Source organism: Arachis hypogaea, chromosome 13 (genome assembly GCF_003086295.3).
Source record: "Arachis hypogaea cultivar Tifrunner chromosome 13, arahy.Tifrunner.gnm2.J5K5, whole genome shotgun sequence".
Lineage (NCBI taxonomy): Eukaryota > Viridiplantae > Streptophyta > Magnoliopsida > Fabales > Fabaceae > Arachis > Arachis hypogaea.
Genome location: NC_092048.1, coordinates 37,413,168 through 37,485,256, shown reverse-complemented (window position 1 = coordinate 37,485,256; position 72,089 = coordinate 37,413,168). Strand labels below are relative to the sequence as shown.

At 33.3% G+C, this 72,089-nt stretch overlaps 2 protein-coding genes, 1 long non-coding RNA gene and 1 pseudogene across 7 annotated transcripts; 2 read left to right on the top strand and 2 right to left on the bottom strand.

Annotated features, from left to right (window-relative positions):
* Window positions 1–3,652: 3,652 nt before the first annotated feature.
* On the top strand, window positions 3,653–5,149 carry LOC112733597 (katanin p80 WD40 repeat-containing subunit B1 homolog KTN80.1-like; annotated as a pseudogene).
* Window positions 5,150–14,236: 9,087 nt separating this feature from the next.
* LOC112735883 (uncharacterized) lies at window positions 14,237–17,583 on the bottom strand. The gene is made up of 3 exons (XR_003168599.3): window positions 15,192–17,583; window positions 14,984–15,091; window positions 14,237–14,881 (listed from the first exon to the last, which is right to left on the bottom strand). It is a non-coding gene; the product is annotated as an uncharacterized lncRNA (long non-coding RNA).
* Window positions 17,584–47,329: 29,746 nt separating this feature from the next.
* On the top strand, window positions 47,330–49,692 carry LOC112738116 (ras-related protein Rab5). 5 transcript variants are annotated; one of them, XM_072211789.1, is made up of 8 exons: window positions 47,330–47,499; window positions 47,767–47,818; window positions 48,179–48,256; window positions 48,346–48,513; window positions 48,877–48,925; window positions 49,006–49,079; window positions 49,182–49,275; window positions 49,363–49,692. In XM_072211789.1, the coding sequence occupies exons 1-8, from the start codon at window positions 47,492–47,494 to the stop codon at window positions 49,461–49,463; spliced, it is 624 nt and encodes a 207-aa protein (XP_072067890.1). In that variant the 5' UTR covers window positions 47,330–47,491; the 3' UTR covers window positions 49,464–49,692. The 5 variants fall into 5 exon arrangements, with proteins under 5 accessions (XP_072067890.1, XP_072067891.1, XP_025644195.1 ...); XM_072211790.1 differs by having other exon boundaries at window positions 47,391–47,499; window positions 47,767–47,814; XM_025788410.2 differs by lacking the exon at window positions 47,330–47,499 and having other exon boundaries at window positions 47,530–47,814.
* Window positions 49,693–51,664: 1,972 nt separating this feature from the next.
* On the bottom strand, window positions 51,665–55,457 carry LOC112738115 (uncharacterized). Its single transcript, XM_025788409.3, has 6 exons — window positions 55,213–55,457; window positions 54,928–55,060; window positions 54,629–54,732; window positions 53,894–54,038; window positions 53,644–53,784; window positions 51,665–53,515 (listed from the first exon to the last, which is right to left on the bottom strand). Exons 1-6 carry the CDS (start codon window positions 55,251–55,253, stop codon window positions 51,977–51,979), a joined length of 2,103 nt encoding a protein of 700 aa, XP_025644194.1. The 5' UTR covers window positions 55,254–55,457; the 3' UTR covers window positions 51,665–51,976.
* Between the last annotated feature and the right edge of the window lie 16,632 nt (window positions 55,458–72,089).

The window sequence follows — 72,089 nt, the reverse complement described above, 5'->3', positions numbered from 1 at the left end:
AAAATAGGAGCCTGTGACTCGACACCGTATCGCTGATTTCTTTGAAAACCGGAAATAAATACTTTATCTTAAGAAAATACAAGTAGGCATAGATTAATATACAATACTCCTTACATAATATCTCATAATATAATATACATATAAAACATACAACTCCTATCCCTCTTACAAACTTGTAATAACAAAGGCGAGGGAAGAAAATAATCTAATTAATACAACAACATATAAACCAAATGCAGTATAACTCTTCTTAATGCTTTTTCATCCGGTTCCTGAAAAGGTAAAGCTGTAGGGGGGTGAGAACCTAACCACACGGTCTCACCACAGAGTTTCAAAGTTGTCATAAGAAGATATTTAATAAGAAAACTATTTTTAAGCTCAGTGATTATCATTGCCTTATGAATCTTTTAAAACCAATAAGAAATCGTTCAAAAATTTTATAAAGAAACAATATTTAATCTTTCAGAAGTCCGAAACCTTTCATTTCTTATAAGAAAATCTCAATCAGAAACCAACCACGCAATCAAACAACACAGTTATTAACTCAGCACCAAAGTTCATTCTCAAATGTAGCACGCCAGGACAAACACAGGCAAGACAGACAAAGAAAGCACAAGTAGGTAGCAGTTACAGCAAATAGTTCAAGTAGCAGTTAAGAACAGTTTAGCAATTAGGCAAACCAAAACAAGTTCAAACCCAAGCAAAGCATACAAATGCATATGATGCATGCCTGTCCTATGGCTGATGAGGCTCATCTGTCGGTTATCTAGCCAACCCGACAAGTCTGAATTGTCCTTAGACTGTCCCCCGACGTGCATCCCCAAGAGTCTATGCATAGCTTTTTCTCAAATAATGAATATTGCTCAATGGGGGTAACATTCCCGGGAATTTATATAGTGCCCGGTCACACTTACGTCGTAGGGTCAACAGAGTATCGAGTTTTCAACCTGGTACACGTGGTGGCAAGCCACGGCACTTAATCCAGGGAACCTCGTATCTCAGATATTTCAAATTCATAAGCCATATAAATAATTCATTCATCATTCATCAATATCTAAGCCATTCTCAATATCATCATCATTCGTCAATCCATATCCCATTTCCAAATTCATTCAAAAATCATATTTCAAATCAATCCTCATCATCCTTCTTTCCGTTAATCAACAATCTCAATCCAAAATATAATTCTTTCTTTTCTAAATAAATCAATCTTAAACAAATAACGTTTAAGAACTAAATCTTTTTAAACAATTACTTCAAACAAAACTTCCAATTTTATAAAATTTCGGCAGCATTTCCTCTAAAACTCGGATTCTGCCACCCTTTCTGGGTCCCAACAAAACCATTTCTCAAACTCCTTTCAACTCAATTTCAAAATCAGAACAATTTCAATATCTCAAACCATTTTCAAGTTAAATTCATTTTTCTACAAATCAAACTCATTCCCAACATTATAACCCTTTCCAGATTCCAATTCATTTCCAACAAAGTCAACTAACATTTTCTCAAACACTTTCTAACATTTTCAAACCCAAGTCATTCACAAATCTCAAATCGTTTTCCGAAGTCAAACTAATTCTAACATCAAATCATTTTCCCAATTCTCAAATTATACTTGATAAACATTCGAATCAGATTTTCAAATTAATCTTTCATTCACTATCTCAATATCAACTCAATATTCAGAACTAGCCATAGACTAGTAAGCAATCACATTCATTCAAGGCAGTTCAGTTCAACTTATAAGACTCCATAATCACCAAAAATATTTACTTGCCTAAATATCAATTTATAAAAACTCTTAAGAATAAAAATGAGTTTTAATAAAAACGCCCCTACCTCGCGAAACCACTAACCAAACGCATCGGAGAATTCCTTTTTTCTCATTCCGAAATCGAACGGCATGGACTCCGACTATTTTCCCGCAGCCGTATAGCCCAAAAGGCACCATTCAAAACAAAACTCGACCCTGAGACATTAAAGTCGCGTAAAACTCAGAAACATATAATTGAATATTAACGCGAGGGTTTCGAGACAGAAACACTTACTGTACTAAGAGAATGAAACAACGGCAGTGGCATTAGCTACACTGAAAACTCTCCGCAACAACACCATCAAACACGGCTCTATAGTTACAATGGTTCAACCCTGAAACGTGAATACCCAAAACCCTCAACAAGTATATAACAACAATAACAATAAGGATTTTAGTTAGGAATTCACTACAGTTATGGAAAAACAGAACGATGGAGCGGCAACTGCATCAGTACTGGTGCAACTAGAAGCAGAAGCAGAACAGAAGACAACGGTGATCCAGGACAGGGACAAATTGCATTAGAACTAGAATAGCAACTCCGGTGTCCTTCTCCAGCATCAAGGATGACAGCTTGGCTTACCATCATCCACAGCAACGAGCTAGGATCCAGATTGACGACGGCGACGGCAGCACTAAACAAGAACATACACTATTTATCCAGAATAAAGATATAGAGAAATAAAATCGGGAAGCAGAGTATGAGCAAGAGTGTTACAGTTTCAAGAATGGAATTGGGAAGGCAGGGGAAGCTGCTGTCGGGCAATATCAGTGGCGCTTCCCTTCAAGCCCGATTGTAATTGAACTGTGACAGTGAGCTCCCTTCGACGACAGCGCTGATGGCGGTGCGCGGTGTTGGCGGGGACGACTCCAACGCGGTGACGAAGACAGAGCTTCTTCTCAGTCAGCGGCTTGCAGCTCAGTTTCCTCCCAACATCGTTCTTCCTCTCCTCTTCGTGGTTAGATCGGCGTCGAAGGTGGTGAGGGAAGCTTCGGCGGCAGTGCAACCAGGGACGAACGCGCGCCTTCGGCGGCGATGATGGTTGCGATCCACACGGCGAGATGGCGCGGCGAAAACCAGAACCAATGCGCGACGATGGCTTCTCTTCTCCTGCATCGCGAGCTCTATCTCTCCCCTTGTCAGCGACGGCGATGCATGAACAGCGGCCATGGCGCGGCGACTGGACGACGGCGGGGACAAGGCCCACCAGCGCCGGTGTGTCTTCTCCCTTCTCTCCCTCTTGGTTATCACTCTCCTCCATTCCCTGATCAGTTTTTCACCCCCTTCTTTCTTCCCTTTCTTTTCTGTTGTTTTTTTTCCTTAAGGCTGAAGCATAAGGGGTGAGGGGGGTGGCGGTGCTAAATTAGGGTTAGACATAGAATAGGTTGTTTTAGCTAATTTTAATAAAATTAGGGATATAGAGTATTAATTAAAAACCTAATTTTAATTTATTAAAATTACTTTGAAAATGTTATTTGATTATTAATTTATAATTGACTTTTAATCGAATATTTTAATTTAAAATTAAAGACAATATAATTAATTTTCTTTGTTTATAAAATTAAAATATTAAATTTTAGAATCTCTATTATTTAACCAAATTGTATAAAATTCTTATTCTTTTGCTACTATTAAACTGTATAATTTAAATATAGAAAATTATTCAATAATTAAGTAAAATTTCTAATTTAATTGTCAAAACTTGATTTAATTACTTTTAATAAAATAATTTCTAAAAATAAAGTCTTTAATGAATAAATAAATTAAAATTAACTCATAATAATATTTTTCAAAAATTATGGGTCTTACATTAGTGTTCCTTGTTTTATTTTTCATTGATGTTTACATGTCAAAAGATAAGGCCAGGCAACATCACTGATGAACCATATGTCAAGAAAGCATGTGAAAGTTCAAACTTAGTCATGAAGTCCTTACTCTTACAAAATTTTGGTTTGGTGTAGTTCCACCAAATCATGTTTATCCTCATATATGATATTTATTAAAAAGTTGAACCACCTATATGTAGTTAAACTGAATATGTGAAACATGTTTACTCTTGTATATTTGTCAGAAGGTTGAGTCTCAGTTGTGTAAAAGGGATTCAAAATATACAAATGAAGAAGAAATCATTGAAGGTCTGATGAAAAATCTTGATGTAACTTTGAGTAATCTTCGTTCACACTTGACAAAGTTACAGGTAACTTTAACTAGTTGCTTTTACTTTTATTTGTTTGCTTACTTGGTCTCTACTAGTTACTGTATCATTCGTTGATTATGTATTATTCATTTCCATGGAACTTATACATTTGGTTTTTCTGATATGCTTCACAACATCAAAGAAAGAAACATGAGAAAAACTGGAAACTTTGTAATAAATGTTACTGACGAATTAGTGGTCATAATGTGTATTTGCTAGTGGTGCGGCATTTTTGGGAGCGCAACAATGTTGAAGGGGCCATTAATGCTTTGAGAAAGTTGCCAAATCAATCTGTGAGTACTTTTTGAAGTGCCTCTTGTAGTTATGTTGACTTGCTGCTTTTTTTGTGTCTAATTCTTCTAACCAGAGATTCATGTTTTTTTATTGAATATATAGTTTTGAAATAACTTCAATCTGATGCAGGTTCAATCAGATGTTATCAGTGTCCTTGCAGAGAAGATGAATGTCCTCACCATAGATTTATTTGCTTGCTTGCTTCCTGTGCTCTCAGGATTGCTGGATGGTAAAACAGAAAGGTAAATTTACATTATATTTGCCTGCGCTTTAACATGCCGACCATGATCTGAATAATCAAGACTGGAGATTGAAATCTTATCTATAGACTGATGGATGCTTTTGAAAATTCATATATTATTTTTTTGGTGTTAAAGTACAGGCATGTAAAGTTGTCGCTGGATATGCTATTGAAGCTTGTAGCGGTTTTTGGTCCAACAATTCGTGCAACTGTTTCAGCAGTTGATTTACATTGAGAGCAAAGGTACTATCAATTTTCACTTGATATTTCTTTAATTATCTGTGTAGTTTGTGTGGCAAGTAACTGAGTATTACTCTTAAAATGTTGAGAACAGACTAGAATGTTGCAACCAGTGCTTTAAGGAACTGCAGAAGATACAAATGATTATTCCAATATTGATACGGTAATAAAGTCTTTATGTCACATACATATATGTACTTTGTATAGAAATAAGTGCCTTGGTAGAGTTTGTTAGAATTTTGACGATTTCCTTTTACTGCAAGATAGTGAAAACCATAAAGAAGTTCCTTTGGCCTTGTATTTTGCTGCAGGAAGGGTGGTGCATTGGCGAAGTCTGCCTTAAAACTGAACCTAGTTCTTTAACAATCCCGACTAAAGATGTTGAAAGAGGTTCAACCAATTGAAGAAGGAGTAACTTTGGCTCAATAAAACTCTTAGCATTGAGATATTGAGATGGTATCCTATAATTTTGTGTCGGTGACTCACCCATTCGCTGTCATTGCCGACTTTTTGTTAATTTCGAGCTTCAGTTTAAAGAATTAAGGGTATTGAGTAAGAAGGCACTTGTGGATATTGGTCTGCAACAGTTTAATCCACTGATATTGGCTATTGCTTGTATGTACATTTTGTTTTCTCAATTTGTTCATTTGTGGTAGTGATGCTACTAACCCTTCTATATAGTATCAACAAACTTATAGTAATGTGCATATTCCTATGTCTATATGTATCTCATATTTAGACGAATATAATTCTAAATTTAGTTATTTATCTTGAATCTATAAATTAGAGGATTATTTATTATTATTTTGGTAAGTTTATAAACTCATTATCTAATATTTAGTATAAATTTTATTTTTTTATTTAAAAATTTATTTACCTCGTTATCTAATATTTAGTATATTTTATTTCTACATTTAAAATTTTATTTGTATTAATTATCTATTATTTTTCAAATGAAAAAATAATAAAAAATATGGCTATTAAAATTAACAGCATTGTCACTTTTTAAATTTAAAATAGACAAAAAAGTAAAAATAGACGGAGAATTTTTTGATATTTTAATAATTAAATTGAAGACTGCCCCGTCAATTTTAATAAATCAAATATTGACAGAAGGTGTGTCAATATTATATAATATTATCGACGACAAGTTTGTCGCTTTTACTAAATAGGTAAAAATCTTAAACTTATTTTATCGATGAAAAGGTCGATTTTATTTAAAATTTATCCATCGAAGGTTTGACAAGCCATTGAATTTATTAGATTTTTGAAAAATCGACACATTTAAAAGCGACATGTCACGCTGTCTATTTTACTGTCGATTTTTAATATTTTTGCCGTCGATTCTAACAGTGTTTCTATATAAATATATGACCTCAAAATAATACATTATCCAATTAATGATACAATAATTTAAGAGTTAATAGTCAAATTTGTCCCTGAAAGATATCTCGATCTCCATTTTTGTCCCCGAAAGATAAAATTAATCAAATTCGTCTCCCAAAAATACCATACTTGGTCACGTTCGTCCTTCCGTCATCTCCGTCGCTGAGTTGGCAAACGTCCGCTGACGTGTGCCGTTAACTGACAATGTGGCAGACAATCAAAACGATGCCATTTTGGTAGAAGGATCTCCTAGCCTTGAAACGTCGCCGTTTAGTCTTCAGAAGAGAGATTCAAATGTTACAAAGCCTTAGCCCCGTCACATATCAACCATCTCTCTCTGTTTTGCTCCAAAACGTATCGTCTCCCACAAGGTATACCCTAAGCCTTTGACCCAAGTTCTGAACCACCCCATTAACAATCGTTAGTGCTGGTTGACAATTACAATAGAGAAGTTGTCGCTATTGAATGCAGAGTTGATCTTATACTAGAGCAGCATTGATAGTGAAAGAATGCACTGAGATAGTGAGAGGTAAGGATGTAACTTTTTTCATGATTTTTGAGTTATTCTGTGGTGTGATGTATTGTTACTGTCATGGTGTTAGTGTTCGTCTGAATTAAGGTAGGTTTTGGGGTGACCAAGGGTTTGTATAAATGTTCTTTTATCATTTTAGTGTATGAGATTGCGTTGCTTTATCTGACTCTGTGATGGTTTTTAGTAAGGGATTTTTTAATTTAGTTATGGTTCTGTTGCATGTTTATTTTGGGTTAATGGTTGTTTGGTACAAACTGGGTCTAGTAGCTGGTGACACATAGAAAGTAGTTGTTGCTGGTCTATTTTTTAATGGTATTTTCGTGTTTGTTATTGTAGATGGAGGGTCCTCCCATGACGTTTGTTTTTCTCCATGGCGGGTTGTTTAAAACGTGTGAGGATGGAAAGATGGTATATGAACCTGATAATACAAAGGTATTGATGGGTGTTGAGGGAGACATACTTAATGTGTTTTTTGTAAGGGGTTACTATAAGGAGTTGGAATACATTGAAGCTGGAAACTATTAGTGGAAAATTCCTGGAGTTCCCATTGCATCTGGATTGAAGAAGTTAGTGACATATGCCGACTTGCTTGCAATGTGCAAGGATTGTAGGAGGAACCAATATTTGATCAACATATACTTTGAGAATTGCATCTCATAGCCATGTGTAGTGGACAACATAGGGGAAGATGTAGTTCTTCTGGAAGCAGGAAGTAGCAAGAAGAAGAAGTCCAGTTCCCAGGCCAAGAAGCACCATTCCTAACCTGTTAACAGTCCCACTACAATGCACCCTCAGCCCAAAAAATCAACCTCTCAGCCCACTAAGGCAGCCTCACAGCCTAGTAAGCCCAATTCTCAGCCTACTAAGGCAGCCTCACAACCTAATAAGCCTAATTCTCAGCCCACCAAACCAGCATATAAGCCTGCGAAAACCAACCTTCAGGGGAAGATAGTCTCACCTCATTCCAAAACATCATCTCAACCAGCCAAGAACTCAGAAAGTAATAAGAACAAAGGAAAAACCAGTGCATGCATAGTCACAAGATCTGGAAGATGTGTAAAAGAAGGTCCCATCCAGAAAGAAGATTCTGACTCTCATGACTCATATGAGAGTGCCGAAGATGAGTTGTACAAGCCTCCCAAAGTTCTAGGAGACAATTTGTATAGCAGTGACAGTGATAGTGACAGCGAAAAAGGTACACCAAGAAAGCAAAAGAAAGTTGAAGCCAGGGAGAAGCATAGGCCTCCTAAGTCCAGATTAGGAGATAAAGAAATAGATGTTGATGACTCAAGCTATGAGGGTTTTGAAGATGAAGATAGCTCTGAATCTGGTATGTTTAGGGGTTTCTTTAGTGGTATTGATTTACTAATTGATTTGGCCAAGGTTTAATGTCATTCATGTTTTGATTTGGTAGATGTAGAAGGAGATGATGATGATCTTGATGGTGCCTCAGATGCTGACTCATGGCACTCAGAGGATTCTGGCAAAGAGTTAGACTCTGATAAGGAGTCACCAACTGTTTATCCTCAATTTAATGAAAAGACCAAGTTTGGTAACCTGAAATTTGAGGTTAGTATGATATTCAAGTCAAAAGCTCAATTTATGCAAGTTACTAGGGATTACACTATCCAGTGGGGTAGAAATATTTTATTTACAAAGAATGATAGAGTTAGGGTTAGAGCTGTTTGTAAGTCAGAGGATTGTCCATGGGTGGTATATTGTGCATGTAACAAACAAGACTTGTCATGGCAAATTAAAACTCTAGTAGATAATCACAGCTACCCTAGAAGGAAGAAAAATAGAGCTGCCACCCAAACCTGGACACTTAGTAAACTAGTACCTAAGCTTAGAAAGCACCTGACTATGAAGCATCGAGAGGTGTATGATTGGTTTGTAAGAAAATGTAATGTGTACCTCAATAGCACATGCATCACTAGGGCTCTAAAAGTAGCTAGAAAAGTTGTGGAGGGCGATGAGATATCACAGTATGGGTTGGTGTGGGATTATGCAAATGAATTACTTACTAGCAATCCAGGATCCAGAGTACAAGTTGGTGTCATCCCCATGTATGAGAGTCCTCCTCTGTTTGATCGGTTCCATGTCTGTCTTGATGCTTGCAAGAGGGGGTTTAAGGCGGGTTGTAGACCTTTAATTGGACTAGATGGAGCGTTTCTTAAGACATTACATGGAGGACAAATACTTACTGCTTGCGGACAAGAAGCTAACAATCACGTCTTCGTGATTGCTTATGCGATTGTCAGTGTGGAAAACAAGGATAATTGGCAATGGTTTCTAGAGCTCCTTCACAATAATCTTGGAGACTACAGAGAGAACAAATGGTGCTTCATTTCAGACATGCAGAAGGTAAGAATGTAATTGATTCACGATAACATGTTTCAAGGACTAATTTGATTTAATGAATATTATATAAGGACTAATTTGATTTAATGAATATTTTGTTGGGGACTTAAATGATTTAATATCTTTTCGGGTTTGGCTCTTGGTGTAGGGTTTAATCCCTGCCGTGCAGAAAGTGTTTCCAAGAGTTCACCATTGCTTCTGCGTGTGGCATTTGTGGCGCAATTTTTCAAAGCAGTGGGGTAGCTGCGAGTTAAAAGACCTTGTGTGGGAATGTACTCAGTCAAGGACAACAACTGAATTTGATAGAAACATGAAGAGAGTTAAGTTGATCAACGAGAAAGTTTGGGAGTATCTTGACAAATGGCCGAAAGAGGCATGGACAAAGGCACATTTCAGTGAGGTTCCGAAAGTGGATAATATATGCAACAACGCATGTGAGTCATTCAATGCAAATATCAAGCACGAAAGAAGTAAGCCCATCCTGACCCTAGCTGAAGAAGTTAAAAGAATCATCATGAAGAGTATGGTTGATAACAGGAAGAAGTTGCAGAACTATCAAGGAATTCTCCCTCCTGTTCAGCAAAGTAGGTTGGAAGCAATGACAACATTTCGCCATTGGGCTCTTCAGTGGTCTAGTGATGAAAAAGAAGAATTGTACGAAGAGCATGGCTGGCCAACCAATATGGTGGTTGACTTGGGCAAGCACACATGCACTTGCAGGTTTTGGCAACTCACAGGTAACAATTTTTATTTGTTCTCTCAATTAGTTAACAATGTCCGCATTCATGATAATAATTTTAATGGATATTTTTATTTGGTTTGAAAAGAATGCTGTGTATGCATGCAATATCAGCCATACAAGACAAGAATGATAAGAGAGCTGAAGAATATTGTCATGACTGGTTGAAGATGGAAGCGTATAGGTGAACTTACTGTTTCAACGTCAATCCGGTTAAGGGGCATGATCTATGAGAAAAAACTCCACATCCAGCACCAGTCCCACCCCACCCCCAATCAAGCCTAAACCTGGAAGATTGACAAAGAAAAGGAGAAGGGACAAAGAAGAACAATCAACTGGGTCAAAGACAAAGATGAAAAGAAAATAAAACCCAATCCGGTGTATGTACTGTGGTGAGGTTGGACACAATAAAAGAGGTTGTGCAAAGAAAAAATCTCCGGATGCTGAGGAACATGCCAAGCAGATGCAGCTGCAACTGGCAGTTGTTGCCCCTGCTGCAGAAGGTGCTGAACCTGAACTAAATGCTGCCCCCTACTGATGCTGATATTGCTACAGAAGCAAAAGCACCTTTGCCTTCACTTCCATCACCCATCTAGCCTCCATCAGAGATTGACATCAGCCAATCTGAAAGCATTCCACCAACCCAAGATACACAACAGGTAGTATCATCACTCCTCATTCCTAAAAAATTTCAACTTCATTTAATCATCTAACAAATTCATTTGGTACTGGATTATACAGGATCAATTAGTAGCTAGGCCACCTAAGTTATAAGTGATTAAAAGAAAAGCAAGGTTAAGGTCCTCCCCTAACCCTACTGCAACTGGATCTGTGGCTGTTTCTGCTGAGACCATTAAAGGGACAAGTTCTGGAACTGCTAAGAGGCTGACCAACTTCATGACTTTTGTGCCTAGTTCAGGCTTTAAGGCTCCAAGGAAGAATGATGAAAAAGCTTGATTTGTTAGGAATGTGTTTTGGTTGACTCTTTTTTTGTATGGGACAACATTCTATTTTTTTTTTGTATGGTATTTAAGTCTAAAGACAATGTGTTATGGTGACATGAGAACCTTATAACTTTGTTGTGGTATTTCTCTGTTAAGACAATGTGACAATTAGTCTTCAATGACAAGTTATTACTAAGATTACTTACTTTGTTGCTTATTTTGTTTATGGCTTAACATAATTATATGAACAACGACAGAGAATTGTTTGCCAAATTTGATAAATTTATAACAATTGACAGAGAATTGTTTCCAACTTCAAATAATTACTCCCATTCAAGCCATGCAATTGAATACACCATTACATGTTCACAGAGCATAACTGAGTTTATTTAGAAGTACATAACAAACAACAGAGTATCACAACTACTCCAAACATCAAAATCATTAGCAATTACAAAGTTCTAACTTCAGCTTCCAAGCTGCTCAATTTCCATGCCACCTTCACCATGCATTCATCATAGTCACTGTTAACCTCCATATCAGTTCCTGCATCTTTCTTTGTACCACATACATCCACTGCTTGATAGTCATCATCATTAATCCACTTAAAATAATTGTAGTGACTGCCCTTCTGTAATTTCAGAAAGGAGTAAACAAAAAAATCAAAGAACACCCAACAACATAGAACAAGATGAAAAACATTTAACTTCTTTCAACATCACTCACCCGGTACCTTGGACATGCATGGAACAATCTATTCGGATTCTCTACTGTCTCAGATTTTTTAATCACAGTTTTCAACCCATAGAAACCTGATCCGTCATGAGTATTCAACCTCCTCCTTCGCATCGAAGCACTAGAACCATGACTGTCGTGCGATGGATGCGACAAACCACCACCACAAACCCCATTTTCTATCTCCATACAGGCAGCAAACCAAGGATTACAGCTCTTATTGAGGTCTATCGCCACCAAAATCGTTCACGGCGTTGTATTTATCGTTGAATTTGGGATTAGGGTTTATCCACTCAAAGACTAATTTGACTTCTAAAACAAGACTTGTCAGCAACAGCATGGTACAGCTTGGCATTGCCACGTTGGCAGTTAACGGCACACGTCAGCGGACGTTTGCCAACTCAGCGATGGAGATGACAGAAGGACGAACGTGACCAAGTAGGGTATCTTTGAGGGATGAATTTGATTAATTTTATCTTTCGGGGACGAAAATGGAAATCGAGATATCTTTTAGGGACGATTTTGACTATTAACTCAATAATTTAATTATTTTAACTATAATATTATTTTTTAATAATATAATCATATATTTTCTTTCATTAATTGATTTAAAATATTAATATACGCATCATAACTTTAATCATATATAACTTAACGCTCGTACACTAAATTCATATAATATATATTATTTAAAACATTCTTTCACTCTCAAAATTTGAATAGAAAATTATATTTAAGAAATTATAATTACAATTATTAGGGTTCAATTGATTAGATTTCAATTATATTTAGTATCCCACAGGCCACAGGTAAATACGAATTGATTAGGTTCCAAATATTATACTTTAAAAATTTTAAATGTTTAATTATTATGTATTAATGGTTTAAAAGTATCGTACAAATTGTGAAAATATAAAAATATTTAATTAATTCTTTTTGCATCCATTCGTAACAATAATAAACCTACTAATTAGTTTAATTGACATTAATTAAAATATTATTTATCTCAAAATTATATATTAACTATGCATTTAGTTACACTGATAGAATAGTTAAATTTTTTTATAAATAACCAAAACTTTAGTTTATGTCTCCAATATTGATTATTGTATATTTATAGCTAGGCTGTATTTCTATTTTTTTATCAAATAAAATTTAAATATTATTTATATTAAAATTTTTATCCAATTACAACAAAAAAAATATGAAAAAACACAATTAACAACAAAAAAAATATTAATTAATTATACAGTACTTGAACACCTCAATTTATAAAAGATTCCTCTATATATAGTATTAAACTTATAATTCTCAAAGACCCTCTCATAATTCTAAATTAAAACTTTTATACCTTACTTATTCTTAATTCTTGAATAATATTTTTTATTAAAATAAATTGATACCAATAATTTTAATTCAAATGTAAATCTTTTTTTTTTCTTAGAGTATATTTATGCATGGTTGGTTTGAAGTCAATATCGTTTTGACCTTCGCCAATGTTAATAATAATATAAACTCTTTTTTCAGATATCATTTTTTCAAATAGGAATACATTTGGACTTTTAATTGTGCATTATATACGAAAATTCTTGTAAAATAATATCAAAATTTAAAAAATACCAAATTAGTTTTAAAATGATATACAATTTATATTACATCTTCATCAAGTAGAACCATTTTAATTAAAGATCTTTGTGTATATATTTCAAATTGTTTGACAGTTCAAATCAAAGTATCCTAATTTTAAATTTTCAAACTTTATCCTCAGATGTTGCTATGAGATTCTTAATAAGATCATACTTATAAAAAAATAAAATAAAATAAAAAAACAAAATAATATAAATAAAAAAATTAAAAAAAATTATATTTAACAATATATTAAACTCAAAATTAAAACATAACTTAATAGTCATGACAATTGTTAAAAAAAATATAAGTCTCAAATATAAAAATTTACAATCACGTACATTAAGGGAGCGAGCATATATATAATGTAGGATTGATCTATTTTAAATTAGGTATAGAAAAATTTAATTAATGCTAAATTAATTTGATTATTTATTTTTAGAATAAATTACTTTAATTATGCGTGATTAATTTGTAAAATTAAAAATCTACGGTAAATTTTTTTAATTAATAATTTTTTTATTTATGTATACATGTATATTAACCTGTTCTCAGGATATATTTATTTTATTTAAATAATTTTAAATTTTTTTATTTATGTATACATATATATTAATTTTTTATTATGATTATTTCTTATATATATATGATTGTTTTTGAACTTACAATCATTTAATAATTTTTTTTATTCTTTATTATTGATATGACATCATTATACATATAATTTTTATAAATCATAATAATTTTCATTAATCATGGTAATTTTTATAAATTACTATTAAAAACACAAACTTGTATACTAATTAATTATGTCTAATAAAAAAATAGACTAATTAATTATTATTTAAAAAAATATATAAAACAATAATTTTAACTATGCATGATTAATGAATAAGCTAATTAATATATGATAATTTTCTTTTAATAATGCATTCATGTAAATAGCGGTATAATAGGAATAATAATTATAGATATTATTATGATTATATAAAATAATGTTAAGTATAACACTGCATTCATTTAATAGTAATAATGATAGAATTCTTCTAGTTTAAAATGAAAAAGCAAAATTTTAATTAATACTAAACTAATTTGATATATTAATTATAGTCATTAATTATAGCTATTTAGAATTATTTTTTTATACCTATATATGATGATTTTGTTATATATATATATGGACAACTAAATTTTACCTTGATAATCCTATTCATGATAGGTTTATAAATTTTTTAGTGTACATGAAATAGATTCTCATGAAATAGGACTACTGTAAGCCTGTCACTAGCAGGATCGCTGCCACCAGCAAGGTCAATGTCAGTGGTGCATATCTGGGTCTGGTAGTACACATTTATTTGAGCCTCCAAACGCTGCATCTATTCCATCGACTTTTGGAACTTCAGTCTGAGCCCATCAGTAGACGTCACACGGATGAGGATCTCCTGATACCTCTTCCAATAATCGTTAAACTCCTAAGCCTGCTACTGAAAGCTGCGCTGGAGCTCTTGAACCTGCAACCGCAAATCCACGCCTTCTTTGGACTCAATGGCTCGACTAGTGGCAGAGCTTGACGACGGCCTCAACGTGGATGTGTGGAGGCTGCTGGCAAAGAACGATCTGATCCCGTATACGCGGTTCTTGTACGGCGCTGAGGCGGTCTCACGCCAAACCGCATCGGGATCGACGACTATAGTTGCAGATCCATCAGCGGCGTCCTCCCCACCTTGCTGAGACGGCTGACTCGCGGTCTCTGGTCTCTATGTGTAGGACTCCTGTGTAATTAACACAAGTTATTGTGATTAGTACGTTGATAGATATAAAGTTAATCTCTAACAATTTTATAGCAGAAAATAATCAGATGTATGTTTACTCACATAATGATCCTGAAATCGCTGATAAACAAATGTCTCATTGTTCTCCTTTAGCGTGTGGGTGTACTTGAACGTCTCCGCCAACGTCGCCTCGCAATCCAACGACTTCGACTACACATGTTCCATTGAAACAATATGATTAGGATTCCTATTATTGATATGAAAAAGAATATAACTAAGTTGTTAATAAAATTAAAGTCAGTTTACATACCATTCTTTCCTTCATCTTCATGAAGGTTGTTGAGCCGCTAGTACACTTTCAGACACTTGCAGTAACAATTCAGAATCTATAAATCTAAACTAAACTATCCTAACTCAACTAATTAAACCAATCTAATGAATTAAAATAACTACCAGGATTTAAAAAAAAAGTTCAAACAAATTAAAGAATCTTGAATGTAGGGTGCAGAAAGCAACGAAGAAGGAGGGAGGAAGACGACGACATCGGGTTGTTGCTGATGCTAGAGGTGGCGGTTGTGAGCTGCCGGAGCAGGGAGCTGGAGGCTATGGATTGAGAAGGGCGAAAAGGAGAAGGAGGAAAGGATCGCGACGATGCTAAGAGGGAGGAGAAGAAGGAGAAGAAGGAGGCACGCCAATAGTGGGGTTGATGGCGACAGAGAGGGGGTGGCAACGGCAATGATCTCGGCGGCAGGTGGCTAGCTAGTACACGCGCAAGAGAGAGAGAGAGGAATGGTGGTTATGGTGGTGAGAGTTCGAATGATGAGAAATAGGTTCGTGATTTGAATTTACGCCACTTTTACCGTCGAAAAATTTCGACGGTACACCATTGTAGGTCACCAAAACACATCGTTTCACTAAATTGAGTTACGGTAAACCTGATGGTAAAGAACACGCCAATTTAATTTATTTTTCCTCCAAAAATTACCGGCGAATTTACTGTCGGAAAACAAAATCTGCCGGTAACTAAAACACCTTACAAATTTCACATGGTTACTGCCGGTAAATCCGACGGTAAATTCGCTGCTATTCTGTAACGCTAAATTCGACGATAAATTCGACAGTACTCAACATTTTTCATGTAATATTTGATAGCTGTGATTTATTGTAAACAATTGTGGTGAAGGATTACACTATAACGTTAGACAAAAAAAATAAATTTAAGCAAGAACAATATCAAATTATCAAAAGAATAATAGAATGGCTACATCAAAAAAATTATAATATTACATAAAAAAATATCATAAAAATTATAATTTATAGCTTATAAAGATCAATTTCGATAAAAAAAATATTTTTTTATTTTATAAAATAATTAAAAAAATAATAAATTAAAAAATTAAACAAAATACTTTAACTTCTAAGTCTAAATTTATGAACTACAAAAAAAAAATTATATACAATATTTAATAATACAAAATTAATTATAAAAATTAATTATTAATGTTAATATTAATTTGATATTAATTAAATACATACATACATAATAAAAAATATTAACACAACTATTAATATTAATATCATATTTATAATTAATTATGTTTGATTAAAAATTATATTATAATAATTGATCATAACTACTGAAAAGTGAAAACCATCTTTCAAAGGAAACAGCATAACCCAGTTGATTGAAAAATATGTTTTTTATGCTCAATCCTCCTGTTAAAGCATGTGGTTGCCCAACCTCCTATAAAACAAGACAAGACTCGATCTATCTATAATCTAACTGTGTTAATTATTTGGATAAGAATGACCACTCAAGCGAGAAGAATTTTATTAAATCGTAAGAGAAAAAATGGCACATGAATTGCGCGCGCGCACTCTCTAATATACACACAGTAAATTCTAGTTGGACTATATTATGATGATTACGATAACTTAAAATTACATTTTTTATATTTTAATAACAAATTTTTTAAAAATATTATTTAAAAAATATTATTTAATAATAAAAAATATTATCTTAAATTTTATTAATAATTTTTTAAAATACTATAATTACCTAACATAATCGTACTAGAATACCGTGCTCTGTTTTCTTAGAATTACCTACTTCGATCCATTTTTCATGTATTATTATGGACCATTGCTGCTTTGAAGTATACATACAAATGAACAGATTTGGAAGGATTATGAAAAGTGATTGTATGTGTTGAAATCAAACAGAATCCTTTCCTTGTTGATTATAATTAGGAAGAGAGAGTAGATTTACAAAACAGTAATAACGCAGAGTATCAGAGGTTGAAGTGATGGAATAACATACAGAAAGGATTGATGATAAACACAGAATGTTAAGTAAGTAGTATTACAGCGGTTACACAGAAACGCCATCCTTATCAGCAGCCATGGACTTGGACCGTGGAGTGCTGAAGGAATATCCTGTTCCTGTTGCTGATGACCGGTGAAAACGGCACCGGAACGACCCTTCATGTGTCGTTGGAGAGCACAGGCACTGTCCTCTTCCCATCGCCGGCACCCCGCCGTTCACGCTCTCGTTCGCTGCTGATGTGGACACCGTAAACTTGGGCTGGACCTTTGACTCGGACTGCGACTGGATGGTAGCCATGGATGAAAAAGCTTTAAGAGGTCAATGACTAGAACCTTCCCTTTTATAGAAGAGAGTAGAAATTAGAAACCACACCCCCAAAAAGCAAACTTCTGCTTAATTAAACCATTGCTATTTATACACCACTAAATTGGTATTTGACATATAATAAATAAAAAAATATTAAATTAGTTATTAGTATTAAATAAAGAGCAGTGTTAGGATTAATATATTTTGTGATTTATAATTATTAATTAATTATTGTTAGTATTTTTAATAGTATAAAATTATATTTAATAGTGTCAGATTATTCATTTTTTTATTGATTAAGTGCTAGTCAATCAATTTGGATTGGTCGAGTGATCAACTCACTCGTCCGCTTAAACAAGTGCCAAGAATTCGAATCCTGCCTTGTACATGCAACAATCCATTGGCAAGCAGCAAACCTTTAAACTTAAATAATATTGGCCCTAAATTTTTTCTAAAATGAATATTAAAATTAATATATATGATAATTATCTTTTTATGTTTATATAATATTTTTTTAAATAATTAAATAATTAATTATTAAAACATATAAAACATCAAGTTAAATATACAAGTACTATTTCAGCATTTCTCTCTTTTATATTTGTCAGCGTTATTATAGGGGAAGTTGTACATGTTATCATGGGAGGTGGTGGTGGTACCCATTCAGATGGTCTATGTTGATTTTTTCTTTATAACAGAAAATTATCGAAATTTTTGGATGCACAAAAAGTACTTTGAGCCCACTCATGACTCATTTATCAAAATAACAAAATAATATATGGGATGTCATATTATTATGATAATTTAATTTGACAATCATTTTTTGTTGCCTTCTAGTTCATTTTAGCTATTATTATTATTATTATTATTATCCTGTTCAAAACAGTCCATGATTGCTGTTGCTCTATCCGTTGAGTATTTATTTCTCCTTGTCTAACTGCATACATATAGGATAGGAATAGGATAAACATCCAGATTAATTTAAGAAAAAATAACTTCGGATTGTGATCAAAACAATTCTTTCTCGCCTTATGTGGAAGCTTATAGTATGATCTAAGATAGTGGATTGCGCACGTGGCATATGTTTTCCAAACAAAGATTAAGATACCTAGAAACTACACGAGTTTCGTTTAGAAAGACAGAGTGGATAAGATACTCCTACAAAGTTACATGAAGATAATCATATGCCTAAGTCAGAACTATACAAATTTCAATGAAACCGCCACTAAACGGAAACAAATACGGAAACATTTTCATTTTGCAGCCATTTCGCTCAAATTGCCGCGAAATACTAACATAATTATAGTGCCTACTAAAACCACCGCAATAACCATCGCTAGTTTTTTCTTACAGCAGTTTCGATTGACCACCGCAAAAAAATCATATCGAATATTTTGTAGTGACAATAACCAAATTATAGTATTAACATTGTATTACTTATTGTACTTAACACTGCCTTGAAAATAAATATGGAATATGATCAATAAATATAATATTAAAATATCTAAATAATAATATGTATGACTTACGAAAAAAAGTTGTTTAAAGTAATATGATATTGTGAACAATATAGTAGTTTCCATTCCTCTTCCCACGTTTAAAATTTTGTGAGACTTGTTCTTGTTACAAGAAAAAAATGTTACATAATTAAAATTTTAAAAAAATCTTAAATGATAAAAACTCGTAAAATTCTTCAAAAAAAAAAAAACTTGTAAAAGATGTGTATTTTTTTTAAATATTGAATAGATAATTTTAGGAACAGCAATTATGATATTTAATAAAGCTGGGCAATCAACGTCAAACCTTATAGTAGGCCCTTGTGCCATGGCAAAGTGGGTACGTGATGATGAGTGTGACAATGAGGCCCCCATCCAAAAATTGGGACTGTCCGAAGTCCAATAAGTTTGATTTAAAGTCCGTAATCCTAGTTCCGGGGTCCAGTTAAGAACAATAAATATCTAGGATTCTTATAGTGCTGTTAAATCAGTTTCTTTATAATGAATTTAAATAAACAAGACGCAAAAAATCTTTAGAAAATGTAGGTTAGATGTTGTTTCTAGGATAGGTACATAAGTAAGTTTTTTTTAATTTTTTGCTTATAAAAAATTATAATATTAATATTTAATGTAATTTTAAAATTAATTTGTAATTTTTAAAAAATTATTTACATACCTATAAAGAAATAAAAAAAGTGACTTTTTTATAATAAAATATTTTTTATTACCCTTCTTTTAAAATAAGTACTTTTAAGACTAAAAAATAAAATACAAAATAATTTATTTATAAACTATTTTTAATATAAGTTCTTATGTTTTAAGTCTTTTTCTAAAAGAGCTTGATTAAGTTATTTATCCAAACTGATCATGATCTAAATTAGCATGACAAAAAGTTAATGAAAAAGGTCTCTAGTGACTAAGAATGGCAAAGATTTGACTTACCTATAAACACATGACATATGGCGAGCTAATTGCAGATTCTTAGTGTACTTGATGCGCGATAAATGTTGTTGGTTATCGTAGGGTAAATTCGTAAATGTACTTACAAAAAGAATGTTTATATCATGTGGGTCGTGTATGAAAAAGAAAAAAGCTTAAATTATTTTTTTTTGGGTGGATCACACCAAAAAGATGATGGTTGGGCACCCACAGTGTAAAATCTCATTACAATGTTGGGTCAATAAAAATATGAAATGCTAATCAATTTGGGTTGGTCGAGTGATCAACTCATTCGTCCGTTTAAACAAGTTGGGGTTCGAATCTCGCCTTGTGCATGCAGTAACATATTAGCCAGCCATAGACCCTTAAATAGAATTTAAATACACAACGTATTAGTTCTTAACTTATCGAGTTAAAAAATACTGTGGGCAACAAAAAAAATATGAACTGCTAGTAATTGCCAGCAATCTGAGGGGAAAAGACAAGAACAAAATCATGTTACATTTTTGTGAATTGTTTTTTTTTTTTCTAAAGTCAGATAATTCCATTCATGAAATGAAAGAAACATATAGGTGTCCATATATGGGACAAGCAAAAGAAACGGAAGACTCTCAATACTCTACTATAGAGATAACATCATATAATAATCTAATAAGAGAAATAAAAGAAAGCAAAGTGCTCATCAATTAGGAATTGAGGATTTGTTGAAATTCCTTCTACAGCTTCAAAGTTGACGCCATTATCTCTTCCACACTAGTTGATACATTATCAAAGATGAACCTGTTCCTAGCCTTCTATAAGGACCAGCTCAAAACCACCATCATCATCCTTTGAGATGAGTTATTGGGTTGGGTACGTAAGAATCCCATTTTCAAGTTCCACTCAACATAGAAATTAGAATCTTTAGTACCCCTTCTAACAATCGGTAAACCAATTTTTGACCAAATCTCCATTGATTTCTCACAATGGAAGATACAATGATTGATTGTTTTTGGAAATTGTAAGCATATTCGACAGGTGGGTTGAATCGATGGGATGCAATGATGAAGCTTTTGCAGCAGTGGAAGCTTTTCATGGAAGCCCTTCCAGATAAAAATCTTAATTTTCGCTGAGATTTTCAGCTTCCACAGTTCTTGCCACAAGTTTTGTTGTCTCATAATCTCTGGGCAAAATTCAATAGGAGGATGCGAGAACCCATAAGTCACATGGTACCCAGTACTAACTTCATACAAACCACTTTTATTAATGGCTCAATAAATTTTATCTTCTCTACCCCTAATTGTTGTTGCTAGCACACGCTAACTAGTGCCCTCAGAAAAAATAGTTCTAATTAGAGTTTGATTCCACAGACCATTAGAAAGTATTAAGTTCTTGACCATTAATAGTAGTTGATTTTGTAGATTGGAAGCTTTAGATGGAGGGACAACACAAGGATATGGAGGAGCAAGCTAAGGATCGTTGAAGATTCGGATACTGGACCCATCACCAACTCGCCAAATCAATCCCTTTTCAACAACCTTACGCCCTTCCAATATGCTACGCCACTCCTACGAAGGTACTGCTCCGATCTCTGCATTCATTATAAAATTGTATCGAAAATATTTATCTTTGAGGAGTCTAGATAGGAGCAATTGTGGTCGAGAGATAACTTTTCAACATTATTTTGCTAATAGCGCCAAATTCTAAGCTCATAGGTCCTTAAAATTTAGTCCACCTTCTAATTTCGGTCTTGCCATAGTATTCCAACTAACACTATAAAAAACACGCTAATTTGCAGGGTTTTTTTCTTATTTGCGGCGATTTTTAACCCTCACAAATTGCGTAATGGCAGTTTAATAAAATGACGCAATTAGGTGTCTTGCAATAAATTACAGGAGTTTTTTTGGTACCAACGCTATTTTGAACTTCGAATAGCGGTGGTTTTTTGCCCTCCGCTGTTCGCGGCGGTTTCAACAAAATTGCATTAGTTTCCAAAGATATCCAACGGTCCTGTGTTGTGGCGATTTTGATTCAGGTTGTGGGGGGGGGTTTAAACCACTGCGAATATCATATATTTAAAACAGGCTTTTCTTTTGTGAGAGTTGTGAACACCCGCAATTTGAAATGTACTGTCAAAATATTTATACTATGCATATATATAGTTTTTTCTTATTTTATAAAATATTAATTAGAATGCAAAATTTAATAAAAATAAAATTCATTAAAGTTTAAATCTACAACACCAAATTATCATTATAATGTCATGATGTATTCAAAAAAAAAACAATTGCCTCTACAACACCGCTAACGACAGTCATCTATGCTGAGTAACAGCGTAAGGATCGAGCTTCAATTTTCGCAAATTGAAGAAAAGTCACTACCGACGCTTTCTCTGTTTGCATCGGAGCAAACTTTATGTGTTAGCTCCGGTGACGGTGCACATATTGGGTACCGGTAAGCGGAGAGATGGATGGAGAGAGATCTGATAAGGGAGGAGAATGGTTTTATTTACTTTCATGCCCTTATTCTTTCACTGCGCCATATAATATGACACTTCTTTTTTTTTTTCTCAGAACCCATACATAATATTTTTTTTTATTTTGGACAGCTTCAGGCCCCATTACCAGTCCCCAACTGACCGAACCCGCAACCCGACCAACTGAATATGAAAAAAAAAACAACACCCCTCCTTCATTCTCCATGACTGCCGCTGCTGTTATTCATTATGCTTAAAGAATACTTAAAATTATTTGGCAAATAAATAATTAAAGAATTAATTTCTACCCAAAGGTGGGCCCAAGAAAACCAAAAAGATATATATGTAAAAGAACAAAAATATATGGGCTATCTATATGCATATGCTCGAATAATGGCTATTCAATTTTTTTTTTAATCGTCATTTAGGGTCCGGGAGAAAGAAAGACTGTAACTCCCCCACACATATAATAACCATTTAGGCATCTCTTTGTTTAGTGACTAACTAATTAAAAGAAAAGTAAGCAAAGCAAAGAGAAGAGAGAAAGGAGTTTCAGCAGAGGTACAGAATAAGAGTTTGCGTCAGCAGCATCTTTCCTGAGATCCATCTGAAGAGCAAACCAATGTTCGAACCATCCATGTGAAATGTCATCTCCATCTGAATTCTAATAGTCTCTCTTAACACTAAGAGAAACAAAAATTTTTTTTTTGTAATTATTTTAATATAATCTCTTTTGCAGTAAGAGGGAAAATCATTAATCTCTTCTCTAGTGCTGAGAAGACGATTAGCAACATCACAAAACTGGATGGCGGTGCATGCAGATAGGAATGATACCAATAGGTAAAAAACTGAATCCCCGTTGATCCTTACTCTGTATGTCTATAAGAAAATGAACATACAGTAACACTCAATTGGTACATGACATAGGAACATACTACCCTAGATTGGTAAAATTGCTAGTCCCCTTATCCCATATTTAGTAAAAAAGTTTATAAATCATACAAATTTAATTAGGTTTCATAGGTCACAGTTTTAACCCCTTTTAACCAATAATAAAGTTGTGAAAACTTAATAGGTTATACATTCTTAGATACCTCTTTTTATCAGTCAGAAAACTTCAAAATTTTGTTTTAACACATTCAACTCATTATTAAATGGCCAAACTCTATTTTAAGCTCAGTATAAAAAGGTAGCTTCATAAAAAAATTGACAAACAATTTATTTTAAGTACTTAAAAATAAAGATTCGTCAAAAGGATAGATGATATTTAACCCAATTGAACAAAAAGATTTCTTAATAATTTCATTTTTTGAGTAGTTTTTATATAACTTTTTATGTGGTTGTGTTAAAAATAATTTTTTCCGAATCAAATAACATATATATTAGCATAAGATTCATAAAATAACTGTAGTCATTAATAATTTATCATGTACTAAAAGTGTTGTTAATTTTTTTATCTGATTAATTATAATTATTGTGTAGTTAACTATTTTTTATATGTCATATTTTATTAAGCTTGGCTTAGGATTAAAGTAACTTATGTCATTGATTGACTCTAAATGTTTCAATTCAGATTTCTTTACCACTCTATTCATTTATCAAAGGCACTAAAACTAATTATGGTATCTACAATTTGTATTTAGCTTAAAAATAATCATCCCATGATCACATTTTGTAAATGATGTTTGTACTCTATATATTACTATCATAGCCTACCTTTTTTTTTGCCCTTATAAAGCTTAAATATATCAGTAAAAAATGACTATTTACTTAGGCAGTATGGATCCATTTCTTAGAATATAAATAATCGAAGATTCACTAACTTATGATGGTGTTGTTATATGCTCTCAGGAGATTTATGGCAACCCAAGAACACTGGATCAAAGAAAAAGAAGGGACTCTGAGATTTCGACGATACGACGGACAGGTAAACAAATACATGTAATATTATGTCTTGTATCTTAAATAGCTTGTGAGGGGCAACATTTAATTTTAGATGTAACATATAATATAGGGAGACAGAGCTCTGCTACCACATTTTGTAGTAATTTATGACCACCAATTAGGGTCCTCATGCTACGTAATTGATGAGTGATATAATTGCTTGGTGTTGGATCTAGAAAGTAAAACTAAACAGAAGGTCATAACTAATGGTCCAATTGAGCTGATTAGAGATTTTTATTTTATTGGGAGAGGGACTACTATACAGTTTACCTATGCGGATTTTGGGATATTTTTCATTTCATTATGCAATGAAATCAACCAACCTATTAAAATTGTTCCAGATAAAAAATTTTATGTAGGAAATTGATTGGACCAAAATACACTGCACAATATAGAAAGATCATTTCATCTAAAGTACATCAGCAACAGTGACGCCTCATCACCTGATGTTATAGTACTATCCGAGTCCGAACCATGTGAACTTTAGGAGTCATCAGATGAAGATAAAGATTTAACAATGGAAGGTAATAGCCCTAATAATCCAAAAATTATGTGTGATCAAAGCTATTCATTAGTTGTATTGAGCAAACAAAGTTTTGAAAGAGAAGAAATACCTGATAATGGGTAATGTGACACTTAATTTTTGTATTCACCCATAAATTTTATTTCTGGATAAGATTGAACTACATTTTAGAATAGAGACTAATAATTAAAATATCGACAAGCAGATACACTCCATATGCTTACTATAAGAAGACCCAGACACGTGCTGACCTGACTGGAAGTAGATTGGCAAGTTGATTCTAAATAATTCATCTCAATTTTATGCAAACACGTCAAATTTTGGCTATACATTTATGATAGATAACCTTAACAAATTCTCCCTAAACACTAACAATGGTTCATTTGTTGCAGTACCTGGATGTTAATTTTGCTGCACATCTTATTCCATCTGAACATTGTTCGATTTGGCAGATCGTTGGTCCACCTTTTAATAGAGGCAACAACATATTTTTTTTCATCTACTCAGGAGTGAAAGAAGAAATACAGAGTAGAAGTTCGGGGTTGAATGGACCGAATGTTGTCAAATGTATAAGTTAAAAGCAAAGGACAACATTATCCTAAAGTTGGATTCCCTATGGACCCTCCAGATAGATCTGATAATTGAAGGATTTTAAAGCGTGTAGGTGATTGGGATCTTAAGATTTACTTTGACCATATTTTAAAGTATGTCATTAAATATATTGTTCATATTTTTCCTTGTTATCCATAACTATATGAGAATCCTTATTTTGAATATGACCAACAATGACAACTAACAACTGGTTTTTACATGAACTCTATATTATAATGAGTAAGATATACACAATGTATATGCTAAGATATACATTTAGTTTACTCATTATAATATAGAGTTCATGTAGAGACCAGTGATTAGTTGCCATTGTTGGTCATATTTAAAATAGGGGTTCTCACATAGTTATAGATGACAGGACAAAATATGAACAATAGACTTCATGACATAATTCAAAATATGGTCAAGGTACAGCTTAAGATTCCAATCACCCACATGCTTTAAAATCTTTCAATTATCAGATCTATCTAGCAGTTCCGCAAGAAATCCAACTTCAGGATAATACTGTTCTTTGCCTTCAACTTATATATTTTACAACATTCGGTCCATTCAACCCCGAACTTCTACTTTGTATTTCTTCCTTCACTCTTGAGTAGATGAAAAAAAGGATGTTGCCTCTGCTAGAAGGTGGATCAACAATCTGTCAAATTGAATAATGTTCAGATAGAATAAGATGTGCAGCAAAATTAACACCCAAGTACTACAACAAACGAACCATTGTTAGTGTTTATGGAGAATTTGTTAAGGTTATCTATCATAAATGAATAACTAGAATTTGACGTGTTTGCATAAAATTGAGATGAATTATTTAGAATCAACTTGTCAATATACTTCCAGTCAGGTCAACACGTATCAGGGTCTTCCTATAGTAAGCATATGGAATGTATCTGCTTGTGGATACTTTAAATTGTTAGTCTCCATTCTAAAATATAGTTCAATGTTATCCAGAAATAAAATTTATGGGTGAAAACAAAAATTAAGTGTCACATTACCCGTTGTCAGGTATTTCTTCTCTTTCAGAACTTTGTTTGCTCGACTCAACTTATGAATAGCTTTGATCCCACATAATTTTTGGATTATTCGGGCTTTTATCTTCCATTGTTAAATCTTCATTTTCATCAGACGAGTCCTAAAGCTCAGATGGTTCGAACATGGATAGTACCATAACATCAGGTGATGAGGCATCACTGTTGCTGCCATACTTTAGATGAAATGCTCTTTCTACATTATGCAATGTATTTTGGTCCAATCAATCCCTCACATAAAAGTTTTTATCCAGATCAATTTTAAAAGGTTGGTTCATTTAATTGCACAATGAAATGAATATATCCTAAAACCCACATAGGTAAACTGTATAGTAGTCGCTCTCCCAACAAAGTAGAAATCTCTAATCAGCTCAATTGAACCCTTAGTTATGACCTTCTGTTTAGTTTTACTTTCTAGATCCAACACCATTCAATTATCCCACTCATCAATTACGTAGCATGAAGACCCTAATTGGTGGCCATAAATTACTACAAAATGTGGTGGCAGAGCTCTGTCTCCTTATATTGCATGTTACATCTAAAATTAAATATTTTCCTTCGCAAGCTATTTAAGATACAAGACATAATATTACATGTATTTGGTTACCTGCTCGTCGTATAGTCGAAACATCAGAATTCCTTCTTTTCCTTTGATCTAGTGTTCTTGGGTTGCCATAAACCTCCTGAAAGTATATAATAGCACCATCATAAGTTAGCGAGAATTTGATTATTTGTATTCTAAGAAATGGATCCGTACTGCCTAAAGTAAATAGTAATTTTTCACTGATATATTTAAGCTTTATAAGAGTAAAAAAACAAAAAAAGCTGGCTATGACAGTAACATAAAGACTACAAATATCATTTACGGAATGTGATCGTTGGATGATTATTTTGAAGCCAAATACCAATTGTAGATACCATAATTAATTTCAGTGTCTTTGGTAACTGAATTGAGTGGTAAAGAAATCTGAATGGAAAGATTTAGAGTCAACCAACGACATAGGTTACTTCAACCCAAGCCAAGCTTAATAAAATATGACATATAAAAAATGGTTAACTAAATAATAATTATAATTAATCAGATAAAAAAAATTAACAACATTTTTGATACATGATAAATTATTAATGAGTACAGTTATTTCATGAAACTTATGCTAATATATCTATTATTTGATTCGGAAAAAATTATTTTTAATACAACTACATAAAAAGTTATATAAAAACTACTCAAAAAATGAAATTATTAAGAAATCTTTTTTGTTCAATTGGGTTAAATATCATCTATCCTTTTGACGAATCTTTATTTTTAAGTATTTAAAATAAATTGTTTGTCAATTTTTTTATGAAGTTACCTTTTTATACTGAGCTCAAAATAGAGTTTGGCCATTATTAAATGAGTTGAATGCGTTAAAACAAAATTTTTGAAGTTTTCAGACTGATAAAAAGAGGTCTCTAAGAATGTATAACCTATTAAGTTTTCACGGCTTTATTATTGGTTAAAAGAGGTTAAAACTGTGACCTATGAAACCTAATTAAGTTTGTATGATTTGAAAACTTTTTTACTAAATATGGGATAAGGTGACTAGCAATTTTACCAATCTAGGATAGTATGTTCTTATGTCATGTACCAATTGAGTGTTACTGTATGTTCATTTTGTTATAAACATGCAGAGTAAGGATCAACGAGAGTTCAGTTTTTTATCTATTGGTATCATTCCTATCTGCATGTACCACCATCCAATTTTGTGATGTTGCTAATCGTCTTCTCAGCACTAGAGAAGAGATTAACGATTTTCCCTCTTACTGTAAAAGAGATTGTATTAGAATAATTACAAAAAAAAAATTTTTTTTGTTTCTCTTAGTGTTAAGAGAGACTGTTATAATTCAGATGGAGATGCCATTTCACATGGATAGTTCGAACATTGGTTTGCTCTTCAGATGGATCTCAGGAAAGATGCTACTGACGCAAACTCTTATTCTGTACCTCTGTTGAAACCCATTTCTCTCTTCTCTTTGCTTTGTTTACTTTTCTTTTAATTAGTTAGTCACTAAACAAAGAGATGCCTAAATGGTTATTATATGTGTGGGGGAGTTACAGTCTTTTTTTCTCCCAGACCCTAAATGACGATTAAAAAGAAAATTGAATAGCCATTATTCGAGCATATGCATATAGATAGTCCATATATTTTTGTTCCTTTACATATATATCTTTTTGGTTTTCTTGGGCCCACCTTTGGGTGGAAATTAATTCTTTAATTATTTATTTGTCAAATAATTTTAAGTATTCTTTAAGCATAATGAATAACAGCAGCGACAGTCATGGAGAATGAAGGAGATGCGTCGTTTTTCTTTTTTCATATTCAGTCGGTCGGGTTGCGGGTTCGATCAGTTAGGGACTGGTAATGGGGCCTGAAGCTGTCCAAAAAAAAAATATTATGTATGAGTTCTGAGAAAAAAAAAGAAGTGTCATATTATATGGTGCAGTGAAAGAATAAGGACATGAAAGTAAATAAAATCATTCTCCTCCTTTATCGGATCTCTTTCCATCCATCTCTCCGCTTACCAGTACCCAATGTCTGCACCGTCACCGGAGCTAACACATAAAGTTTGCTCGCGATGCAAACAAAGGAAGCGTCGGTAGAGACTTCTCTTCAATTCGCGAAAACCAAAGCTCGATCCATACGCTGTTACTCAGTATAGATGGTTGTCGTTGGCAGTGTTGTAGAGGTAATTAGTTTTTTTTTTTTTTCAGAGTTAGCATAGTTACACAATTTCTTGGCTGAATACATCATGAAAAATTATTCCCGTAATTTTAAAAGATTCATATTCCCGTTATACCTGTATCCCCGAGGTGGCCGAATACATCATTTATTAATGTATCTAGCGAATTTTCTTGGTATGGTGTCGCTTGCACTTCTAGACTACTTGGCTCAGCAGGTTGTATCTCACAATGACGATTCCAAACAACATAGTTTTGGAAAATGACTTTAAGAGCAAGTGATCTAGAATTGTGTCTCTTTTATGTCATTTTTCAAATGCACATCGTGGACATGGACAACATATTCTATTCGAAATGGTCGCTCTCGCAAAAGCAAAATTAAGGAATCCAATTATGCCATCTTTGTATTTCTTTGTTGTCGAGGTTTTTCAATCTAAATTCTATCCATTTATAACTAATTTATTCAACCAAAAAGTAAACAAAGTTGTAACATAGAAAAGAAATAAGTAATTTATTTTTGTAAAGGAATTACTACATTAAAACTCATAATCATAATCATTATAATAAATAATTGGTCCCTTTGATGCTATTTTATGTCTTATTGATTTCTTTTAAATTTTTTTACACAAAAATATTAAAATATTCTCTAAATATTGGTGTCGTTTTATTAGTGTAGACTAATAGAGAATTTTAACAAGTTGCAACTTTGAAGTTTTAATCTTCTAAACTTAATTCTAAGTAAATATATTTTTCATATCACCTTTAAGAATTTGAATAATTATTTTATATTTAATTAATTTGATATTATTTTATACTGGGTTAGTTTTTTAATTAAATTTTTTGTCAAAAATATATTCAATATTCATTAAATATTATAACTTTTTATGTCAAACATTCTAAGTATAAAAAATTAAGTTCTAATTTAATTATTGGATATTTTAAACCATTCAAGAATCGAAGAATACCATTCTAAAGTATTTTAAAATATTTATCTATACAATTAATTATTTTATTTTTATGTTGGTAAGAAACTTTAAAAAGAGTTATATTTTATAAATTTTGTTTCATATAAATGTTATTATGTATTTTTTATGTTCAAGTTTCGGCCTCTAAAAAATATTTTTGAAGCTCTGTCATTGCCAATCAATTAAATAAACCTAAAACTAGAAAAAGAAAAAAATCACTAGAACCTAGAAGGGAGGATACCTATAAACTAATAAAATCCCAAAAATGAGATACATAGAATTTAACAATTATAACTATTTTATTCAGAATAAAAAACATGTAACTACTCTATTGAGCTAGAAAATTACCTTGTAAAAAATAGTTTGAATTAGAACCGAATGTATAAATGAAATAGAAGCAACAAATATGCCAAATCAACTATTCAAATACTACAAGAACAATTTTCAAAAATAAAAAAATATTTAGTTTAGTATGTACAAATAAAAAAAAAAGGTACTCTATATATATTTTGCTGGCTTTGGTATGTGAGAGTACGAAAATGTTACATAACTAAAAAATTAAATAAATTTATTTTTTTTTTTTTGTCTTGTTAGCATTACTTGTGATATTATCAGAAGAATAATAGTATGATATTTTTTTAATAAGAATACTAGTAGTTTGTTAATAAAATTCAGCTAGATTCTTCTTCTGAATTTTGATCAGTAATAATGTAATAATATAAGAGATTTCATAAGTAACTACCATAAGAAACATGGAAATTGATTATGAATTTATAATCCTATGATCTTTCTTAAGGTGATTAAGTACAAACAGAAAGAAATAAACACATACAAGTAAAATTATAACAATGCACAATCAATCACCTTCAGAGTTGGAAGAACAAGAAAATTCAAACCTTGAAATGTATATACAAACCGAATCTAATTATCTCAAAATAAAACTTCATTCAAATCATGCATGTAGTATTACAGAATGAAGAAGCAAAGCAAGATTTGCATGTACTGAAAATAAGATACTCCCTCATGTACTAAAATTTAACATTTTAGTTCAAAGAATAAGAGTAGAAACAAACTGTGGACTACATGATTATAGGAGCTCTAATACAATGTCAGATTGTTAGGAGCCAATTTCACTAAAAACTAAAAAGATTAAATTTTTAGATGAAGATTAATGAATAATTTTTATGTCTAGCAAAATAAATCCCAACGTAAACTCTTTTTTTAATGAAAAAAAAAAGTATAAATATAACTTGCATGCATGATGAATGTAAAAAATATCAATACATATATACAAACATCCTGTTATGTATCACTATATTTGTAAAAATCTTTTACTTAACCATCCACTATCTAGAGAGTTACATAAACACAAGCATCTAATTGAATGATATATAAATTTTACATGGTTCAATGTAACAACTAAATAGTCTTTGAATGTATCAAGTTTCTTAAGAATAACTTGGTATCATCACAGAGAGAAAAGAGATAAAAAACATTAACTTGGTATCATCAGTTAAGAAAGCAATGAGACTAAAGCTTTAGCAATTGAAATAAATCAGCTTCTATTTAGGCACAAAATTTTACTTAAAGCGTAGTGAAAATTCAAATTGCTATTATATAAAGCTAGCAGTTATTGCTAAATTTACAAAAACAAGTTTATGTGTTTGTTTAGAAAAATAAAAAAAAATTCTAATCTCTACCCTATTTTTTATTTTTCTATGTCTTAAATATTTAGTACCATAGATATATTTTTTTTTCATTTATTTAATTTGCAGCATGCATCATTAGGATTGAAGGACCTTAAAGATGAACAAAAAAGTATGAACTTCCATGAGGAGTACCAAATGGCTTTAAGGATAAAATCCTATGTTGATTTTCTTAATAAAACTTATGAATTACTCATTAATAATTATTTCAACCATATTAAATTTTATCGGAGACACTCCTTGAACCATGCAAGAGAATCTATACCTTCCATTCTTGACAACACACCAAGAATCTTTTTCAAAGAGATCACATCAAGAACTAAGAAGTGTAATGCTAAGTTACTTTGACATGGCTTATGAAGTTTCAAACATTTTCATCCATATTCTCAAAAACATCAAACAAGTTAAATCTAATTACCAATTCATACAAAGGGCACTAGACGTTATTATTACTGTTGATGATGATGATGAATCCTTAGAAAATTTCAATATTATGATTTCCGAGCTCAATTCATTCATATTCTTAAGTAATTCATTTTCAAGGATTATTAACAACAACAATAATAATCAAGAGTACTTCAAGCATATCAGTGATAAACATTCATTATTATTGCCACATTTAAAGTCTATGATTACAAAAATTGGAAGAAAAATTAAGCTTATAAATTCCTTATTAAAGTCCTTAACAATCTTAGCCATAGGAAAGAAGCTAATAAGAAGATCAAAGTTCTCATCGAGTTTTCTTAATATAATTTTTGATCAATTAGACATTGCATCAAAAAGGACATTCATATTGAACACATAAAGGTAATGGTAAACTTCTGTTTGGAGAGAAAAGAGGACAAGTTCCTCTCTTTGCAAATAGTGATGGAGTCAACATTGAAGAGAGACTCAAGCGGCAATTCAATTAAATGGAGGACATATTAACCTAAAGAAATAAAGCTTTGTATAATTATCGCAACAAATCCCTCTGTTGTTTTCTACCACACACTTCAAAAATCAGGTTATAAACCCTAATAGTTCTCATCTGTGTATGCTATCAAATTGTTACCTTTTCATAGAAACACAACTGCAACTATGACCGCGAATAGCAACAGCAATGGAACGCGAACAACAGCAGTAACATGAACGTACGTGACTGGCAGAGGCACAACCTCGAATAGTAGCAATCAATGAAAAGATGAAAAGAACGAAGCAATTAGAATCTTAGGAGAGGAGGAGCAGAAAAGGGTGAGAGGAGGAGAATTAGATTTCGCCGAAAGAAAATAATTTTTTGCCTGCCAAATTGTGTGGGGGAATTCTTTTTAATTTATGGGGATTGTTAAAAATTCTACTATTTAAAATTAAAATTTCCGTTAATAAATTTTTTAATAAAATAAAAGAGAATGTTTTATTTTTAAATTCAAATTTACAGGATTTTTTTTAAGCTTTTGTTAATTTAATTTTTTTGTAGTGTAATTTATGTTATTTTTTGTTCTGTACTTTTTTTGACCTATCAAAATTAAGAGAATATGTTATAAATCTTTCTAATTAAAGTGTGAGAATATGTTATAAATCTTCCTAGATCCTAATTAAAGTGTCAAAAAAGCAGAAATATTTTTGTGAATTGTTACTATTAATGACTTAGAGAGAGTAAATTTATAAGTTATTTAAAATTTATGAAGTCTAAAGAGTAACGTTGCTTTAAGAGAAAATTAGTGTATAGAGTCGTTAGAAAAATTTAATAATTAAAAGAGACCTACATTCATAAGAATTGTTAGGAACAATAAAATATTTTGTGATTAAGAATGATTATTAAGAATATTTAATAATGAATTAATGATAAAATATTAAGAATTATCAAGAATGATTATTAAAAATTATAAAATATTTCGTGATTTGTTTTATCGTGACGACATATTTTTTTTAGGTTATCTTTTTGGTCCGTCTTTTTTTTTTTATGTTTTTTTCCTGTTCGAACTATGCTTTACGCCTTAACTTTTCTGTAAGTGTTATTATACCTCTTATTTAAATTATGTTCTAAATAAGTTTGTTGTTTTACTTTATAATTTTACTAAGTTCTATGAAACCAAATATAACAACGGTAGAATAAGAAGTAACAGAGGAAGAAAGAGAATGCATGATTTTATTTTTATTTTTATTTTTGTTTTATGTTTTTAAATATCTTGCAAAGATTATGGAAATAATGCATTTGAATCGTGTCCAATGAGTAATAGCTTAAATAGCATAATCTCCCCATACTCAATTAAGAGGTTGCGAGTTTGAGTCTCATATCTTTAGTAAAAAAAATGCATTTGAATCGTGATATACGAATTGTGTGTACAGTTTTTACGTGAATCGTCATTATTAAATCCTATAATGGTTATTCAATTTAATAAAGTTATCGTGTAATGAAATTCAATTTTATAACATTACTAACCAAGTTAAAGTTTACATTATCGAACAAAAATTTGAAAAGAGAAATGTTTAGAAATTATCAGAATTTATTATTTTTTATTATTATTTAGTTATTAATTTAATTTTTTTAGTTTAATTTTTTTAATTTAATAATCAAATAATATATTTTATCTCATACTTTTAAAAATTGATGACTAATTAGTGAATAAAAATAATAAATTTTGATAATCTCTAGAATTTCTCATATAAAAATTTATCCATGACAAAAAAAACAGCGATAAACTGAATTTGAAGTGTGACCTACTGGCCTATAATAAAAAGAAGAAATATATATAAAAAAAAAAAAAAGACAAAAGTGGTCTAATAATAATGTGGAGAAATTAGAAGAGAATCAAGAAAAAAAATTAAGTAAATTGAAATGTTATCCATCTTTTAAATTTTAACATTTGTTCAATCTTTTAATTTAATAATATTATTTGATTATTCTTTGATCGAGTTACTTTCATATTTTTTTGGTAACATATTACCCTCAATTTAACTCTCATTAACTAAAATTTTTTTAACTTCTATTTTGAAAATAAAACAGTTACTTTTGTTTCTTTTATCTTTCATTATTTCTTTCTCAATATACTGGTCAACATAATCAATAATTTGCTGTTATTATGTCTATAATTTTCTGCTTCAGTTATTTTTTCTTGCATCAAATTTTTGTTTTTTTTTTTATTTTTTTTCTATTTATTTATTATTATTATAATTGTTATTGTCATTGTCATCACTGCAGTATTACTGTGTTGTCGCTGTCATAACTTTTCTTGTTAAAACAAAATGCATCTTCCTTTTTTTTCGTTAATCCACTGCATTTTTTTTACTAGTAAACATTAAATTTTTTTATTTCTTTTTGCACTATTATTTCATTAAAATAAAATAAAATAAAATGACGGTTTAACATACACATGAATTTTCCATGCACGAGAAGAAGTTATTTTATTGTTGAACAAAACGAAAATATGAGTATGATAATTAATAGTCAAATTAATTATTTATGATTTTACATATCTTCATAACACATCTAAAATAATAATATAATACAAAATATTTTTAATAAATATTTAAAATTCATTTAAATTTCTATTTATATTTTTATTAACATAAATTATTTTAAAACACATCTAACATAATAAGAACACACAAAAAATTCTTTTGATACATATCCAAAATTCGTCTTCATATTTTATTAAGTAGTAATTATTTTTTAACACATAAAATTACAAGATTGTTCACTAAATAACTTTGTTAACATATCCAAAACTCATCAAAGTATAATTGTGTTCATTATTCTTGGTAAATAATTATATACCACAGTTAGAACAAAAAAATTGATTTTGATAATATTATTTTAATTCTAATTTTTTTTTGTTATTTTTTTATTCAGTTTAATCTTAAATTTAAATATTCTAAGTTTAACGAGATATAATTTTAAAATTTAAATATATGAGAGAGAAATTTGAGAGATAATATCTAAAAAAAATTATTACATCAATTTGTTTAAATTTTTATAGATGATGGTTGATTAAAAGATGAATATTAATAAATACCTAGTTGCACCGTAATTAAATATACATATTTTGAAAATATTGTTATAATTAAGATTCTCTTGCAACAGATAGGTAGATAAACAAATAAATTAACTTAAAAAAACAAAAATATTAAATTAGAGTTACAGCTAATAGCATTAAAATAGAAATTTTTTTTGAAATAAAATAAAAAAACTTTTAATTAAAAAAATTCATCCATCTTTATTTGTTAGGAACCAATTTTTTTTTAAAGTTTGACTAATTCTTCGGTGAATTTTATCATATTCTGTCACCTAAAAATAATTAAACACACATTATAAATGATAAAAAAAACATATTATAAATAATAAAATAATATCTTTAATTTGTATATAAAAAGTATCATCTACTTCTATTGGATATTTATAATAAATTTTTTTTTACTGTTGGCATATACTATAAAATTTTTTGCATTGTATTATCAACAATTTATTATTCATTTTTTTATTATATTTACCCTTATTCTTCTATTTTACACCGTATTTAAATATTATTATATTATAAAAAATACTAATGAGTACTTACTAGTATTAATTAAATTTAAAATAAATAATATTTTTTAGACAATAAAAAATATTAATGAGTACTCATTAATATTAATGAGTAGATATTTCATTGTACTCATTGAAATAAAGGTAAACATAGTTAAAAAAGAGGGAACTAATTGAAACAAATATTAAGAAAATAAATTGAAAGTCATAATTCCTTTTCTCACTATGTAAAGTTGGGTTTCCTGATTCCTTTTATCATCATGGCCCTCTTGCAAAGTTGTAAAATTTAAATAAAAAATGGCAATGATTGGGTGTTACATCAGCATAACTTTTGTTATTTTTTTCTGCTTTAAACGGACCTAAAGTGGAAACAGTTATCACCCTTCTTACCTTGACAAGACCTTGATCTTAAATCTAAAGATGGTGGTAAATTAAAAGTAGGAAATTTTTGATAATGGAAAGCAGGCATAAAATAAAATTTTATTTACAAAGCATAAGAGTTTCTAATAACGATGAGAAGGAATGATCTAGTGGAATTTAAATAGGGTGAGTGAAAAACTAATCGGAATCCGAAGATATAGGATCCGGGTTCACAGACTGACACATATCCGCAAGTTAGTGTAGCTCTCTTTAGTATCCCGATAGTTCTTCCGCAGGATATCTATCTTGAATTGGAGTTCGTGCATAATAGCTCTGCACATCCTCTAGCTGATTGTAGTTGTAGTCACCCATTTCTTTTTTGATAACTCAAGCACCTTTGTAATCCATCCTCCCTGCGGCATCCTCGCGTGCCAGGTGTTCATCGATGATTATCTTCAAGCCATACTGAGGACGGCAGACTCGATTCCTGTTGGGATGGTGACAAGAAATCTGTGCACCACATCCTTAGAGGTGTGCTCTCCTTAGTCTTTTTGTGGTACACTCGAGCGGGGTATTGAATGACATTACACAGTTGTCGAAGGGAGGACTAGCGACTGTTCCAGAAGACCACCTTGGATCAGTCATGTTTTAGTATGAAAGTTATCCCTACAACGATAATTAGACACGAAAGGCACGTTAGTATAACTTTTTAGGAGGCTTAAAAGATTTTTTGGTTCCCATAGCACAAAAGAGTAAAAGAATAGAGGTAGAAGTGATGAACAATGGCGTAACCAGCGTACTTCCGTCCCGCCTATCTCCAAGGGTTACGGAAGAGGTCTTATGGGTCGTGACAAAACAAGATGGGAGTTTTCGCCGGCATGACATGGGCCAGAGACATTTATGATCTTGAACAAATGTCTTCATCCTCCACTTCTCTCTCTGTTTGTCTAAGAACATAACAAATTTCGCATTGCATTTGGTCCTAGTCTCTACCTTATACGCTCCTTTTCTATTTGTCTTCTCATAATACTTCTTCTCTCGCAAGTCTTGTCGATTACAGTAGAAAAATTTTCTCACAACATTACCTTCATCGTCTTTAATGAAATCCCCTTTTTGAATCGCAAAACCAGTGGCCTTTGCATACTCCGTGTATCTTGCCTAAGTCTTTTCAACCACATCAAATTCAACTTCAGCCAACGCAGCCGCGGTTGACAGCATAGAACCATCCACATCATCACTTGTAGGATTGTCTGAACCAGCTGGCGACTCCAATGAAAGCACCGTGCCACCCTCCTCCCCTTCACCAGATACATTCACTCTCTCTGCTACCTCACTCTCTCTGCCCATTCCTGACAGTGACTTTGACCCCATAGAGACCTCTTCCTCGCCAGAACCACTATTCCATCCATCAGTTCATTGACCGAAAAATTCCAAGCTCCCTTCGTTGCCAATATCCATTCCAAGGAGTTTTTAAGTACCTACAATACAAACCATTTACGACCTGAAATATCAACACCAAAGATAACACAAAATCCCAACATCTGGTTCACAATATTGATGCCAATTCAAGCACCCATACAATTCTTTATTAACACATCAAACTTCTTGGAAACATCTCCTACCATCACTTCTGCACTACAAACCTCCTATACATTCATAATCATATTTCATAATATACCAACTAAATTCTGTTTAATCGATACAGTTACAATTACACTTTAATGTAATTAATTATTACCATATCATTTAGGGGAGGGTGGAAAAAAATGTACCATACTTATCGAAGATACTAACAACCAAAAGAGAGAAATTAACAACAACGACGAAGACAAAAGAAGAAGTCATGATAACATGCTGGTGAATGTAACACTTGTCAACGTTGCTGATGATATACCACTTCCTTAAAACGACTTTTGACACCTTGATAGTCGAATCCACGCGCACTACCTTTTTCAATCCACGCCCAACTAGTGCGCCGCCAACGACTGACGACACTTGTCTCTGGTTTCACCTTCAACAACGATCCCCAAGAACAACGTGAAATCAAGATCCTTCAACAACTACTCAATCTGACTCACTGTACCACCATTCGACTTAATTCCTTGCAGGGGTGGAGCTAGAAATTTTTTTGGGAGGGACGAACATAAAAAATATAAGTTAAAAAGAGAGAAAAAGTAATAATTAAAAGAGAGTTAAACTAAAAAATTAAAAGTTTGGGAGGAGTCATTGCCCCTTTCACTGATTCCTTGTTCGAGTCCTAATCGTATTTTTTGAAGTTCTCTTATTTTTTCCAATAAAATTTTTTCCAAATTCAAATTTCAATTCTCTGATCTTGTCCTCCACTAATGTTATCAACGGTTATCACTTTTACCCTAATTAGTGAATTCAGCGTGTCATAATAAAAAGTCAACTACAAGGTCTCACTACACGTATCCACAAGTCATGCTCGATACCTCACGTGATCACCTTAGCCACCTTAAGTCCTTGGCCACAAAAATGCTCCCAAATTAATAACCATGGTTGAGTAATAATGTAGGATTATTCAAATTCTAGGATTAAATTAGTTTCTTACTATTTATTTATTTATTATCCTTGAAGGAAAGAACTTTATCAAGTCTAATATAATACAATGTAGAAACAAGACTGAAAACAATATAAGACATCAAGAAAATATAACGACATAAAAAAAAATCTATAGACTATTACATATTTACATCTTTATCCGTCACAAGCTATTGCAATTTTTTTTTTTTTTTGCATACTCATTCTTGGTATAGTTCACAAAAAGTGTCACATATTTCAGAATCCATAGTTATTATTCCCTCTTTTTATTTCACAAATCATAAAATTTATTTTTTTTAATATCATTTGAGAAAATCTTAGAAACTAATTCTATATGTAGCCAAGCAATTAACTTTACAAAAAAATCCAATTTTTAAAAAAATTTAAAAAACTAGTTTTACGTTAAAAAATTACGCATCCTCCCACTTTCGTTCACTTCTCTTCTTTTCATCACACCTCCGTATCTTTTATTTTTCTTCTTTTTTTCTCTCTGCACCTCTCCCTCCGCTTCTCTCTTTCCACGCCTCTTTCACCTCTCCATAATCAAGAAGTGAGAGGATTCTTTTTAATATTGTTGGATGTTTCTTATTTTTAAGTCTTGGATGATTCTTTTTAATAATTTTAAATGTTTTTTTTTTTAGATTTTAAATGTGTCTTTTTTATAGGTTTTAGATGTTTCTTTTTCTAGGAATTTAAAAAATAATATTTAAAACTTAACAAAAAAATATAAATTCATAGAAAAGAATATAAAAAAATTTGACCAAAATAAACATCCAAAATCATTAAAAAAATCTAAAATCTAACAAAACAAAACATTCAAAATCATAAAAAAAAAAAGAAACATCTGAAACATCTAACATTTAAACATCCAAAATCCAAAGATATTATTTATTTTTATTTATTTTTTAATGTACATTCACAGAAAAAGTGTGAAACCTCTGAAATTTAAATATCTAAAACCTAGGTATAAAATATATTCAAAATGATGCCTTTGTTTTTAATACTTAGAAAAATATCCAAAATTTTTAAAATTTAAATAGCTGAAATCTAAGAATAAAAAACATCCAAAATTATATATTTTTTTAAAGTTTGTTTTTATTTACTTTTAATTGTACATTTCTAGAAAATCATTCGAAAGTTCTAAAATTTAAACATTCGAAATTCAAGTATAAGAAACATTAAAAAATAATGCGCTTTTTTTACCATAATTAAAAGAATATTTAAATTGTGTTCAAATTTTGAATATTTTTTTGGTTAGGTTTTGAAAGTTGTTGTATAATGATTTTAAATGTTTCTTTTTATTATGTTTCGAATCTTTCTTTTTGTTAAATTTTAGATATTCTTTTTACAATAATTTTGGATGTTTTTTTCATTTAGTTTTAGAATTTTTTTTGGTTATATTTTAGATTTTCTTTTTTTTATTTTGAATTTTTTTTAGATTTTAAATATTTTTTTAATTGATTTTAGATATTTTTTTATTTATTTGTAGCTCATTCTCCAATTTGTTATCTAGCATGATTGTTATTATTTATCTCTCAATTCTGAGACCAACTTTTTCAATTCCTATTTATGACCCATTTGTCATAAAAAGTAACTCCACATCAGTTTTTGCGTCATAAACAGTAAATAGAAACTCAAAATATCTCTTTCTTCTCCATTAGAAGGAACTAACTTTAGTCTCTATTGTAACCCTACTTAATTAATTAATTAAAATTAATATAGTTACTATTTTTTGTAATAATATTATTAAAATTTATAAATTCAAAAATAATTCACTATTGAAAATATTAATATTAAAAAAATTAATAACTTCATATATAACAATAGTGCACAATATATAATTCAAAATTAAACTAATTTATAAAATACCAATATAAAAAAAACATAGTGAAACTCTATAGTTAACAACAAGTATCGTAACATTGCCATATGCGATTAGTTAAGTCTTCTTTCAACTTTCGATGCTGCTGCATATTCTATAGTTGGGCATTTTTTTATAAAAATTAATAATACAGTGCAAAATTTTTTTCTCCTAACTGAGATAATTTATATAAATTATTATGATTATTAATAAATTAAATATAATTTAATTATTTAATGTATTTATTTAATTAATTATTATTTAAAAGATTTTATTAGATAATTAATATAAATTAAATTAAATAAAAAATAATTATTTAATATAATTATTTATTTTTATAATAACTTACCCCGTGATAAGTTATTATTGAATGATAAAACTCTTCTTTTGAAAAACATGTTAGAACTTTTTTTTTTTTTTTTTCAATAGTTGGCCTCTACTTTTATCAAAAACAGAACCTCATATTTTGGTCATTGGATGGAGTTGTTCTAAATTGATCTGGGAACCATTCAACACCTCAACCAATCAATCCAATGCCAATATTTCAGTCTCAGAGGTAATCTGTTATCACTTTTCTTTTCTTTTTTTTTTTAATAATTTCGAGGTAAAGCTTTAGTTGGTAATATTTTCCATCATATTTTTTTCAATTGAATTATTAGATGTGAATTATCTAAAAATAATTTAAAATATGTGTTATACATTATTCTAGGTCTTTATAGTTCAATTTTTTATTTTATCAAAATGGCAATAATATTATAATTTTTATAATTAAATTTTTTATTACAAAACATCGGTAATATTTTATATTATTATCATATATATATATATATATATATATATATATATATATATATATATATATATATATATATATATATTCTCATAGTTTATACTAAAATCATTCATATGAAAAATTTAGCCTTCCCTTGTCTGTTTACTTTGCAACATCTGACATCCCAAGTTCTTAGGTAATCCATTCCAATACCCACGTTCTGCTATTAGAGAATTTTTTATTTATTTGAAATCTAGAACAATCTAGAAAACAGATAAATTAAACGATCATTTTGAAGCCACAAGTCTTTTCAGAATTCTGTTCTTCTTTCATCTCCTGCTTGTCTCCATCATCGTTTCATTTTTCATATTCTCCTTAAAAACTTTATCTTGGAACTTCAAATTACATATAGTAGCCAATAGAATTAATCCCTTTGGCGCTCTTGGAAAGTTATCATCTCATCCGATTTCATTTTATTGCAAGAGCACACTATTTTGAGTATTTTGTTCCATAAAGGACACTAATTTATGACTAAATTGAATGTCAAAATTAGTTTATACGGAGTGTAAATATTTTAAAACAAGTACTGGCTACTATGTAGAGCTCCAAAACAGAACCAAACACCAAAATGTAGTTCTTGTGAAAGCTGCTGTGTTCTGCGACTGCATGGTGAAAATGCAGAAAATTAATAATGAATGTGTAGGTTCAAGCATTATAAATCAGAATATGAAGTTATAGTAATTAGAGGGTATCTCTTATTTTTAAGTTGAAATGATGGGAATCTAATTTAATACTCAAATTTGAATTTGCAACAAAACAAACGGATAGAATCTAAATGGAAAGGAATTGAAACGATCCAACTCGACTTCTTGGTTTTTTTAGAATATCCAAAAAATGGATTCCATTTATAACATAATAACATTATTATGTGTTGCTAGGCGAAGCGGTGGAGTGCTGCACCTTAGATGGCGAAAGTCTAGTAGCCGAAAGCATCACTAGCTTACGCTCTGACCCGAGTAGCATGGGGCACGTGGAATTCCGTGTGAATCAACAAGGACCACCTTACAAGGCTAAATATTCCTGAGTGACCAATAGTAAAATAGTACCGTGAAAGAAGGATGAAAAGAACCTCATCAGAAAGTGAAATAGAACATAAAACCGTAAGCTCCCAAGCAATAGACTGGACTCGTTAGTTTATCCGATAATATGATCAATAGGAATAGGATAAATGGAAACAAAGGAAAGTACATACAAAGAACAAGACACTCACATTGTGAATATATCCATCCAGAGAAAGACTTTTCGATAGTTTATCCAGAGACATGACCTATTTGGCATGTTGGATATTAGTTGATTTGTGATCTGCGAAGCACCAATATTATTTTGTTGTCATGTGCGTGTTTAATATGCTTATATTTTTGTGTCCAAACTATATCATAATAAAATATAATATTTCTCTTAACACATCTAAATAAAAAATGTTTAAAGACCAATAGAATTTATTATTTTTGGTCATCACTTTTAGACATTAACTCTTTTTTTTTTAATTTAGTAATTTATTAATATATTTTTATCTTACATTTTTAAATATTGATGATTAATTGCAAGCAAAAAGCAATAAATTCTATTAGTCTTCTAGCATTTCTCCACCTAAATAGTATTAGTATTAGCTTGTCCAACATATTCTAAATACTTTATGTAATTAAAAATATTAAAGACACTTAAAAAACATTAGTTTATATTTTAGGGTAATTTAAATAGATAAATTAAAAGAAAAAAAATTACATTGATATTCTAAATTGAATTTGATTATATGCATGTTTCGTTTAACTCTATGTAAATCGAATTAAATAAATTTGATTTATATTTTTTTTAATGTAAGGATTCGATTTAACATGAGACATAATAAATTGACACAATTAAATTCGATTTACTAGCCATAAACTTTTGACAACACGCAATAATAGTAGATCGAAGCAATTTATAGGAGAAGGAATGCAATAGTAAATCGATACTGACATGTTTTGATTTACTAAACATGTTGATCCAAAGTAAATCGAATCTAATTGATTCAAATTACTAGCTAGGATTTAGAAATCAGTATTTCAAATTTATTTAATTCGATTTAGCTATGAGTATCTCTCATATAAATATATCTAAAAATTTTGCTCTTCATTAGAGTGGCACTTATAAGAGCTAGTGATGATAGTTTTTTAGTTATTGTGCACTATAGAGAAACGATTAAGAAAAAATATTGGAGGGAATAAAATTTACTGATAAGGATCCATTGAGTGTCTTTATCAATTCTTTTATGAGTTTTGCTCAGCTTCAGAATACTATAATCCAGAAACGGGGAGTTAATATCATGAAACAGGTGGAAAAATTATTTTATAGGATTCCAATTTCTATTGTCCGAGATGGTGATAAAAATTTACAAGTTTTATTTCACTATTTTCGCCAATTTTCCGAGGTCAAAACCCATGAACTATTGAATCGAAATTCTCAATCTATAACAATGCCAGGAGCTTCTAGTTCAATGCCAATTATTGCCTATTTATCTGTTCCTGTACTTTCACCCAAAACAGTTTTGATAGCATCTCCATCCTTCACAGTTGACCTAAACTGCGTTAATGATGAAGAATTTGGTGATAATGGATCTTTAGATGAGCTTGCGATTGCGATGACAGATATTCCTATTATGATCCTAGTTCCAGGAAAGGGTAGAGAACCAACCATCTGCAAGTATGGTATGATCCGATCATCCAAGAGCATACATGCTGCCTCCTCATGCTGGTAATACATGGGGTCGGCTGCATAGTAATAAAAAAATTTACTAAGAACCATAATAAACTTTAAGTAATTAACAAAAAACTACATTAAAAGAATTTTAAATTATGCATGTCCCTTTCAAAAGGATACCAATAATCAAAATTATAATCCTGCAATATGTTAACCTTATTCATAAAAATCAAATTCTCGCTAAATCTAAATTCACCTAACACGAAAATATTTCTTAAAAACTCTAATATAAAACAATTCTAAATCACTGTTATCAATGACATTTCTAATTTAACAATTCCCACAACAAGTTTAATTACTAGTCTGACTAACATTTATAATTTAAAAATTCTAACAAAACTTCTAATCACTACTACTCTAACTAACATTTCTAGTCAAATATTCTATGTCACTCAGTAATGCTAACATTTCTAATCTAACTTGAAAAAAAGAAATTTTATCTACTAACTTCTTTATTGGTGCTACCAGTAATATGGACAACTCCATCTAATCCATAGATACGATTTGAGTCGTCATCCATATTTACAGTTTTGAACCTTAGCATTTTGTGGTTTGAAAATTCTCTCTCGCATAGGATATGGTGGAAGGGATAAAATGTGGTTGTAAATCATATCAACCTAACTCAAATTCTTATATAAAAAATACCAACACTAAATCAAATCAATTGATTTTGATTTATATTGATGACGTCTCCTTGTAATTCGAATATATTTGATTCGATTTATCTTGCATGTCTCTCTTGTAAATCGAATTCAATAGATTGGATTTACTATGGACTATATATCTAGGGTAAATCGAATTCAATGGATTCGATTTACCATGTGTTACCACCAATATAACATAAATCGAGTTTAATGATTTTGATTTACCATGTGCTTCCAACATAGTGTAAATTGAATCCAATTGATTTGATTTATATTAAAAAAAAAGTATAAATAGAATTTATTTGATTCAATTTACATAAAAAGTCAAATAAAATATACATGTAATCAAGTTTAGTTTAGGACATTGTATAATTTTAATCTTTATTTAATTTATATGTGTAAATTATCCTATATTTTAATATTAACTTTAGATCCTAGCCCGTGGGTACAATGCACGACTCGTGGAGAACTTAAGACTTTTTGCAGGTAGACTCTTCTCTTTCTTGGAATCGCTGGTGAATGGCAGTGACTTGTGGAGTCTTCTAGGAAAAGAAAAATGGGAAGAAGAGGGTAGGAGAGAAGGGAGGGTCTTGGGTGGTAACAGGAGAATAAAGGGGGAATGAAATTGAACTGTATAGAAGTAAAATTCAGGAAGAGATCAGAAAATTTTAATGAAGTGAAAAGGGTAGGATGATCTGAGAAGAAGTGATTTGGGTGGCGGAATTTGAAATTTGAGAATAGAGAAGTGAAGTTGATGGAAAAGAATGGGTGGAGATGAAAGAGACAGGAAAAAGTAGGAGACAGAAAATGTATGTGGATTTGAATCGAAGAACAAAACTTGCAAAATAATTTAGCGAGAAAAAATAAGAGACAAAGCGCCTTGGCTTCAATCGAGTGAATATGCGCACATTACTTTAATCTTTGTTACAGAGGGCTAATCAGACTTTGTATATTAGCGTATATGTACGTATCGTAATTGGCAGTTCACAAACTGCGTATTTTGTTGATGAATTGACTTTTCTCTAAATGATAACTAATAAAATCATCATCATCATCCTCATTATGACTATTTTTATTCCTAGTTCGATAACATTAGAATTCCGAAAGAATATATGCTTTTTTACTTCATATCGTGATGTTGCCATTGAAATATACACTTATATATTAATTTTAGCATTGAAGTACCTTTTACAAAAATCTGCACCTTTATATTTTTTTATTACCAAAATATACATCATCCGCTAAGAAAGAAGCAAATTTGACTTCGTCCAGAACGAGTTATACAATAATGAAGAACTTATCAACACAAGAACAAGTTGTATTTGGTTATGTCATCTTAAAATTTAAAATTTGAAAGACTTAACAATTAACCTATAGTACCTAATTAGACTTGTGATTAATGTGATTCTAGCTAAGAAGAAAAAAAAAAGTTATATCGTTCCTAGATTATAATCTTCGGCCTAATAGTAAAGATTTTTTTTTTGGTAGTGGGGTTTAATAATAAAGACTTAATTTGATCCAACATGGTACTAATTCTCCGAGTCTTATTTAGAGTTGGCCCAAAGAGCTTAAAAAATTCACAAGATTCTAAAAGAGAAAAACTCAAAAATAAACAAAATTGAGTATTTTTTATCAACACTTTTAATCATTAGTCCAATTTTTTAGTTTAACAATCCAACAACATACTTTTAAATATTAGTGATTAATTGCTGAGTAAAAACAATAAATTCTACTTATTCTCTAGCATTTCTAGTTCTAAAATACCATAATCCTAAATTCATAATGCAAGTACGATGTACTCGTTAGATGCTTTTTTCGCTCTAGTGAATCCAGGCAGCACTAACCTTTATTAATTATTGACAAACATATGTCCTTAAAATGTCCTTAAAATATTTTATTATTTATGTGTGCTAAGCTTAAAGACGAAAATCTTAATTTTCAAACCTCTTTGCTCTCAAGTATTTTTTGATAACTTATGTGTGTGTGGTTGAATAATATTATGGAGGAGAAAAGACGATGATAGTTGCCAAAAGTAATAATTTGAATGGATTATGAGTCATGAAGAGAAGGGATTGCATTTTGGTGTGTTGATAAGATGTCAAGGTAATGGAACAACTCATTACTGAGTCATACATTTCTCATTACATAAATAGAGAAGAAATCAGCATAACAACCAGTCCAACTAAATCTACCATTCTTTTCAATTTGTCTTTGCTTCGGTTGCCCCTTTATTTGTTTCTCTTTGGCATTAGCACTAATCATCCTCTCTTATTCTTCCCTAGCTCTTTTTCTGGAACATATCATTGCCTTTTTCTAGGTTCGCTTTTCAATAATCTGTGGAAATTTTGTCCACCTTTTTTCATTGATTAGCTCTAAGCCATGGCAAGGACTGGAAACAAGCGTTTACAAGCCAAACTGGTGGGTATGTCTTCAATTAAATAAGGGTAACTCCCTTCAATAAATAGATCTATATTTGTTTTGCATATTATTATTAATTAAGTAATTATAGTGGATTGATAGAAGCAGATAGCTTGTAATATAAAATAATTTGAATTCCACTAATTCCTTGTGCAAAATCTATCACAAGTTTTGATGTGCAACCATAGTAATATTTGATTATGTGACACACGTTGGCTTTGATCTACTCATTTGCAATGTCCTCTAGTAGCTCCTTGTATACATATATCTTGGACCATTTATGTTATATACTTTCATCAATTTCATTAGAAAAAGAGGCAAGCCTGATTAATCAGGCGATGAATAATGATTAATGATCTGGCAGGTACTTCTTGGGGACATGGGAGCAGGGAAGACAAGTTTGGTTCTTAGATTTGTGAAAGGCCAATTTTCTGAGTACCAGGTTACTCTTAGTTATTGCATTTTCTTAATATATTATATGGCTATTAGTGTTGGGAATGGATTAACCTTATTCTATGTGGAAGGGTGCAGGAATCAACAATTGGGGCAGCGTTCTTCACTCAGGTTTTGTCTTTGAACGAAGCCACTGTCAAATTTGACATATGGGACACAGCAGGGCAGGAACGTTACCATAGTTTGGCCCCTATGTACTATCGTGGTGCTGCTGCTTCCATTGTTGTCTATGACATTACAAGCATGGTACTAAACTACTAACTACTAACTCTATTAATCTTCTCATCACTAATCACTTGTTTCAATATTCGCTTATATCATTTCATTGTTTCTTACCCAAAATATTCCTTAAATGAACATCTTGAATTCATATCTATATAAGTAAACTTCACAGCTGTTTCAAGGATAAAAGCCTATAAGGCTATAAGTCTCAAATTTTTTTTTTGGGTCAGGAAATAAAACATTTTTGTAGAAAACTAGTCTTCACATGTAAAAGCTGAGGTTCATGGAAATTAGGCGAAGCAAAAATATCCACATTGTTTTTTAGGGGGGGGAGAGTAAGGTCCATACATGAGGAGCTGATTTGTAAGTGATGCATTGTGTAACCAGGAATCTTTTGCGCGAGCAAAGAAGTGGGTTCAACAAGTGCAACGACATGGTAAGTTTGTCTATATCTCATAAATGAGTAGCGAGTAACTAGGATTCTAACTCAATTTATCTGATGAACCATGTGATCAGCAAATCCGAGTTTGATAATGTTTTTGGTGGCTAACAAGGCTGATTTGGGAGCGGAGAGAAAGGTTGCAAATGAGGTATTTCTTTTTGATATATATGCTTACATTACATGTGCAAATTTAATGAAAGAATTAGGTTTTGGGTGGTGAAACGGTGATGTTTGTTTCATGTATATGCAGGAGGGTGAAGAATATGCGAAAGAAAATGGATTGTCTTTTCTTGAAACTTCAGCAAAAACTGCACAGAATGTGAACGAGCTCTTCTATGAAATAGGTAGGCGGTGTTAATCTCTAACTCTACCATCAAATAAATCTGGATGAGTGATGGAATGTGTGTGTTTCTTTCCTTTTCTTTTTGCAGCAAAAAGATTGGCAAAAGCAAACCCTTCACGCCAAACCGGAATCAAGCTGCATAGCATACCTCAAGAAACCAGAAGAAGAAGCTTGTTTTGCTGTGTTTAGTTAATGCTATTATCAATATAGGTTGAATCTGCATTTCATTTGTATTCCAGAAGCTTCTAACTTGGTATTTTCCTGCTTTCAAGATGGATGAATAAAGAAACAAACCTGCAAAGTAACGCCCAAACCGCATGCAATAATTTATTTTTCTTTATCTAAAGCACATAGGATAGCTGATTAAGTGTGTTTAATAATAAGACCGTGAGGCTGTTAAATGAAACTTCTTGCCTAATGGAGCTCCAGCACCAACAACCATTCTTGTCCTTATTGCACAGGAGTAAGAACTAAGGCTGTCCCTGCGTTGTCCCTGTTTATTCTAATTATTTATTTGTCCATGCCCACAAAATTGCCAAACTCATTTATCATATCAAAAAGCAAGAAACAGTACTTTTTTTCTCCAAATAAAAAAAAAAAAGAGGAAATTATAGTTTTCTCCTTGTGTTGTAGTAAATTGCCAAAACAGTTCTTATAAGTGGACTTTAATAGTCCTAATATATAGTAGCACTCTTTTCCATTAGCATTTATTTAGCCGTCAGTCTAATTTTACAAAGTATAAAAATATGGAATGAAATATCAACTAAGAATGCAAAAGTAGGAGGAGTAATAATGGGAAAGCAACAAACCGTCCATTTCCAATGGTAAGAAGCAAGAAAGCAATCAATCAAAGGCTAACAAAAAAGAAGCTGAGAGTGAGAGAGAGAGAGAGAGAGAGAGAGACGCCATGAGTGGCAGTTATGAAACAAAATTACTCGTAGCTTCTTCTCTCACTCGCTAATTAGGACAAAAGACCCTGCCTGCCTGCTCAGTGCTCACTAATAACATTAATTAATATACATACATTCACAAAATTAAAAAGAGAATGAAGCTTTCTACGGCATTGATGGAGGAGAGTTGATTACCAAGATGGGGAAGTGCAAGGGGAAGCGGAGGATGACGAAGAGGGATCATTGTTGATGCTGCGAGAATCGCTGCCTGAAGTGTCCAATGACCTTGCATCTCTCAGAGATAGAGATACAGAAGCAGACCCAGCCTCAGCAGGAGGGAGCTTCTTCATTGGGGTCAAAGGTGGTGTATATGGAGGAGCTGCTTCTTCGTCTTCCTCAGAAGAACCGGTTCCATTTCTCTCTAAATGCGACGGTGAGCTCTCTGGTGTCTCAAATGGGGTATCTGCCCCGCTTGTCTCATAAATGGGATTTGAAATGTACACAAGGTGGTGTTCCCCACCTTCAAGTGGGTCTTCTTGGTTTGCCTTTTGTGGTGGTTTCGATATGAATGAAGAAGATGAAGAGAGAGCTCCAACTTGAGGAGGGCTCGCATTGGGTTCTTGGGTTTGGATTTGAAGCACAGAATGAAGCTTCTTTGGTCCAACTATGTCTTGATCATCGCAACCAACAACAACTGCGGGTAAAAGGAAGCTACTTGGGGCTTGGAGAACTCCCTGAGCATAAATGCTCCTGAAATGAGGAGCTGGAGGCGGAGGCGGAGGTGGTGGAGGAAGATGGTGTTGTGGGTGTGAAGCTGAAGCAGCATTGTCTGTGGTGGTGGTTGTTTGGGTGGCGGCGATGGGGATGGCGTTGGAGTCGGTTTTTCTGTGGTGGCGTCGGCGGAGTAAGAGAGAACAATAGAGCTCAGCAAGGAGGACAAGTATAAGGGCAAGCACAACGGCGAGGATAACAACCATAACCAAGGTTGCACCCATTATCACTTTGGATGTACCCCTCATCTCTTTGGGTTCTGTCTCTTTGCTTAGAATGCGGCGGCAAAGGAGGGCACGCTAATAAGGACAACGTAGAGGTGGGAAGAAGCAAGCACCTTTGTTTTGGCGGGAAACAGTACTTTACCCACCTTGACATAGAGATGAGTAGAGATGGACATGGACATGCGCAAGCGAATCTTAGAAAGGGTAAATGGTCCCTAGGGAACACAACAGCTTGGGTAAGAGAGTTCTGAGTTCTGACACTCAACAAGGTCAGATTTGTCCGTCGTCAATTTACTGTTAACTCCTCTAACAGCTATGCTATAAAGTTAACACCTTTGCATAGTTGCATTCCCTCGTTCAGTCGTTCTCAACTCTCGAGAGATATTCCGCATTTTTGCATATTAGAATTGATAAAATAAATTTGACCTTTGTAAGATTCAATAGCATTTTATGGTCTGAGGCGTGGGGAAAAAGAGTAAAGAGATGGGTAAGAGCCCTCTGCCAATGATTCAACTTCTTTTATTGTACCAAATGTCAACCCGAAGAAAATAGGAAGACCATCAATTTTTGTTAGACACTACTACAATCATAAATGGCAAAACTTGAAGTAACGTCGCGTGCAACCTATACAATATTATGTCAACCGATACAGATGGGACCATCAGTAGACAATTCTAAGGAAGATATTAAAAGCGCGACCGTGCAATCTTGAATCATGCCAAGTACAAACACTATGCGAGATTAAAGCGCGACGATCTCCAATTAGTTTAGGAAAGATGGAGCATTCATTCATTGATCGTTACTATAATTTCATTCTTCATCTTCCTCTCAAGGCTGCAAACCTAGCTGCTAAATCATCATAGTCCGGTAACTTGGGATGTACATGCCGAGTTCCTTCAGATCTATCTGGCTGAAATGTAGCAGCTCGAGTATATACTTTCTTAATTTCCACCGCTCTAGTTTGTTCGCGAGGAAGGGAAACTGATCGTGGAGGATAAGTAGCCATCTCTTGTGACTTATCAGATCCATCCTGCCTTTCATTCTGTAGGAATTCCCTGGTTGTGTGATCCATTTCGGGCGGATGACTGTTTTTAGAATTTCTTCTTAGTTTCTCAGGTACAATGATCGATGGTTTTTTGCTATAATGGATCAATAATTTGTCTATTAACCTTTCCTCTTCAGCATTTTGATATCGCTCATCATCCAACAAAGTTTGCAGGCCATGCCTTGATTCACCTCGTCTCCTGCTTCTGCTCCTCGATTTTCTCCTTGGTCCAGTATCTTCATTTTTAGCATCAGTGTGACTAGATCGAGATCTTAAGTGCTTCCGCCTCGTGGATTTTGGTTTCAACACAGAGGCTTCATTAGCATCTTCACAAACATAATACCCTTTTTCATGACTCTGTTTACTTGGTCTCTTGTGCCTATTCGCCTGCCAATGCTGGTCAGGATCATCATCCTCCCAACCTATTTGAATCCTCTCTGATGTAGAGGCAGTGTCAGGCTTATCATGCGCTGAAAGATATATAGAGGTGCCATCACTGTCAATATTTGAAGACATATTTACTCCAAATATGCTGTTCTGCTGTTTGGATTTAGGTTTGACATATGGTGGTGGAATGACATTACTGTAGTAGGGCTTCTGCTTAGGAGTTTCATCCTTTTGAACTTTTCTGTACAAGTTATCAGTATCAGGCATGGTAACATCATTAGCAGCAAATGGCTCATCCGCATTACTCTTAAATCGCATTCCTAGACGACTAGGTGATTTTCTAGCAGTTGTAGAGTCATGGTTTTCTCTAAGATGGGTGGTATCCCCACAACTGTCATGCAGCTTAGAAGCATCTTGAAATTGTCTCTCTGTTTTCTCTTGTAATGAATGCCCAATAGATTTTGGCATGCTACCCTCCTTCCGATAACCTCCACTATCACTTCTCTTAGTAGTATCCTGTCTTGTGGCGAATGAATTGTCTTGCAGCATGGAACGACCTTCAAATTGTTCTACTGTTTTCTTCTGTGATGAATGCTGATTTGGTTTTAGCATACTATTCTCCTTCCAATTATTATTATGCCTTCCTGTTAATGGATTATCATGGATGTCCCTTTTTTGAATTACTTCAACAGCATTTAGTGGCTTGAATCCATTTGCAGGGTGTGTGGATCTGAACTGAAGACCACCATCATCTCTGTTGAGGACAACAGCTTCCTTACCATTCTGAAATCTGTACCCCTTGTTTGGATGGTCAGGACTTTTGTCGAACAGAGTATCATGCTTGACTCCTGTTGTGGTAGCACACTTGGCATGTGACGGTATATTGTTATCAGTCAAAGGGTTAGACGTACGAGTATCATGACCCTGTGCAAGTAATTTATATAAGAAAAATATAAGAATTTTAGAGACATTCTAAAAAAATTAAGAATTCGCAAAGTATTCAATTTGATAATGAGGCTATCATAAGATGAAGGAAATTTTGAAGACAGCACCTGTGCAAAAGTAGAAGACTTTGACATCCTCTGCTCAAAATCCTTGGAGTCCCACTTTATTGAAAACTCAGATGCAATCCGTTGCATCAAGTAGACCTTCTTCTCCAATGTTGAAGACTTAAAATTCAAATTTGCAGCAAACTAATCATGAGAAATTTAGTGAGTCAGTGCAGACTGCAGAAAACTAGGAACGACTGAATGAGTCATTCATAAATAATGTTCTAACAAGGATAAAATTATGAATGGTCACCTCCTGATTGACATAACATTCTATGGAATTCCCATATCTCTCCTGAAACATTTGCCTAAGGTCCCGTAACTCTGGTAAATCAGAAAATCTCGCAGCAGCAAACATCAGAGATGCTACCGCATCCCTACATTCCTCAGGGCACCCACTGAAAGAAATGGAAGCAGTTATCTAGACTATCAAGTTCTGAAGTTAATGATAATTTTGAAACACCTACTGAACCATAAGAATTCAGGGATATATGTGGCACTGTAACTATCCAAGCAATTCATCTCAGTCAGTAACTATAATAGATAGACAAATGAAAGAAAACATTAAATTCAACATCAGCATTGCCGAGAAACTATTTCCAACAACACCACCTTCCCAAAGCAATAATGCGTAAGTTGATTGTAACCAGTATTCACCAAATGTATTGTTAAGCAACACACCAACTTATATGATTACATTCGTGTCCAACACAGAAAAACTGCATGCACAAAGGCCAGAGTTATATTCGGTTGATACAGTCACAGATACTTATGGTTTAGAGTCAAGTTTTTTGTGTTGATGACAATTAAAGCGACTTTTCTTTTCAGAACGGCATGGACAGAACTTGAAATATTTCCATAAAAATAATGCAATTCCTACATTTATGTTTGTTGAGATATGATGAAGCAAAGAGAAATCATTGATGCAGCTGAAATCCGATGAATCAACATTAACAGCGAGAAGAAATCATTAAGAGAAAGATCATACCTCAGTTTGTGCATGACTGAGAGGTGCTTCAATACAAACTCGCAGGATTGCTCAACAAAATCATAACAAGATGACAGTGTTAGCTCAACCAACAGTCCCTCAGCCTGTAACCACCTCGCAAGCGAGACAATAACTTAAATTGAGAAAACTTCATGATGATGCAAGAGAACAAAACAAAGGCCATCCTTGACACAATTGCAAACAGGTTATCACATCGATCCACAGGATAACCTACTCAAAGAATCCAAAATAAACGAGACCTAAGATTGCTCTAAAATACAGAACAAAGGAAGCATTACTCTTCCATAGGCATTGATATCGAGACCGTTCGTGAGCAGATCAGCCATATCTTTCTTCAGAAACTTCTCGGTCGCTCTTCTCTTCCTTCGTATCACATCGATTCGACTCTTGGTGAGTTTGATCAGCGATTTGCTGAAAAACGCAAACAGAATAAGAGAAACCGCGCATTACATTCAGCAAAACCGCATTGTCAAATCCTTCAACACTTTCTTGATCAGATAACAACAATCAACCGGAAAAAATGAAATATACATAGGCACAAATCAAAGGAAAGAAGTGCGAACCATTTAGCGGCAAAGCCTCTGCCAAGTAGACCGTCCAACATGCTGCTAGATCTTCACTCGGTGGTTTGACTCGGTGAGTTTGTCTGCTGGACTCGGTAGCTCAAAATGCGAGATTCACCATTGACTAAGAGTAAAACACAGAGCACTGTGCTGAAGTGGAAGAAGAGGACGATGACTCGATGAGACAGAAAAAGAAATATTATATTTCATTTAAAAATGAGGATATGAATTTCCAAATTACGCCCATAATGGCCTCTGGTTTTTGCGATTATGACGAAGCAAAATGTGAACGTTGCAAGGGTAGTTTCGGTCATTCAGATTTGGATAAAAAGAAACATCAGGTGGGAAAGCGATGAACGGTGAGGATGCAAAGTGAGTTGGAAGTGTATGCTGAGCTGGATGGCATAAGAATAAGTGGCTTAAGAGCCGTTGTGATTATGGTTTCAACAATTAACGGCATATTTACTGTAGCCTCATCCGGGGGTAAGCAAAAGCTGAAGTTTCTTGCATATTAAACATTAAATTACCCTTTTGACCTCTAAAATTAACAATAAAATAAAAATAGTATTAAAGAAAATGAAATATGTATTGAAGTTATATTTTACATGATACAAGAGTTAAGTTATATAAAAAGATAGTACAAATTAATCTAATAAATATTTATTTATTAACTATTAATCATTATTAATCTAATTTTTAACTACTAACAACTCATAATATTTTAATATGAGCTTATCAGAATTGTTTGTATCATTGTTTTGGACCAGTTGTTGCTTATGCTTCAATATGTTTTCATAAGCTGATAGATGGAAGATGTTAATAATCTCCAACTTGGATAAACTCCAATGAAATGGTTGAGGAGATAAGAGTTTAGTAAGTATATTCCCATTGACGAGAAAAATTCATGGGAAGAAGTTTCATGACACCGTGTTGGGTCTTTTGACGTACTATATGACAATCAATCTCCAATTGTTTGGTTTGTTCATGGAAGACTGGATTTGCTGCGATATGAAGTGCGTTGCAATTATCACAATAAAGAACTAGAGGACACTCACAAATAGTGTGAAGAGTAATCCATTGCAGCTCACATGTAGTGTTGGCTAAAGCACGATACTCTGCTTCAGTAGAAGAACGTGTCACAGTATTTTGTTTCTTGGTTTTTCAACTAACCAACAAATTCTCCATGAAAAAACAATGACCAAATTAGAGAACGATGCGTGTTCAAACAAACAACCAACCTAATCAGAATTGTTGAACCCAGAAATATGAAGAAAAGTGCTTCTAGAGAAGACAAAGCCCTTTCTAGGACTACCCTTGAGGTATCTAAGAACCTGAATGGTAGCATCATAATGATTCTTAGTAGGGGAGGCCATGAACTGGCTAAATTGTTGTGTGGCATACATAATGTCAGGACGAATTGTGGTCAGATAGATGAGATGACTGACAAGACGATGGTAAATAAAAGGATAATCCATAAGAGAGTTGCTGTCTTGATATAATTTGGTAGCACTATCCATTGGCACAAAAGCAAATTTTGCACCTAACAAACTAGAATTAGATATTAAGTCGAGACAATATTTTTGCTGAGATAAAGAGATCCCTTTTACAGAGTGTGCAACTTCAATTCCTAAAAAAATATTTTAATGTACCCAGATCTTAATCCAAAAATTCTTATCTAAAACATGTTTGATGTTGGCTATTTTAGATAACGAATTTTTGGTAATTACAATATCGTCCACATAAACTAACAATATACATACTTCAATTCCTAGAAACTTAATAAACAAGTTATAACCAAATATTGTTTGGTGGTACCCATAAGAAAGTAGAAGAACGAATAATTTTTTGTGCCACTTTCAACTTGATTAGCGAAGGCCATATAGGAATTTTAATAGCTTGCGACACTAATTGGGCCGAGAAGAGGGCACTCTAGGAGACAACAATATGTAAACATCCTCAAATAAATCACCATAAAGAAAGGCGTTGTTGACGTCAAGCTGTTGAACTGGTCACTGTTTGAAGGAAGCTAGTACCAAGACAATTCTGATGGTTGCTGGCTTAACAATGAGAGAAAATATTTTCAGAAAATCTATACCCTCAGTTTGTAAAAATTTCTTTGCCACAAAATTAGCCTTGTAATGTTCAATAGATCTATCTCGATGCCACTTTATTCGTATACCCATTTACAACCAAAAAGACAATCCACCAGAGACCAAATTTGGCTTAAATCCAGAGCAGCTAGTTCCTCCCGCATGGTATCACGCCAATGAAAATGTGTATTGGCTTCTTTAAATGTCTTGGGCTCAATATTAGTATGCAATGAAAAATACATTTTTGATAGAAAAAAGAAAGAGATGAAAGTGAGAAAACAGAAGAAAGAGGGTAATGACATTGTGAAGAAGAAAAGCCTGAAGAGGTGAGAGATGACCATATGTAATTAGAGAAATGAGAGGGAGGGTGGTGTGGATGAGTGTTGTGGCGAGGTGGAGAAGTTTAGGGTGGTATTGATTCTGAGGTTGGGTGAATTGCCGTTAATGAGAATTTTGAGGTAGGTGGCATTATTAAAGATATAGAAAGAGTATGTGTTGTGAGAGGAGAAATGATTCTGGAGCTAATTGTTGTAAATGAGGGAAAGGGAAAAGGGAGTGTGGCATAGAGTAGGGGTGGCAATGGGTAGGGTAGGGTAGGGTTTGGAGTCAACCCTAACCCTACCCGTGGGTTGAGAATATCTCAACCCTAACCCTACCCGCTCTTAACCCGCGGGTATCCAACCCTACCTGCGGGTTACAAAAAAAGATGCAACATTATTATATAATTTGATGATAATTTAAAATAGAATTAACTTTTATGTAAAAAAAAGTTTATAAAATTATCAATTAATGATCTTCTTTTAATGACTAAGGATCTTTTGCATTTAGTGAGAGGTCTTTGATTCAACATCCACTTAAAATATATTTTTATATAAGTATATAGTATATACATATACAGGATGCGGGTTGGGTCGGGTAAGGTTGAGGCTCAACCTGCACCCTACCCGACCCGCACGAGAACCCTACCCGCACCCTACCCTACCCGCTGTGGATCAGGTTGACAACCCTACCCGACCGGGTGGGATCGGGTTGGGTACCCGTGGGTAGGGTACATATTGTCACCCCTAGCATAGAGGTGGAGGATGATAGTGTGGGTCAATTGGGAGGGGAGATGGTCTAATTGGAAGTGAGATCGTTATTTGTTCTTGTGGGTCATGAAGGTGGGAAAATGACTGTTGTGCCAAGTGTGTATTAAGCTCATAATGTTGTTGGGTTTATTTGACTAGGAAAAATATAGACTCATAAAATAACATATTTTTAGAGGTATCAAAACTTTTATATTAAAAAAAAAATGAACCCTTTTACTCCATTTTTTGTAGTTGAGAAAAATAGTTTTGCGAGCCCTAGAGTCAAATTTTAAACATTGGGCCATCAAAGTAGAAACATAACAAAGACATCCAAAACTTTTAAGATTTTTATAGTTGGGGGCAATTTTAAATAAAATTTCAAATGGTGATTTAAAATTTAAAATGAAAGATGAAACTCTATTAATTTAATAAACAGCATGATTAACAGTATATGACCAAAAAGTAAGAGGAAGATGGGATTCAAATATAAGGGCACGAGCAATATTTAAAATATGTTGATGCTTACATTTGACTCGACCATTTTGTTGGGGTGTTTCGACGCAACTACATTGGTGAATAATACCTTTGGATGAAAAAAAGTTATTTAACATAAATTCAGGCTCATTATCTGAACATATGCTCTTGAATTTGTAATTGAATTGAGTTTCAACTAATTGATAAATTCATATTTGATGATAATTTTTGGCTTGAAATGAGTGAAAATCATCAATTTAACTTGCACTTATTCATTTAAAATGCATGCTTTTGTGAATTCATTCTTAATTGAGCTTAATTGTTAAGACATACTTTTTATGCTTTAAATTGTGAAACTTAATTCACTTTTATCCATTTAATACCTTGATATGTTTGTTGAGTGATTTAACATTTAGGAGGCAATAATGCCTTGAAGAAGTGGAGAGAAAGCATGCAAAAATGAAGAATTCATAAAAAATGAGTTTTGGAAATTTGCCAGGTTGTGCGTACATATGGTTCGTACATACGCATCTCTTCCAATTCGTGCGTACGCACCATACGTGCGTATATACGACTCGCAACACGTGACTCACTTAAAAGAACACGTGGCTCGCGATTGCAAGCCCATTTTGGGCCTAATCCAACTCATTTTTGAAGCATTTGAAGCATGGATCAAGTGGGGTCAACAAAAGAGTATAGTAGTAGTGTAGTATCATGTTTTAGGCCAAATTCTAGAGAGAAAATTTAGAGCTTCTCTCTTGAATTGTAGGATTTTTAGGGTTTCTTAGTTTAATTTCTCTCTAGTTTTAGGTTTTGATCTTGTTTTAGTTTAGTTTTCTTTATATTTTCTTATTCTATAATCTTAGTTTACTTAGTTTTTATTGTTAGTTTATTGTCTTTGCTATTTTTAGTTTATGAACACTTGTTGAATTTCCAATTTTCTTTAATGCAATTTGATGTTTTTCATATTTATTGATGTTCATTTGAATTATTATTATTACTTTCTTGCCTTGGTTAGTTGTATATTTTAGGTTTAATTACTCTGTTAGTCCCTATAGTTTCGTGAAATTTTCAATTAGGTCCCTATACTTTTTTTCTTTTTAATTGAGTCTCTACACAAAATTTTTTTTTTCAATTAAGTCCTTCTTAGTAGTAATTGGCTTAATTTTATAGGGACCCAACTAAAAAAAAATAATTGGTATAGGGACCTAAATAAAAGGAAAAAAAAAAGTGTAGGGACCCAATTAAAAAAAAATTGGTGCAAGGACTCAATTAAAAGGAAAAAAAGTACAGGGACCTAATTGAAAATTTTGCGAAACTATAGGGACCAACAGAGTAATTAAACCTATATTTTATTATTATTGCAATTTGCTTTCTATGCCTTCTAAGTATTCGATAAAATGCCTTCCTTAGTTATAGAGTAGATTTTCCTTCTTGTATTGGGATTGAGGACTTAAGTGACCTTGAGTCATTGATGTCCGATATTGATTGGTGATTTAGGATTGTTAGTTAATTTTGTTTTGACTAACGCTATTCTTTCACTAAGCCTAATTAGTGAGTTGGTTAGAATTTGTGGATTATGATCAATTATTCCTATTTGACTTTTTCCAATATTTAGGGTTTGACTAAGTGGGATTAACTCGTTATAATTTTCATGTTTGTGGTTAATGTCAAGGATAGTGATTCTTGACTCCCAACTCTTGCGAAGATTTTTTTTAACATTTGAATTTTCTTTCCTTTGGTTTAATTGCTTTTAGTTTAATTTCCTTTGATGTTTAGTTATTGCTTGCTCCTTTAGTTTCTTGCCATTTACATTTCTTGTTTATTGCGATCAATCCTCCCTTCCCCCAATTTTTTTTCATAGCCAACGATAAGTACTTGATTGTAATTCCTAGGAGAATGGCCTAGAATTAAAACTCCCGGTTATTTGATTTGAATTGTGATAATATATTAAACTTTGATAGGGTTATTTGCTGATTTAGGACTATACTTACAACAAATTCAAGTTTTAAACTTGTAAAATTCTAAACCAGTATCTAGCCCTCTTCACTAATGTAATAAAATTTTTTATTTGTTGTTGAACCTCATTCTTTGACTTTACCAAAATGATCCAAGTAAAATAGATAAAGTTATCAACAATTGTTAAAAATTAGAATTTTGTTTTAAGGGCCTAAATATCTAAATGTAATAAGTCAAAAATGTCATTTGCTTTACTAAAGCTTTGTGAAAAAAGTAATTTTCTTTGCTTTAAAAAATGACATACATCACAAGTTTTATCATTATGAAATGGAATAAAGAAAAATTGTTTATGCAAGATGTTGAGTCTTTTTCTTGAAAGGTGCCCCATCAAAAATGCCAAATGTTGAAATTGGTGATTTTTGTTGTATGATCGAGTGGAATTTATGTTATGTAAAATAAACGAGGGTGAAGCTTGGTTGGTGGCTCCTTCAAGAATATATAACCCATCTTTCACTCTACCCAAACCAATCATCTTCAAGTTGGTGATTTTCTGTATAGTGCAAATTGAATGAGAAAAGGTTAGTTTGCAAGGAAGCATTTGTGTGACTTTAGATATAGAAACTAAATTAAAACAAAAATGAGGTAGGTAAAGGACATCATAAAAAATTAATGAAGAATAAAATTTAACAATTCCTTCATAATGAGCTATGACTTGTGAACCATTAGGCATATGAACAATGATTGGTTTAATAGAAAAGTAAGAAACAAACTAACATAAATAAGATCCAACATAATATGTTGCTCCCAAATCGATGATCTAAGAGTTATGAAAGTTGGAATTTAGAGACGTATTATTTAAAATAGAAAAAGTGTAAGAAGAAGATAGTGTGTATCTAAATTTGGGCTAGGAAGAAGTTCAATTTGGGAAGAACTAGAAATACTATTTTTGTCAATACATGCTGAATTTTTTGGCCTCAGTTCGTGTAAGGTATGCTAGGAGAGAGCTTTTTTGGGCTGGAGTTAAATCCATGTTGAGATCTGATAGAGCACTGTGTTGTGCTCCTTCTTCAACGTTCTTAGCACGATAGGGTTGAGGCACAATGACAACATTAGTAAAGGTAGAACCACGACTAAGAGGACGCAGCCGGCTGGGATATCGTGGTTGCCCCAGAGGATAGTTGTGTTTGCCATAGCAAACCTCTATAGTGTGACCAAAGTGGCCACAATATGTACAAATCTTCGAGGACTGCCACGACCAGAGTTGGAAGAAGAGGATGTACGACCATGCCCGGTGTTGGGGAATCGATGAGTATCCACGGTGGCAGTGAGAGAGTGCTGGTCATCAAGTATGCCAGAAGCCAGTTGTAGTTGGCATTCATGTTGGATGACAAAGGCAAAGACACAATTTACGGGAGGAAGAGGATCGAGAAGAAGGACTTGTGAACGAACCACTGCAAATCGTTCATCCTAACCTTTCAAAAATCGAATTATGAAGCCCTTTGATCTATGCTTCTTGGCTGGACATGAACTAGTGGGTAGAGGACAGGAGTTCTCAATTTTCTCCCATATTGACTTCAGAGACGTGAAAAACTCAGAGTGAGTACCTTGCCTCAGAGACTTCTTCCTGGAGTTTAGCAATTCACAATAAATCAGATTGAGAGAATCATTCCCGGAGGTCTAACCAAATTGAGGATGCATTTGAAAAGTATATCACATTTTGAGATATGGAAGAAGATAGACAGTGGAATAGCCAAGAGAAAACCAAATTGTTGTAACATTCCCAAATTGGGAACAAAACATCATCTGTTGGGAGAGAAAGGATAGGGCCAGTAAGAAAACCAATCTTGTTTTTAGATATTACTGTCATTGACAATGACCTGCTCCATGGTGAATTTTAGGAAGTGCCCATTCAAATGGGGCGTCTTATGCGCCTCTGTGACTCTGACACAAGGTGATAGCAAAAAGCAACGGTTATGGGGTTTTTTGTTGCTTTTCAATTTGACCTCAGTTGGTAATATTAATTTGAAAAGTGACCACATGACTAAGATTTATTATGGAAAAAGGTTTTAGAATTTATAATTCTTGACTAGTGGATTTTAGGCTCTATTGATGTAGGCCGGCCCAGTAGAAAGAGAAAAAAGAAAGAGAAAAATAAAAAAGCCCTAAGCCAATAATAAAAAAAGCCCTAATCCCTTTTGCTTCCCTCACCCTTCGCTCTAGCCTTCGCGGCCTGTATCAAGTATGGCAGACCAGAACGTTGCTTCAAACGCGGAAGAGAGGTAGATGCAACCTCCACCTCGTCATCGGTGTTCAACCTGCCTAGCCACGACAACTGTCGTGTCTAATCTGTGGGCATCCACACTGCTCCAGCGTTCTCGAAATGCCGCTGTTCCACCGTCGTTCGCCGTGTGTTTTGCAAGCTTCCCCTTTGTTTGAGCCTCGGTGCTGGCGTGTGTTCGAGCACCCGTTCAGCCGGTGATCTGGTGCTGTTCATCCCTCTGTTTAACTATCTTCATTGAGTTTTAAAGCTGGAGCTCCCTCTTCCTCCTCTATTGATTTTCATAACGTTTGAAAGCTAAGGTGATTTCTTTTTCTCCTCCTTCTTCTTCTTTGTTGGATTAATTGTTTAGTTATTTTTTAGTTGATTATTGTTTTAATTAATAGATTGATGTTCTAGTTCTTGCAATTTAGTGCAATATTCATATGTTTAAGGAAGCTCCCTTCACACAATAGCTTGATTGTTGATATTTACTAATATTGTATTTATGCAATTATCTTGAATAGGTCAATTGATTGTTTTATTATGTCTTGTTTCTATGCTTCTGTTGTGCAGGTAGCTTTGATCAAATTTATTGGTTATAAAATCATAAATAATATTTCAGATACTGAAAATGCATTCCTAATTTCTTTTTGTCAAATATTTTGAATAGTATTATACTTATCACAGGACCTTTGTTTGACCCTTTTTTTATGCTACATATGTTGCCTGCTTTTGATGCATATGGGATGCTTGCAGGTACCATTTTGAATCTGGTCAGCAAACTTTGATTGAGATAATTATTTTTGTTTGTCTGGTCCCCGTTGTTGTTGATGCTTGCGTGAAACTTTGGGTATGCAAAAAGGATAAAGTAGGTTCTTAAACAAAGATCTGCATAGTGAGGTGAAGTTGGCATAGATTATGTTGAAGTTTGTTGCCACCGTGGATGTTGAAGCAGTTTTACGACAGAGGTTAGGTGATTTAATGTTGGAATTTCTACCTATATTTGTGTATGAGTAGCCATTCGAGCAATTTTTGAGTCTGCCGATTTTTGATGGTTAGTTTTTTTTTATATTTTTGTTGGTTTGTTATGTTATTTAAGATGTCATTGTTATGAAAGAAAAATTTTTTTTGGTGAAGTTGAGTTTATTTGGCTGTAGAGGTTGGAAGTGAAAGAATCGAAGTACTATTCAAAGGAGTCGGTTCGTGCCCCCAATCCTGTTGAAGGTCTCCATGTTGATGGTAAAGGGAGTGATGTGTGCGAGGAAGGGAGTGAGGGATTTAAAGGTCATGAAGGTTTTGAAGCAGAGTCAGAGATACATGATGAATTTGGGGATGGGTTCTATGACAACTGGGTAGAAAAGGCAATTAATGAAATTGTTGATCTAGGTTGTATGAATGTGAAGAAAATCACAGCGGAGGTGATTAAAAGTCTCCATTTTTCAGATAAAAAATAGCATTTTTATTCTACAACTTATAAGCGAAAATGAATGGGTTTGCTGCTTGAAGGTATTGGTCTCGGCGTAATCTAAATAATGAGTTAACACAATAATCTTTTGTATGCTTCAGGCAGGGCTTTCGGAAGGAAAGAATGTGTCATGGAGTTGAAGTTGCTAATCAAAAATGCGAGCCAAAGCCAGAGACTAGGTGTGGATGTGAGGTGAAAATGCGCACCCATGTCGACAAGGATAGTGGCAGATGGATTGTAACATACTTCTAGAAAGTTCATAATCACAAGATGCTTGAGGACACACTTACTTTCATGCTTCCAGGACATAGAAAGATGAACTCGGCGGCAATTGATCAAATGAATATGATGTTAAAAGTTGGCATCAAGACCCGACAAATTTATGCATCGTTTGTGCAGACAGCAGGCGGGTGTGAAAATGTTCCATTTTTGAAAAGAGACATGTACAACAAAATTGACAAGCAACGAAGGGTTATTGGTGGGGATGCAAGTTCTTACCTTAAGTTGTTGCAATGTATGGAAGTAGAAAATCTGGGAATGTTTATTAGACACCTAGCGGACAAAGAAGGTCGTTTGGTGCATTTGCTTTGTGTAAACCCTGCTAAAATCGGTAAATATTGGTCAATAAATCAAATTTTAATTAGAAAAATTAAAAATACAAAACTAATATCAAAATAGGATAGAGGTCTTCAAAACAAGAATTTTGATATCAATTTCGAAAAATTCGTCCCAAAATTGGACTGGATGGGCCAAACCGGTTGAACCGGGGCCCAAATCGGGCCCGTTGGTGCGGAATTTATAACCACAAACTAACCGGCAAGTGCACCGGGTCGTACCAAGTAATACCTCAGGTGAGTGAGGGTCGATCCCATGAGGATTGAGGGACTAAGCAACAATGGTTAATTAATTTACTTACTTAGACAAGCAGAAAATAGTGTTTGAGAGTTCAAAAGCATTAAACAGTAAATTCAGAATATCAGAAGACAAACAAGTAAATAAGTTGGAAAAACAATATGGAAAAGGCAGTTAAGGCTTCAGAGTTATCTATTTTCCGGATTGAATTTTCTTATTAATTTATTTTAATCATGCAAGATTTAATTCATGACAAACTATATGTGATTAGACCCTAATTTCTTAGACCTTTTTAGTCTCCTCTAACTTTCATCAACCGCCAATTCCTTGGTCAATTAATTCCAATTAGGGGGTGAAGTTTAATTCTAGTTATTATGCCACAAAAATCCTAATTATCCAAATATAAGAGGATTATATGTCACGTATCCCGTTAAGTCCAGATAATTAGGATTTAGGAGAAATTGTTTTCAAGCTATTATTCAAGTAAAGAGCTTTTCCAAGTTATATAAGAACTCAATTAGAAAGAGGGTCATCTTCCGGCACCCAAATTCATAAGATAAAGAACGAAAACAATTATTAAATTATAAATCAGTACATGAATTAAAATACAAAAATAATAGAATCAATCCATACAAATAGACAGAGCTCCTAACCTTAACATTGGAGGTTTAGTTACTCATGGAAAAGAGTGAAAACTAGGATTCTGGTAAACTGTAAATTGGGCTGAGGTGGAATAATCCCCAGAATATAAGTTTCTTTTCTCTTTTATATCTAATCCTAATTAATTTAAAATCTATTTTCTCAAACTAATATAATATCTTTTCCTATTTATAAAAATAAAAGTTTAAATCAGAATTAATTATAGCAATCAACATTTTTTGCGTTTTCTGCACATGGCGCATGTGACGCCTACGCGTCAGTCACGCGTACGCGTCGATGGTCTTCTTCGCGTGTCATGCGTACACGTCAGGTACGCACACGCGTCGCTGTGCAATTCTCCAAATCACGCGCACGCGTCAGGTACGCGCACGCGTCGCTCCTCGCTGGTCATCTCCTTTAATTCTTGTGCTCCTTCCATTTGTGCAAGCTTCCTCTCCATCCTCTAAGCCATTCCTGCCCTATATAGCCTTCTTCTCTTTTTCTGCAGAATCTCCATCAAATCCAACCAAATGCTACCTAAAATAAACAGAATTGCACACGACTCAAAGTATCATTCATAGTGGTTAAAAGATAATTAATTTCTTGATTAAACTCAACCAAATTAAATACAAATTCACTAGGAAAAGATAGGAAAGATGCTCACGCATCACAACACCAAACTTGAATTGTTGCTTGTCCTCGAGCAACCAAAACTAATACAGATTGAGACGTGAATTGCATGAGAGGTGAGAGTTCAGTTTTGCTTGTGTCTCCTCTTAAAGTGGGATTTATCTATTGTAATTCTGAACAGTTTTGGCATCTCACTCTCCTTTGAATCAGAGGAATGTCAATGTCATGCAGAATTAGAATCCGGATCATATTATGAGTTCTCTGATCTTTATACCTCAGTTAAATCCTTGAACACAGCAGATATCCCTTAATTCTCAATTAACTGGTGCTTTGCACCTTGAGCCTAGCCCTGACTTTAAATGTTCTGTCTCAAGGGTTAATTGACACAAGAACACCACAAGCAGTTAATTGTGAAACTCTTTTGAAGTTCTGATTTTTTTCTTTCAGCTATTCCCAGACAGTGGTGCCCAAAGCCTTTGGCATACTCTACTAATTGTAGTTGATCTCGATTCTAAATGTTCTGTCTCAAGGATTACTTGACACAAGAACACCACAAGCATATGACTAGGGAAACAACTCTTTGAGCTTTTAATCATGTCTGACCTCCCTAGTCATTGATGCTCAGAGCCTTGGACCTTGCTTTTATATCCTCTTTTTTTTTGCTGTTTCTTTTGCTTCAAGGATTAACTGTCACTAATTTTCAGAAAATTCATAATACTTCTCGAAATTCCTTTTCCTTATACGTCAACATTCCTTGATTCAAATTCAAACATGCATGGTTTATGTCATGCATTCAGAATCACAGAGAACACCACCACATTTGATTAAATGAGACTACTCTTAAAAAAATAAACTCAATTTCTCATGCATTACATCCCCTTTTCTTCTTTCTTTTTGATTTCAAGCTCAGTGGGCATACATGAGGCACCTTTCAACATTAAAGCAAATAACAGAAAATTTCAAAATAGTAGAACTAAACTAAAACCTAAGAATTTATCTAATAAAGGATCATGCAATAAACGACACAAAATAGCAGAAAACCGGAACATAACACAGTAAGAGCGGGAAGGAATATAGAATGAAAGGAATTCAACCACCTCAGTTATCCTAGTGGCCGTTTTATTCTTCAGGCTGTGCTCCTCCGTGAAGATGATTCGCCTCCCTTTGGTACCATAAAAATAAATAGAAAAACCATCAGCGAAGTGACAACACCAAACTTAAAGGTTTGCTTGTCTTCAAGCAAAGAAGAATTGAAAACAGAGAGGGACATAGAAAGACATAAAAAAATAGTATGATAAAAGAAGAATAAAAGGATAAAAGAACAAGAGAGAATTAGGATTGGGGGTGGATGATTTGAAATCAGGCGCTGAGGTGGTTTAATTGGGCATCGCATGGGACGCGTATGCGTAAGGCATGGGTACGCATGATGTTGGTTGTGCGAATGGTGCGAGGGCAGCCTCGCGCACGCACAACTCTCTGTTCAGATACGCACGAGAGCCAAAATTGCATATGACGCGTGCGCGTCAGGGACGCGTACGCGTGGACTGCCAGGATGGGAAAACGACACGCACATGTCAGGGACGCGTACGCGTGATGGGGCTTGTGCGCCCAGCACAGTTCCAGCTCACACCATCATAGGCTGAATATCTGAATTCATCAAGCTCATTCAACTGAAGCATTCACTTAATTCCTGCAGCTTCTGAATCAAAATTCAGATACTTGATTGCCCAGTAAGCTTTATGCTCCAGCTCAACTGGCAAGTGACAGGCTTTGCCATAGACCAACTAATAAGGGGACATGCCAATAGGAGTCTTGTAAGCTGTTCGATATTCCCAGAGAGCATCATCAAGCTTCCTAGACCAGTCCTTTCTTGAAACACTGACGGTCTTCTCTAGAATCCTCTTAAGTTCCCTGTTGAAAACTTCAACCTGTCCACTTGTCTGAGGGTGATAGGGGTTGCCACTTTATGACAGACTCCATATCTCTGCATAAGAGAGTCCAGCTGTCTGTTACAGAAGTGACTTCCTCCATCACTAATGAGTGTCCTTGTGACACCAAACCGGCTAAAGATATATCTCTGAAGAAAGCTCATTACCACCTTGGCATCATTGGTGGGTAGAGCCACAGCTTCCACCCACTTGGACACATAATCAAATGCCACTAGGATATCGTTGTTTGAATGTGAAGGTGGGAAGGGTCCCATGAAATCAATGCCCCACACATCAAACAGCTAAACCTCAAGAATCCCCTGCTGTGGTATTTCATGGTTGGCAGGGAGATTCGTGGCTTTCTCACATCTGTCACAGTGCTTCACAAATTCTCTTGAGTCCCTGAAGAGAGTCGGCCAGTAAAACCTGCTCTGAAGGACCTTTGTAGCTGTCTTTTCACCACCAAAGTGGCCTCCATAATCAGAACCATGACAGTGCCAAAGAATTCACTGCTTTTCCTCATCCGGGACATATCTCTGGATTATACCATCTGAACACCTTAAAAGGTACGGTTCCTCCCAAATGTAGTACTTTGCATCAGTCAATAGCTTCTTTACTTGTTGCCTACTGTACTCCTTTGGAATAAAATTCATGGCCTTGTAATTTGCAATGTCTGCAAACCATGGAGCCTGCTGAATGAGGAACAATTGCTCATCAGGAAATGTTTCAGTCACAGTTGTGGGTGGTTGTACTCCTACATCAGGCTCAATTCTGGAGAGATGGTCAGCTACTTGATTTTCTGACCCTTTCCTGTCTTTTATCTCAATATCAAACTCTTGAAGGCGTAACACCCATCTGATTAATCTTGGTTTAGAGTCCTGCTTGGTTAGAAGGAACTTAAAAGCAGCATGGTCAGTATAAACAATAACCTTAGAACCAATTAAATAGGACCTAAACTTATCAACAGCATACACAATAGCTAATAATTCCTTTTCTGTAGTTGTGTAATTCTTTTGGGCATCATTTAACACACGGCTGACATAGTAAATGACATGTATAAGCTTGCCCTGCCTTTGTCCTAAAACAGCTCCTATAACAAAATCACTAGCATCACACATCAACTCAAATGGTAAATTCCAGTCAGGGGGAGCTATGATGGGAGCAGAGGTAAGGTTTGCTTTCAGAGTTTCAAAAGCATGCAGGCAATCAGAATCAAAGACAAAAGGAACATCAACAACCAACAGGTTGCTTAATCGTTTAGCAATTTTAGAAAAATCCTTTATAAATCTTCTATAAAATCCTGCATGACCCAAGAAACTCCTGACTGCCTTAACATTAGCTGGTGGTGGTAATTTTTCAATTACCTCCACCTTTGCTCTATCAACCTCAATTCCCTTACTTGAAATCCGGTACCCAAGAACAATACCTTCTGTAACCATAAAATGACATTTTTCCCAATTTAAAACAAAGTTTGATTCTTGACACCATTTCAAGACAAGAGATAAATTCTTAAGTCAAGATTCAAAAGACTTACTAAAAACAGAAAAATCATCCATAAATACCTCAATGAACTTTTCAACCATATTAGAAAAAATTGAAAGCATACACCTCTGAAAAGTTGCTGGAGCATTACAAAGTCCAAAAGGCATTCTCCTGTAGACAAATACTCCAAAGGGGCATGTGAATGCTGTATTCTCTTGATCTTGAGGGTCTACTGCAATTTGATTATATCCAGAATATCCATCTAGAAAACAATAAAAAGCATGACCGGCTAACCTCTCAAGCATCTGATCAATGAAAGGCAGGGGGAAGTGATCCTTCCTTGTAGCAGTGTTTAGCCTCCTGTAGTCTATACAAATTCTCCAACCTGTGACTGTTCTTGTAGGAATAAGCTCATTATTTTCATTCTTGATCACTGTCATCCCTCCTTTCTTGGGAACTACCTGCACAGGACTTACCCAAGGACTGTCAGAAATAGGGTAAATAATACCTGCTTCCCATAATTTTATTACCTCTTTTTGGACCACCTCTTTCATGGTTGGATTGAGTCTCCTTTGTGGTTGCACAACTGGTAGCAACATCTTCAAGGAGGATCTTGTGCATACACTTGGTTGGACTAATCCCCCTTCAAGTCACTAATAGTCCACCCAAGAGCTGTTTTATGGCGCCTGAGCACTGAAATAAGCGCCTCTTCCTCTTCAGGCTTCAGGGAAGAGCTAATAATCACTAGATAGGAATCATTTTCACCCAAGAACACATATTTCAGAGAAGGAGGTAAAGGTTTGAGCTCAAGCTTGGGGGTTTCCTCCTCTGCTTTAGGCGTGTGAACCATAGCCTTCTGGGGTGGTGAATCATCAGCTTCAACTAATTCATACTCAGAAATAGGATCCAGAATGTCATCAAGCACCTCAGCTTTCAGTACCTCTTGAACAAGTGGTTCAATAACATCTATTTTCATACACCCTTCAGAATCATTAGGGTGCTTGAGAGCTTCAAAAACATTAAGGATCACCTGTTCTTCATTGACCCCCAGGGTTAATTCACCCTTTTGCACATCAATCAGAGCTCTACCTATAGCTAAAAAGGGTCTACCAAGTATAATAGAGGATTTTACCTTCTCTTCAATGTCTAATATAACAAAATCAACAGGAAAGATAAATGGTCCTACTTTTACAAGTAAATCTTCAACAACACCTACAGGTAATTTAATGGAAAGATCAACAAGTTGAAGAGAAATACGAGTGGGTTTTTGATAAACCACTATTTTATGATTTATCTTGTGCTCAATTGAGTGGATTTTATCAACTCTTTACCCACTTATTCATACCATTTGCATGGTTTTACATTTGCCTTCCTAATTATGTGCTTTGATTGAAAACATGCTTCTTTGGTCTTAAGTTCCCTATGTTTAATCCTCTCTTATTACCATTAGATGCCTTGATATGTGTGTTAAGTGATTTTAGAGATTACAGGGCAGGAATGGCTTAGAGGATGGAAAGGAAGCATGCAAAAGTGGAAGGAATACAAGAAGTTGGAAAAATTGCTAAGCTGTCCAGCCTGACCTCTTCGCACTCAAACGGCTATAACTTTAGCTATAGAGGTCCAACTGACGCGGTTCCAGTTGCGTTGGAGAGCTAATGTCCGGGGCTTCGATTTGATATATAATATGCCATAGTTTCTCTGACGCTAGGCGACGCGACCGCGTGCTCCATGCGGCCGCATCGCAGTGACGAAAAATCAGCGTGTTTGAATTCGCAACCAGCGAATTCTGGGCTGTTTCTGACCCAGTTTGTGTCCCAGAAAACACAGATTAGAGGCTATAAAGTGGGAGAATGCATCCATTCATCAGGAGGCTTTTCATAATTCACTTTTCATAGTTTTAGATGTAGTTTTTAGAGAGAGGTTCTCTCCTCTCTCTTAGGATTAGGATTTAGGATTTATCTTAGTTTTAGGAGTGACTCTCAATCCCACGTTCAATGTTCTTCAATTTATATTTCTCTTATACTTTTAGAT

Coding starts and splice junctions, on each gene's coding strand:
- LOC112738116 (XM_072211789.1), top strand. Junction 48,926..49,005: donor TCAACAAGTGCAACGACATG/GTAAGTTTGTCT, acceptor CCATGTGATCAG/CAAATCCGAGTTTGATAATG. Junction 49,276..49,362: donor CGAGCTCTTCTATGAAATAG/GTAGGCGGTGTT, acceptor TTCTTTTTGCAG/CAAAAAGATTGGCAAAAGCA.
- LOC112738115 (XM_025788409.3), bottom strand. CDS start 55,253: ATGTTGGACGGTCTACTTGGCAGAGGCTTTGCCGCTAAATG. Junction 53,785..53,893: donor AATGTTATGTCAATCAGGAG/GTGACCATTCAT, acceptor TCTCATGATTAG/TTTGCTGCAAATTTGAATTT. Junction 53,516..53,643: donor AGTCTTCTACTTTTGCACAG/GTGCTGTCTTCA, acceptor TTACTTGCACAG/GGTCATGATACTCGTACGTC.